Source organism: Salvelinus namaycush, chromosome 32 (assembly GCF_016432855.1).
Source record: "Salvelinus namaycush isolate Seneca chromosome 32, SaNama_1.0, whole genome shotgun sequence".
Lineage (NCBI taxonomy): Eukaryota > Metazoa > Chordata > Actinopteri > Salmoniformes > Salmonidae > Salvelinus > Salvelinus namaycush.
The window spans coordinates 8,969,197-9,040,348 of record NC_052338.1 but is presented as its reverse complement, the minus strand read 5'-3'; the positions used below and the strand labels follow the sequence as shown (position 1 = coordinate 9,040,348).

Sequence of the window (71,152 nt, the reverse complement as noted above, 5' to 3'; positions counted from 1 at the left end):
ACAGATATCATACACAGACATCAGACATCATACGCAGACATCATACACAGATATCATACACAGGGTGGCATACAAACTTCAGACTCACCCCACACATAGATAAACACACCCACCTATGCATACCCTCTCTCTGTGTAGGCCTCTCTCTACCCGTCTCGCTCTTTTTCTCTCTCTCTCTCCCTCTCTCTCTCTCTCTCTCTCTCTCTCACCTCTCTCTCTCTCTCCCCCCCCTCTCTCTCTCTCTCTACCCCTCTTGCTCTCTCTCTCTCTCTCTCACTCCTCTCTCTCTCTCTCTCTCTCTCACTCCTCTCTCTCACTCTCTCTCTCTCTCTCTCTCTCTCTCACTCCTCTCTCTCACTCTCTCTCTCTCTCTCTCTCTCTTTCTCCTCTCTCTCACTCTCTCTCTCTCTTCTCTCTCTCTCTCTCACTCCTCTCTCTCTCTCTCAATTCAATTCAATTCAATTCAAGGGGCTTTATTGGCATGGGAAACATGTGTTAACATTGCCAAAGCAAGTGAGGTAGATATTATACAAAAGTGAAATAAACAATATAAATTAACAGTAAACATTACACATACAGAAGTTTCAAAACAATAAAGACATTACAAATGTTATATTATATATATACAGTGTTGTAACAATGTACAAATGGTTAAAGCACACAAGTTAAAATAAATAAGCATAAATATGGGTTGTATTTACAATGGTGTTTGTTCTTCACTGGTTGCCCTTTTCTTGTGGCAACAGGTTACAAATCTTGCTGCTGTGATGGCACACTGTGGAATTTCTCCCAGTAGATATGGGAGTTTATCAAAATTGGATTTGTTTTCAAATTCTTTGTGGATCTGTGTAATCTGAGGGAAATATGTCTCTCTAATATGGTCATACATTGGGCAGGAGGTTAGGAAGTGCAGCTCAGTTTCCACCTCATTTTGTGGGCAGTGTGCACATAGCCTGTCTTCTCTTGAGAGCCATGTCTGCCTACGGCGGCCTTTCTCAATAGCAAGGCTATGCTCACTGAGTCTGTACATAGTCAAAGCTTTCCTTAAGTTTGGGTCAGTCACAGTGGTCAGGTATTCTGCCACTGTGTACTCTCTGTTTAGGGCCAAATAGCATTCTAGTTTGCTCTGTTTTTTTGTTAATTCTTTCCAATGTGTCAAGTAATTATCTTTTTGTTTTCTCATGATTTGGTTGGGTCTAATTGTGCTGTTGTCCTGGGGCTCTGTGGGGTGTGTTTGTGTTTGTGAACAGAGCCCTAGGACCAGCTTGCTTAGGGGACTCTTCTCCAGGTTCATCTCTCTGTAGGTGATGGCTTTGTTATGGAAGGTTTGGGAATCGCTTCCTTTTAGGTGGTTGTAGAATTTAACGGCTCTTTTCTGGATTTTGATAATTAGTGGGTATCGGCCTAATTCTGCTCTGCATGCATTATTTGGTGTTCTACGTTGTACACGGAGGATATTTTTGCAGAATTCTGCATGCAGAGTCTCAATTTGGTGTTTGTCCCATTTTGTGAAATCTTGGTTGGTGAGCGGACCCCAGACCTCACAACCATAAAGGGCAATGGGCTCTATGACTGATTCAAGTATTTTTAGCCAGATCCTAATTGGTATGTTGAAATTTATGTTCCTTTTGATGGCATAGAAGGCCCTTCTTGTCTTGTCTCTCAGATCGTTCACAGCTTTGTGGAAGTTACCTGTGGTGCTGATGTTTAGGCCGAGGTATGTATAGTTTTTTGTGTGCTCTAGGGCAACGGTGTCTAGATGGAATTTGTGGTCCTGGTGACTGGACCTTTTTTGGAACACCATTATTTTGGTCTTACTGAGATTTACTGTCAGGGCCCAGGTCTGACAGAATCTGTGCAGAAGATCTAGGTGCTGCTGTAGGCCCTCCTTGGTTGGTGACAGAAGCACCAGATCATCAGCAAACAGTAGACATTTGACTTCGGATTCTAGTAGGGTGAGACCGGGTGCTGCAGACTGTTCTAGTGCCCGCGCCAATTCGTTGATATATATGTTGAAGAGGGTGGGGCTTAAGCTGCATCCCTGTCTCACCCCACGACCCTGTGTGAAGAAATGTGTGTGTTTTTTGCCAATTTTAACCGCACACTTGTTGTTTGTGTACATGGATTTTATAATGTCGTATGTTTTACCCCCAACACCACTTTCCATCAATTTGTATAGCAGACCCTCATGCCAAATTGAGTCGAAGGCTTTTTTGAAATCAACAAAGCATGAGAAGACTTTGCCTTTGTTTTGGTTTGTTTGGTTGTCAATTAGGGTGTGTAGGGTGAATACATGGTCTGTTGTACGGTAATTTGGTAAAAAGCCAATTTGACATTTGCTCAGTACATTGTTTTCATTGAGGAAATGTACGAGTCTGCTGTTAATGATAATGCAGAGGATTTTCCCAAGGTTACTGTTGACGCATATTCCACGGTAGTTATTGGGGTCAAATTTGTCTCCACTTTTGTGGATTGGGGTGATCAGTCCTTGGTTCCAAATATTGGGGAAGATGCCAGAGCTAAGGACGATGTTAAAGAGTTTTAGTATAGCCAATTGGAATTTGTTGTCTGTATATTTGATCATTTCATTAAGGATACCATCAACACCACAGGCCTTTTTGGGTTGGAGGGTTTTTATTTTGTCCTGTAACTCATTCAAGGTAATTGGAGAATCCAGTGGGTTCTGGTAGTCTTTAATAGTTGATTCTAGGATTTGTATTTGATCATGTATATGTTTTTGCTCTTTATTCTTTGTTATAGAGCCAAAAAGATTGGAGAAGTGGTTTACCCATACATCTCCATTTTGGATAGATAATTCTTCGTGTTGTTGTTTGTTTAGTGTTTTCCAATTTTCCCAGAATTGGTTAGAGTCTATGGAGTCTTCAATTACATTGAGCTGATTTCTGACGTGCTGTTCCTTCTTTTTCCGTAGTGTATTTCTGTATTGTTTTAGTGATTCACCATAGTGAAGGCGTAGACTCAGGTTTTCCGGGTCTCTATGTTTTTGGTTGGACAGGTTTCTCAATTTATTTCTTAGATTTTTGCATTCTTTATCAAACCATTTGTCATTGTTGTTCATTTTCTTCGGTTTTCTATTTGAGATTTTTAGATTTGATAGGGAAGCTCTCTCTCTCTTTCTCTCTCTCTCTCTCTCTCTCTCTCTCTCTCTCTCTCTCTCTCTCTCTCTCTCTCTCTCTCTCTCACTCCTCTCTCTCTCACTCCTCTCTCTCTCTCTCACTCCTCTCTCTCTCTCTCTCTCTCTCTCACTCCTCTCTCTCTCTCACTCCTCTCTCTCTCTCTCTCTACCCCCTCTCTCTCTCTACCCCTCTTGCTCTCTTTTTCTCCCTCTCTCTCTCTCTCTCTCTCTCTCTCTCTCTCTCTCTCTCTCTCTCTCTCTTTCTCTGAATGCCTACTTCTAGGCATGTGGTTAGTTGGGTGTGTTCACGGTCATCAGTGACCCCTTCTATCGTTCAATTCCTTCTTTACCTGCATCACCTCTATCAGTGTGCCCAGGCCATGCATACACTCCATGCTAACGTCCTACATTTACCCTCGCCCCCCCCCCCCCCCCCGATCTATTTCTGTGTCATGTGGCGAACAGGGTGTGTGTGCTCGGTTTGCAGCCCTGCCCAGTAAAATACAGACTTTTCAAGGAAGTCAGCAATAGAATATGGTCGCTTTATTGTAATTACAAGGTTCCAGTTTTGGAAATAGCCAGGCTACCCACAAGCACTTGCTGTGTCTGTCTCTATGGCACTCGTTGCTTTTCTTTTGCACCCCCCTCAACTCCCCTGGCCAGCTCTCGTTTGGTTTATTATTATTTGGCACACAAACTCAGAATCCCATTGGTAGATAAAGCACAGCCTTTGACATCATCATAGTCAATCAAATGTAATTAGTTTTCATTAGCTGAGTGTTAAATCTGGCACGTGGGACGTCAACCCTGGCCACGATGAACCACAGAGCCTTGTGGTCTTTGTCCTAACCCTAAAATTACTGCAGACAAATTAGTAGGCTTTATTAATTTAGAGAGGCTGACATTCAAGGTAAATTCAGTAATTGGTGGTTCAGACTGAACCCTAAAACCTGCTGCCCAGATTTAGTCTAGGAAGAGCATCTGCTTGTTTTGTCAGCAGATTTTACACTGTAATAATGTTTTTACAGTCAAATCTCATGGTAAAATGTCTTCTTCACATTGTGCCAAAAACTTATTCTGGGTGTGTGAAGTCAGTCATTTCGCCCATTTTGGTACATCCATGTGCTTATGACTACTGTTGCTATGGGTGTTTGAAGGCCCAGTGTATTCTCTCCAATGTTAGGCAACTTCTTTTTGTTGTTCATAATTAAAGATATTCTAAGATATTCTTCCTTAGCTGACCACACAACACATAATTCCCCCTTCACTCTTTCATCCAATTCTCATTCTTATCTGTCCTTTTCTGCCCACCCCTCTCCTTTCCCTGCCACTGTGTATTTGGGAACCACAGGTTCAACAAAAGCTGTGATTATAGCAATTTTAAAGGCCCAATGCAGCCATTTTTGTATCAATATCAAATAATTTCTGGGTAACAATTAAGTACCTTACTGTAATAGATTTCCATTCAAATGGGCAAAAAAAGCTTTTTAGCAACAAAACAAATTCTCAAGCAAGAATTTTGCTAGGATTTTTTCTGGGAGTAGTCTAAGTGGGCAGGAGAAATGGAAAACTAGCTGTTATTGGCAAAGAAGTTTGGAACTCTCTTTGTTATTGGTCTAGTAACCAATGTAATGCATGGTGATGTCACCATGGAAAGCCGAAACTCCCGCCCATACAAACCTGCTGATTAGAAGGTCTTGTGTACATTGTATTTTCAACTATCCGGAAATAACACTGATCAAATTATTTCACACTTTTACAGTCTTAGTTTCATCAGCTATTATGCAATGTGGTATAAAACACAGGAAAATCTGAATGTTGGGCCTTTAATATGGATACAACCTATGGCTACAGTGCACCAGCAGAGCATGGCACAAACACATACCAAGGCTTTCTCTAGGGTGTCTCTTTTAACAGCCTGCGGCATCCACACTCCGACTTTAGGGGGCAAAAACACTTGGACCACAGAGCGTCCAATGTGCTCTACAGTCCAAAATAAAACCATAAAATTGTCACGGAGAGATTTTTGATTGTGTTTACCCCATTGCATGAGGAATTGTGTTCCGTTCAGTTGTCCAAGAACAGAGATGCTCGAGGCTTTTTTTCAATCCACATATGAGTTCTGGTTGTCCCTTTTTTAGGTTTTCCAATAGTAGTCTTGCTGTTAGCTATGAATATTGTCTGAGTGCTGTTGCCATATAATCCCTGATTCATAATTGGTGGATGCAATAGTTGATGGTTGGTGACTCTTGAGCAGTGTATTAACATTGGCTGATGAATTATTCATTTCCATTGTATTTTTTTAATACTTATCCCTATAGTTTCTTATAAAGGGGAGCATGATTTTCATGAGGCCTTTCATGCAAAAGCATGGACAGTGCCAGTGTGCAGAACCCTAAAAAAAGACCTTAGTCCTTTCTACTTCTAAATGATCCCTTACTTAGTCCTCGGAATTGCAGACTAGCATCCAGTCGAGACACGAGTGATTGGGACTGAGAGGTGGGATGGTCAAAATACCACAAAATATAAACGTTTTTTTGCCTTCAGCGACTCAAAGTAAAAAATAGGGGAGAAATGAGAGGGAGGGAGTGAGAAAGAGGCAAAGAACATCAAAGGATGATTATATTTCATTATTGCCTTCTGGCTCTGCGTTCAAAGATATGTCCTAAACACAGGTTTTGCCGTACAGCAATTTACAAAGCATACAGCCAGACCGGTACATCTGTTCGTATGATAACTTTGAAATAGAGAATAATATGGACATTTAAGTTTACGATAGACAGGGAGAACTATTAGCAGCCCTTTGAAACAACCTTGTATGAAAGGTTTATCCTCATTCAAAGAAAACTATTAGAGGCAACGCAATTAACTGAACATCTTATGAGAGAGACGTATTATAACAGTATATTTGATTGGCTTTTTCTTTACTGTTGGGCTGTAGACTTCGCCAGTTTTGATAAACTACGTTTGTTAAAGACGTGCAGATGTGACACTTTTGGGGGAAAAAGAATACCTCTTCAGCAATACTGTTTTTCTTGTTGTCAGATTGAAATCAAATGTAAAACATCTCAATACACTTTACTGTAAAAATGACAATAAAAACAACAACATAAGAAACGAGAAATATACATTACTACAAAATAAAGTATGCAAAACTGGAAATAATACACCTCGATCCAGGACCCCAGTCTATGAATAACTGTCTTCAGGTCACAGGGGAGGTGATTGAGGCAGCCAGTGATCTCTAACTCTGCTACACTATACATATACAAAAGTATGTGGACACCCCCTGTAACACTCACTACCGAGTTCCTATAGTATACCTGTAGTTCCAAACTGCCTCTGGAAGCAAAATCAGCACAATAACTGTTCGTCGGGAGCTTCATGAAATGGGTTTCCATGGCCGAGCAGCTGCACACAAGCCTAAGATCACCATGCGCAATGCTAAGCGTTGGCTGGAGTGGTGTTAAGCTCGCCACCATTGGACTCTGGAGCAGTGGAAACATGTTCTCTGGAGTGATGAATCACGCTTCACCATCTGGCAGTCTGACGGACGAATCTGGGTTCGGCGGATGCCAGGAGAACGCTACCTGCCCCAATGCATAGTGCCAACTGTAAAGTTTGGTGGAGGAGGAATAATGGTCTGGGGCTGTTTTTTATTGTTCGGGCTAGGCCCCTTAGTTCCAGTGAAGGGAAATCTTGACGCTACAGCATAAAATGACATTCTAGACGATTCTGTGCTTAAAACTTTCTGACAACAGTTTGGGGAAGGCCCTTTCCTGTTTCAGCATGACAATACCCATGTGCACAAAGCGAGGTCCATACAGAAATTGTTTGTCGAGATTGGTGTGGAAGAACTTGACTGGCCTGCACAGAGCCCTGACCTCAACCCCATCGAACACATTTGGAATGAATTGGGACGCCGACTGCGAGCCAGGCCTAATTTCCCAACATCAGTGCCCGACCTCACTAATGCTCCTGTGGCTGAATGGAAGCAAGTCCCCGCAGCAATGTTCCAACAACTAGTGGAAAGCCTTCCCAGAAGAGTGGAGGCTGTTATAGCAGCAAAGGTGGGACCAACTCCATATAAATGCCATGATTTTGGAATGAGATGTTCGACAAGCAGGTGTCCACATACTTTTGGGCATGTGTCTATATCATCAGATCTAGACAATGTAGATTTGCAGCTCTAACCATTTGTAATGGACTTACGATGGAATACTTGACCATTTCCATCAATGATTAGCACAAAATACTTCCCATTGTAGCCGTCAATCCATCTGACGATCAACTCTGAAAACGACTATGGATATTGATAGAAAATATTGTTGTTGGCAGCCCTATATTGTGATTGTCTTCGGGGCCCACTGCCCTGCCTAAGAAAAAATATGGGAACACTAACATCAGTGGCAATCAGAAAATGACATTAAAAGGTATATAATAATAATATTGGTTAAACTTTACTTAAAGCATCCAGCTAGCTTTATAACTTGTTATAATCATGTATAAGCATTTATAATGTCTTATAGCAAGTCTTTTAATGTTTTATGTATTTCTATGCATATCATTTTCAACTGTCTCAAACGTCTGTTATTTAGTCCAGATCATTATGAGATTATTATCAGACATTTTTAAGGTGCCATACATGCATCATGACATTATACCTGTAGGCTTCAAGTGGTCAATTCAGAGGATGGATTGATATTCAATGTATGTTTTTCATAAAAAGGAACTGACCCCAACTCTAAACCCAAACCCTGTTATATCTAGCCTACTCATGTAAACCCCCAGTGTCATAAAACAGCTGTGGGAATGAAAATGGACAAGTTCAAGTTATGATCATGAGAAATGTGCCTGCTTTGCAATAAACGTCCTCACTGTCGCACCTGGTTAGCCGCTGACGCCACGTTGGACTGACCAATCAGACTTTACAGGAGCACGAGAAGCTCGAAGGCATCTTAATATGGGCGTGGATTAGATTCGTGTGCGAGTTCGGACAGCGAAATGATTGGCTGCGGCAATTCCTACACAGTTTTTGCGGACCCATCCGGCCTACAAGGTCCGGCTGTCTTATCGGGATATACCGGGACTGAAAAAAATCTGTTTGACCGACCGACAGACAGACAGACGGACGCTCGTAATTTAAAAAATCGAGAATATGCCTGGAAAGAGCGCAACACAGTGCAAAGGATACTAAGAGGATGAAAAGTAGAAAATAGAAGGCGCGACAGCAATTTGTCCCTAATAAGAAGGCACAGGTTTACATTCAGGATTGTGCGTGCATCCCTTGTGCAATAATACTACTCCACATGCAATATAAACTTTCCATTTATCGCATGCTCTATTCCTCTAGCCATCTCTCATTTTTTCCTCACTTGCACACGTAACCCACACGTAACCTACGTGTGCCGCGCGCGCGCAATTACCCACAATCTCTCCCTCCCTCCTTCCCCACTGCCACTCAGTCATTCTCTCTCTCCGCACGCACACACACGCTCCCTCACTTTTCGTGGGAGAAAGTAGGAAGGGGGAGAGAGAAAGAGAAAGGAGAGAGAGTGATTTCAGGTCTCTCTGCTCTCTCCGTGGTGGGTACTCATATCCACTCCGCTGACTCAATGGAGCTTTAGCACTAGGGCTATAAACTCAATATTTATTGCCCGTACCCCTTTTACTATTTAAAATTTGTACATAGCATAGGTAGATATAGGTCAGTTATTAAAGAAGCGTTAAGGAGAGGTAAAATACGTCTCCAGAGGCGAACCTTTTTCTTCTTTTGTCGCCTCACAGAAGGTCCAGTCGAAACTCTCTTCGACTGACTTTCTGTGAGAGAGGATATCTAATTTGAACATATCCTACCTTATAGTCCAGCGTCAAACAACTAAAAAACTATGGATATTCGAGATTGTCCCTTTCGGAAGAAGCGGAGACCATGGCCCTTGGACTTTTCCTCTTTTGCCTTGGTAACCCTGGTGCTCGCGCTGTGCCAACTACCCGTGGCTCGGGCAGGTAAGATGGCTTTTATTTTTTAGCGTTCCAGTAAGACTTTGTAGCTAAATATTTGTCTGAAATGCCATGCATATTGTACCAAATCTCAGAATTGTCAAGCACTGACTGTCTGTACCGTGCTATTTGCGTTCTAAAAGTGATGCTATTTGGCATGATTTCCAACGATTGTAGCCTAGGTTTACAGGTGACCTGTGGTAGTTTAGCCACCGCTAGCCTACATTACCCCAAAACAGTACATTCTGAACAGGGTTTATAACTCATTTAATGTTCTTCTCAAACAATATTTTGAGGCTTTTTTCTTTGTCTTCTTCCTCAATTGGCGGTATTGAAACGCGCTGCGCTGACAGGTGTCAGTCAGTGCGCTATTGCGTTAGTCCAACGGCTCAACCATTTCGGATATTTAGACGCTTTTTGTAGTTGTTGTGAATGTAATGTTTTATTCTAGATTTGACAATAGCTTTAAACGAAAAAGTTTTTTAAGGAGGAATTAAGTTAGGTTATGTGAAAGTTTTTGACAACCTCGTGCGCCATTGCGCATGGATGAGCTTGTCATTCCAGACGGGGCCATAGGATAGGACGGTTCGTTCAGCAGCCGACATTATACTGAGATAGGCTACTTTGGAGTTCACGTGTGATTTATCGTTCTCTTCACTACTGGATGTAGGTATGTGCGTATGTGGATATACAGTGGCAACGTCAAAGTAATGACTGTGGACATTATATGGTGACTTGATTAGATATGTATCAGTTCACCCCGCCCCTCTCCATCACCATCGCCTCTCATCACCCTATTGTTGTGTGAGGATGGTTTTGCATTGTAATGGTTGTATGTATGTACTGTGACAATGGAAGGATTTTTTTAGTGTTCCATCCTGTCTTTAAGCCTGCCTGTGATAGCCCATAACTTACGTTGTTTAACATTGGTCACCTCTATTGTTTTTTCTCGGTTTCTAAAAAATAGTTACCATTGTTTTTATTAAGTTACTGTATCATGATTGAATCATATTATTGATTTATATGATCCTTTTGAACAATAAGCAGTTTAAAGCGAACAACAGCTTATGCTTAACAATACCCTAATTGACAATAGCTGATCAATACTTTTAATTAGGTCTACTTAATAATTAGGCTTTTATAATCAGTTATCGTTATGATTATAATACTTGTAATTGTACATGGATAACTATTTATTTTACGATTCAAACAGCGTCAATGTTTTTTCGAAGAATTTGGTGTCAAAGAATGTCTTCAAGGCAGGACGGTAATTCCGTGATTGACCACTATATTATAACATGCGCATTTGGGTCTTTCCGTCCTGTTTAACACAGAGGTACCATTCATTCCCACAATTCTACTAGTTGTGCTCTTAGTAAAATGTTACTTATGTAGAATTTAACTTTGATCAATTATTTATTTATTCAGTTGGAAATAGGTAACTAATAACAATCTTAGACAATTGGAATAGGCCTACAATTGAACCATTAAAGGTGACACCTTATTATGCTAATATAATAGGCACTCGTATAATTATATTATAGCATAACAATAATATCCTACAGTTTTATATAGCAATTGCATATGTATGAGGCCCACGTAAGAAGAGCACTGCTTGTGGTGCCTGCATGGGAAACCTCTTGCAAGATATTGGCAATGTAATAGATTAATATAGCCAACATTTTCAAAATACATAGCTGTGCTCTTCAGGTGCGACATTGGATGAATGCGACTTTATTCTTCAGTTTTGGTTAATTACGCTTGAATGCCCTAGGCGTTTTAAGTGGGAATAGATGCTGGTGTGTACGGATGGGGGTTTGTAACATAATGTGCGCGCTCTTCTGTTTTCCTTGGCTCGAGTTCCAATTTCAGATTGCCGAGCCGATTGAATTTTTCCGTCGTCCGACTGCTGTGTGTATTTTGGAGGAGGAAGTCTGAACATTTTTGCTTTTCATGAATAGGTTATTATACGGGAGTGTGCGCTTCTGCGAGAACGAGTCGGAGAGAGAGAGGTACGGAGACTGAAAGCGTGTGTGTCTCCGACTGTATGTTCGCTTTGTACAGTTGTGTTTTTTTTATGCGTCTGTGAACCCTATGGATTTTTTTCAATTTCGGGTGATGAAGTGCCCCTTTCAAACGAATGTGCACCGCTGTGTCTCTGACACCTTGGACTGTTTTTCTCACGTTATGAACTATATGGATGGAGTGTGCTTGCAAAAATGCATGAGATCATTTACAAGTTCAGAAGTGCTTTCTCTTTATTATAATTACTCAACGAACAGAATATTCGATGGATTCGTATAATCTTCTTTCCATAGTTAGGCACACCTGTGCGGGAAGTGTCCTTGCGCACGTTTGTAAGACAAGGCAGTATCTAAACATTCATTCAAACTCCTGCTACTACCCATGCTACTGCGTGATAGCTTCTTGGTTTGTGCTGTTCACAAATGGCATGTGGATATAGGTTATACACTAAACATGTCCCCACCCAGGCAATGAAAGCCCGAATTAGAGATTGTCTGTGCTGTGGCTCCCTCAGAAGGTCTGCCCCTACTGTTTATTCTCATCCCTCTGGGGTAAAAAGTGCGCATATATAGCATGACAGACACAGAGGGTACAAGGAATGAAAGCAGGGTTTTGTAAATGAACAAAATATGTGGGCAATATTTTCTTAACATGGATGTTCCTTAATTAACCTAATTTCAAAGCAATCATTCTCAAAGAACGGTCTGTCTCACATATTCTAACCAAAACACCTTCCCTTACTTACACCCTCTTCCCCCTGCGCTCTCTCACTCTTTCTCCCCCTAGCAGTCACAGAGGTAGTGAATAGAGCCACTGTGTGGCCGACTAGTAGGGCCCTGGCTATTTGTCCTCAGCCTATGCCACAGGCATGCTTGTGGGTGTACATACGTCTGAGTATTTATCTATGTGTACTCTGCAACTGGATGCCTGTCTCCTTTAATGTCCTTTGTCATGTCTTTTTTCCCCACGTGGGACATATTATTCACATATTTCTTGTTTTTTCTCTCTCACTCTCTCTCTCTCTTTCTCTCTCTCTCTCTCTCGCTCTCTCTCTCCCTTCCCCTCTCCCTCTTTCTCTCCTTGCCTTGGCATGCTTGTTGCTTTTGTCCAGTTGCATGTTGTCCCTGAAGTTGAGCAGTACCGTAGCTGCTTTAGCTGCCTCCAACAGGAAGCAGCGGTGGTGGAGATCTTGTCAGACCACCACACTACCTACGAGAAACTGTTCAGTCACAAGGGCCGAGTGTTAGTGTACCATGAGAGGTGTCCGTCTCCTCCATTCACTTATGGGAGTTGATGAGGGGTTCAGGGTTGGTCAAGAGCCCACAAAGAAAAACCAAAGGGGCATCAAGGCATCCATGATGTGTCATGAACCCACACCCCCCAGTTGCCCACATCCCACTCTGCACACCCAGACATAGACTTAGGGCTTGGCCCAGACTGCAGCCATACTGTAGATGTGAAACGTGCACAACCGAAGGCCCTAACTGCGTATCAAGCTGTAAATCAGAAATCTTGCAGTGTCAAAAAGGTCCTACCCAGTTCACGTCGCCGCCCACCATAAATGTCATAGTCACGTTTCAGACTAACCACAGTAGCCCATCAGACTAGACCCCATCAGACTAGACCCCGTCAGATTAGACCTCGTCAGACTAGACTCCGTCAGATTAGACCTCGTCAGACTAGACCCCATCAGACTAGACCCCGTCAGACTAGACCCCGTCAGACTGGACCCCGTCAGTGTAGACGTCAGACTAGACACCGTCAGACTAGACCCCAGACTAGATCCCGTCAGACTCGACCCCGTGAGACTAGACCCCGTCAGACTAGACCCCATCAGACTAGACCCCGTCAGACTAGACCCCGTCAGACTAGACCCCGTCAGACTAGACCACATCAGACTAGACCCCAGACTAGACCCCATCAGACTAGACCCCATCAGACTAGACCCCGTCAGACTAGACCCCATCAGACTAGACCCCATCAGACTAGACCCCATTAGACTAGACACCGTCAGACTAGAGGCACTTTCAGCACTCTGCTTTTGAGGAGATGGTTTGGGTTTTGCGAGAGAGATAGTTAGACATCTTTCCTTCAAGGGTTTTCTGAAAATTTACTTGCCAAAGTGTGCCAAAGCGTAATCATACACTGTCAGTCTAGACCTACTGTTCCTGGTAGACTAATCACTGTCATTTTCCTGGTTGTAGGAAGTGTGTTGGAGTGTCCGGGAACTCAGATGGGTAATTTTGCATGTAGATTTGTATCAATTATTTCAGACTGGCAATATTTTATATATGTTTGAAGGCCTCAGCTGTCCATTAGTGGACATGCATGAGATGTAAGAATAGAAATGACAGATAATGCATTCTGCTATTGTACAGTCTAATCCGGGACTGAAGTTAGAATTTATGGACCTAGTTATCTAGAATTCTCTTGCTATTTTAGTGTCGTTTTTGATCACGATAAGTGTTTTAGAGACCTATGATTTGCACAATGTATGGTTGCTTTTGTGGACAATTCACGGGAATCCAGACAGTTTCTGTGTTTAAATGGCTGCTTGTCTATACCACGGTCTATACCACCGCTGACCCCCTTCATATAACATAGTGGGCCATTTAGAGATGAAGAATCATAGCCTGCCATCGTCTACCACTTCACATGGTGTTCGAATTCGAGACAATGTTCACCGATAAAGATTTCAAAATGTGTTGGTGATTTTCAGAAGGGATTTTCCCAATTCGGATGGGCTGTTTCCAAGGGTCTCCATAAACGATGAGGATACCTTATTGTTCTGTAATCTGAATAGTTCCACAGCACTATTTAACAAGGCTGACTTTATCACCATTCCTAGTCTCAGTGGTAAATGGGGTTTAAGCTCTTTGGTATACTTTGCTAAAGTCTGGTTTGAATTCACTGTTTTCTATAAAAAAAATCAAGAGAGTCGCACACTCTGTGTATAAACTCTCAGTAATTTATTGGGTAAAACACTGTTTACCAGTCAGACTCATGGTTATGGCAGCTATGTAACATTACAAAGTGACTACAGTTTATGTTGTATATCTATAAAAGGCATTGAATTTGGACTTACATGTCAAACAGAGTTGTGGAGCTCCTGGTTAGGATGTGGGACTAGTTAAGCCAGGTGTTTAACATGGAAAGGCACTAACTTGTTACTCCCTGAGTTGGGATTCTTGCTTGTGCTTCTGTTGGATACTAGGCCTAACTGCCAAGAAGACATGTGCAGTATCTTAGCCTTCCAACTTTTCTGCAGTTCTTTATTTGGCCGTGGCTGTCTGGGCTTGTATGTTTTAGTAGGCCACCAAGGCCTATCATATTGTGGTCCGCGTATCCTCCCTTAGGGCTAATCCTATCCTAGGCCCAACTGAGTCACTGGCTGAACTGAACCACATTCGTCACAGTCCACGTTGGCACTCTGCGGTAGAACTGCCGGTCGGGGATAGGCCTAGTTTTTGTAGCATAGGGCAATGGCTAGGTTTAAATCTTCCTAGCCTGGTTAAACCAGTAAAACATTAGTGAACGTACCACTCAGTCTGTTTTCACCAGGCTATAGCTAATCCACCTCCTCACTAGCTTTATATTAAACAGAACGAGCTGTGATTCACCACTGTCCACCATGCTGTCCTGCTTGTCTTATCCTACCGTTCACCCAGAGTTGCTTGAGGGTACGATCCCTTACGTAGAAGAATGAGGGCTTTCCTATGTTATATTTTATAGCGTTGACCTGTGATCTTGTTTATAGCACCTATTGTGATCTTCTACTCGACTGAATGTTTTTCCAGAGGCTGCAGGCCTCAGACAAAATAAAGTGCAACCGTTACTAGTTTAGTCCGAAGCTGTAGTCAGGGGCGACAATAGATTGTCTGATAATGTGATCTCCTGTCTAGTAATGTCTCTGTCGAATGAAACGTGTTTGGAGATACCCATGACCATATTAGGACCAGACATGGAGGTGTGTTAGCTAGGCTGTTTGAAACGTTGATCATACCCAACACTGTATGTACATGACAGACGACAAGTGGTTTCTTTAGTTGTATGATATGGCAAAGTTTCATCAGTGGTTTTGTGAAATGGTTTGATGGTTAGAAGTCGTTAGAAGTTTCTCAACTTGAGGTTGAGTTCGTCAATCTTCAGTAGTCTCTTACACTTTAACCCCAGGCAACTCTTCCAAACATTTTACCTCACTTTGAAATCTCTACCGCAGTGACAAGTTGTGCGGTCTTTCATATTAAATCGTAATTGTATATAAATATATGTCTATCATATGTCTCAATAACTCCTTTTTATAGTGCGGGTGGTTATAATGGATTTTCTGTCTGTGTACATGGATGATTATAAATACATTATAACTATAGAGAATGATACAAATTATAGGCCTAACCTCCAGTCTGAGCTGAACACACATGCCTAACTGTTGTGGTTGGCTGGAGAGAACGATAGAGTGAGAGTTCAAAGAGAGGAAATCGAGGACAAACTTGGATTTGGTCTAGGTCCTTTTTCGAAGGCAGAATCATCTTCCATGTCATCTATGTTTTAACTCTTTTGCTCCCTATTTTTGTCTCCTTCTCATTCCGTCCTGTCTGCAACTCTTTTCTGTTGTCTCTCTCTTTGTTTTTCTCACTCTCTCTCTCTCTCTAACAATGTCCGTTTGGTGTGGCAGTAAAGGTCAGAGGTCAAGGTGTCAGGTTGTGGGTCTGTCTGGTATTTGGCGCCGTACGAGGAGGCCCCAGAAGAAAGAGTGAAAGGAGCGGGGGTGGAGGCGGGAAACAAGAGGTTACCCATTTCTTTGCTTTTCACCCCCAATATATTGTTTGTATTTTAACATTAATTATACCTTTGGAAAGAATTGAGGGTGAAGAACGCTCCTCAGTCCTGGTTCTCACCCTCCTTGTTTAACGTTGGACAGTGTTACAAAAGTCTAGAGGGTCATCTGGAGTGTGACTGATCTGGTCTGCAGTGGTTTCAAAGGGCTCTGTTTAGCGTGTGTATGTCATGTCACCTAGTCTCCTTCAACAGTGTCTGTTCACAGTCTCTGTGTTTGGACAGTCTGTGTTTGGGTCAGTTAACAGTTTTATGGTCAAAAATGTATTGGCTTGGATGTATGGACTCATTGTTTAAACTGTGATCAGTTATGAACACTGTTGAATGATTTTATTGGTGTGTGTGTGTGTGTGTGTGTTTGTGTGTGGGGTTTGTGCCTTTGTGTGTGTGCTGTACAGTGTGCATTCTGTCACGAATACAATGAAACAGTAGGCTATACCCATCAGTGTTTTATGCCATCCTATCAAGGCATAGATTGCTTTTCACCCCCAATATATTGTTTGTATTTTAACGTTAATTATACCTTTGGAAAGAATTGAGGGTGAAATAAGACATGCAACTGCAGACACAAATGTAATGAATAGAGCTAACAGTCCTTATTCTACCTGACAGACAATCACGTCTGCTCTACACAGTACTTTTCTATCTGAGCGTTCTGTCACATTTTACCCTCCTTTCTGACAGCTGTCAGGAGAGTTCTGTTTCTGACCTAGCCCCATCTAGTGGTCAATTAAGTTAATTACATTAATAAAGCAGCCGTCCCGCTCCTGTTTCAAATCAATCAAATCAAATCATATTTCTTTACCTACACTTCATTACGTTGCACGACATTTTCCAATTGTCTTACATTTAGAATAGTTTTGATTGGGCTTAGTGCTATATGTGAACCATTTTTCTTCATAATAAGGCCTGCAAATAAAAGACACCATGAACAATTTCTAACATCCTGGTTTATAATGGATGGAGCATACTACTTACTGTACATGTATGTAGGCTATTTCCATGAAAGAAAATTGATAGGCTAGTTCAATGACTGTGTGATTGGGTAATGTGATTCCATAATCACTGTAGCTCACTATCCGGTGTATGTGACAATAACACATCGCTTTTTGTTTTACTATGTTGCTGTGAATAAAGCAACGTGAAGGACAATAGAATGATTCTCATTTACAGCACAGGGTGTTAACTCCCTTGACACACCCGGTACTCCCATTTAATGACGCTGTGTACAGGGTGGTCTCTACTCTGTGACCATACGTGAGTGGTTAAAGGGGAGGGCGAGAGAAGAAAGAAAGCAGGCAAAGTGAAGGCGGGGGCTTGCCTGCGTGCCTGCCTTGTCTAACCCGTCTGGCTCCATATTTTCCGCTCCTTGTCCCGCGTTTATGTTTTTTGGGGGGGTTGTGTATTTCTGACGTTATATTTTGGTTCGTTCTCCTCTCCCAAGGCCTACTGACAGGAAGGGCCCATTGAGCAGAGCAGCGGTGAGCGGGCCGAGACAGAGGTGCTCATTGTGCGCGTGATCCTGCGTTGGAGTCTGACCCAGGCCGTGCTGTCCGTGGTTTCTCTCCTCCCACCTCTCTTGTCCTCTTTCGCTCTCGTCCCTCTCTCACTGTCGCTCTCATCCTCTCTCTTTCTCCTTCGCTCTCTCCCTCTTTCTACCCCCTTCTCTCTCTTTCTCCCCCCCCCCCCCCCCCCCCGTCTCGTTCTCCCAGTTCCTGTTTCGGAGAGTTAATGGGGCATTACAATATCACTCTCCCACTCTCTCTGTCTGTAGAGAATTCCCCCTCTGCAACACCGTTGATCCCTCCTCTTCCCTCTCTCTCAGTTAGTGTGCTGCTAATAGACTGTGGTCCCGATTCTCTGAGTCAATATTAACGCACCATTTGAGAGTTCACCATAAATATGGTCATCTGAGGCCTTCAACCATGTTGCTAGCAGGGTGTCACCTAAACACAATTAGCCTGGATTGGATCATTGTGATGAGAATGATATAATATCATATGGTCCAGTTCATTGGTATTGAGACTCCAATACAGAGTACAGGCTGGCTTATGGGAATAATAGTATTCTATCATTACATATGAATGTGCTTTGGTTGGGGGCATTTTTCAATGATCAAAAGATACATTCCTATTCCAGGCTAGGATTGCTTTTCTCTTTCATTTCAAAGTGCTGTTTGTTAAAGTGGCTGGAAATGGCTATAGTAAATGTGGCTTACTGTTTTTTTAAAATGTAATGGCAACATTAAAGGTCTGTGGTAATTCAGTCATTCCAATACCTCCTGCCTGTGAAATGCTTGACTGGCATCATAAGGATATTAGGACGAGTGTCACTGCAGGGTGCGCTATAAATGAAACTTTGCCGCCCACTAACAGTATAGAAAAATGTACCTAGCGTCTCGAACACAGACAGGGCAGCCAAGACCAACTCTGACTGCAATAATACAACCTTGAGAAAAGCCTGAGACCCTGAAACATAGTGAAGAAAGATGGGAGTACCTAACTTGTTCAGGCTGTACACACTGCTCTCTTGTTGGAGTGTCTAGGAACTTAGTCACATTCCTGAACCAACCAAGGCCCCCATTCCGGCTAAATTTGTAACTGGGTGGAGTCAAAACGATTTATCCTGCTAGGTAATAGAGCATGTTGGAAGTAATAAGTGCTTTGTTGAGTACATGAAATCAAGCATGCCTTCTTGCATCTCAAGAAGTTGTTGGACTTATCTCAGAATCTCTGTTTCCTGGTTTGATTGAATAAGGCTGTAGCATTCCACATCTTATCCAACCAAGTCTTACTTGGGCAGAATAGACAGGTTCAACGTGGCACATTGAGTGAGGGCCAGTTTCCCAGATTAAGCCTAGTCTTAGCTAAAGATCACGCTAAATGGAGAATCTCTATTGAAAGTGCTTAATGTCGTGTAGGCTTAATGTAGACCTGGGAAACTGGCCCTGAGGAGCCAGCCCATTGGTTTAGGCCTGGGAAACTGGCCCTGAGGAGTCAGCCCATTGGTTCAGCCAAGCAAAGTATGGGTGACAGACAGTCATACCTGGTATGGAGGCAGGATGTGAGATTGGCGGTGATGTCTGCGGTCGGTTTATACTGTTTGCACAGACTCTATGACTCTTCTATGACTCAGCACTATCACATTTATGGTGCTTGTTATATTTGCTTGACAGACACTGGTTGAATAGAGGAGCCTGTTCCTCAGGTTAGATAGATGGTGGACTAGACTTGGGGACCTTCTATTGCCGTAAAAACTTTTGGCATGTATTTTTCTTACAGAAATAATTATGTCTATGATACTTTGACCTCTGGATGAGTGTAGGTGTAGGATATAGGCCTAATATTGAATCTACAAATCTAACTGGAATGGTTGTTGTCTGTGGTGGGTCTCAGACGACGACCTATAAAGAAACATATTGTTTCAATGTCAAAGCTATATCATGATAGAGTCCATTCATGAAGATGTAACAAAGGATCACGACCATAACTCCATGGAGTTTTGTCTATTAACCCCCCCTCTCTCTCTCTCTCTCTCTCTCTCTCTCTCTCTCTCTCTCTCTCTCTCTCTCTCTCTCTCTCTCTCTCTCTGTCTGTCTGTCTGTCTGTCTGTCTGTCTGTCTGTCTGTCTGTCTGTCTGTCTGTCTGTCTGTCTGTCTGTCTGTCTGTCTGTCTGTCTGTCTGTCTGTCTGTCTGTCTGTCTGTCTGTCTGTCTGTCTGTCTGTCTGTCTGTCTGTCTGTCTGTCTGTCTCTCTCTCTCTCTCTCTCTCTCTCTCTCTCTCTCTCTCTCTCTCTCTCTCTCTCTCTCTCTCTCTCTCTCTCTCTCTCTGTCTCTCTCTCTGTCTCTTTCTCTCTCTCTCTCTGTCTCTCTCTCTCTCCGTCTCTCCTCAGATCCAGTGGATGTGTTGCGGATGCTGCAGCTGCCCTCTCTCCCCGAAGGGGTGCGGAAGGTTCCAGGCTTCTGCACCTCCCGCCGTGCCGGCTCCGCTGACCATGCCTACCGCATCACCAAGAAGGCCCAGATCTCTGCCCCCACCAGTCAACTCTTCTCAGGTACAGTACCTCTATATCCATGTCTAACTAGGGTCCTGTTCGTTAGGCACCAAACGGAAGAAAACGGATTCAAACATGGACTTTCCTAATAAGAAACGTTCATTTTTGTTTTCCGTTGCAAAGGGCTTTAAAATGTCTTCCGTTGGGTGCCCTAATGAACACGACCCAGGCCTCAACTGGACTGAAGCCTCAACATACCTCATCTCTCAGGTTGACTTGGAAAGACGTGGTCGACATTACCTGTAAATGGGATGGATTGCTGAAATAATGGACACAGACTGGGGCATACAATTTATGCCACGTGCATTCTGTGAATTTATTTTTGTAATGTGTCATGATTGCTATTTTTGTCTCTTTTAGTGGTTCTTATCATTGTTGTTTGGTTTTAGGGTTTATTTTCATCCTACAATTACCATAAGGAGGGTAGTTGGGCCATAACTTTGCAGCTTTAGTGCTAGATTGCTTTTGCGTTAGGCATATCATTATTTCGTGCAAGAGCATGTGAAATGTAAATGCCTTTGGAAGAGCCTAAACAAATGAAGGGCCAACTAACTATCGTCTGAGACCCTGAAGCGCGCGAGGATTGTAAGTAGCACTTATGTGGTTGAAAGATATCCTGAAAAGTCAGAAGCTCATTTTCTTAGTCTGGGTTTTCGATTTTTCGACACCCACCTCTTATGTCTGTTCACACTTCAATCCTTCAAACCCTCCCCTTTAAGATCCAATAAAATGTGCAGCTGTCTACACTTAGACACCCCTAACTCTAATTTGTCATCAGTCGTCTACCCTGCTCCTGTGTCTAATATCCTTCTTCCCTCAATGCCTCCCTCTCTCCCCTCTTCCTTCTTCCACCAATGCCTCCCACTCTCCCCTCTTCTTTCTTTCCTCCATGCCTCTTTCTCCTCTTTTCCTCCCTCCCCCCCTTCAGGTCGTTTCCCAGAGAACTTCTCCATCATGGCTCTGGTCAAGGCCCATGCGGGCCTCCAGGCCTTCCTGTTGTCCATCTACAGTGAGCAGGGTGTCCAGCAGCTGGGTGTGGAGCTGGGACGCTCCCCCGTCTTCCTGTACGAGGACCAGACCGGCAAGCCCGCCCCCGAGGACTACCCCCTCTTCAGTGGCGTCAACCTGGCCGACGGCAAGTCAGTAACAACGCATCCCGCGGCTGTGTGTGTGTGTGTGTGTGTGTGTGTGTGTGTGTGTGTGTGTGTGTGTGTGTGTGTGTGTGTGTGTGTGTGTGTGTGTGTGTGTGTGTGTGTGTGTCAGTATTTGCATGTGTACTGGGTTTGTTTGATGGACTACAGTTTTCAGTGTTTGCATGCATTCTTGTTTTTGTTTTATGCAACTGCATTACATCATATGAATATCTTCTTGATTAGTCAGATTTTGCAGGGTTGTTATGAGATTTGACACATTTTGCCTCAGTGTCCCATAACAGTGGTTTTCAAACCTCTCCTCTAGAACCTCGAGACGTTTCACAATTTTGTTGTAGCCCTGAACTAAGTCACCGATTCAACTTATCAAGGGCTTGATAATTAGTTGACAAGTTGAATCTGGTGTGCTAACGCTGGAATAGTTCAAATACATGGAACGGCTGGGGGTCCCATAAGTTTTTCACACACACACACACACACACACACACACACACACACACACACACACACACACACACACACACACACACACACACACACACACACACACACACACACACACACACACACACGTACAACTTACACTGTATACATTGGGGTTTCCTTTAATTAAGCAACCCCCTCCAGCACATTACACAGTTGTGCTTTACCTCCTCCCTGCCTGTAGGTGGCACCGCATCGCTATCTCCGTGTCGAAGAAGAACGTCACCCTGCTCCTGGACTGTAAGAAGCGTATGACCAGGGCCCTGCCCCGCAGCAACAGCCCCGTGGTGGATACCAAGGGCATCACCGTGTTCGGAGCACGCCTGCTGGACGATGAGGTCTTCCAGGTCAGAGGTCACACAGTTAGTTACTAGTGCCATAGAGATATGAATGACACTAGTGCCATAGAGACATACATGACACTAGTACCATAGAAATATAAATGACACTAGTGCCATAGAGATATACATTACACTAGAACCATAGAGATATACATTACACTAGTGCCATATAGATATACATTACACTAGTGCCATAGAGATATACATTACACTAGAACCATAGAGATATACATGACACTAGTACCATAGAGATATACATTACACTAGAACCATAGAGATATACATTACACTAGTGCCATAGAGATATACATTACACTAGTGCCATAGAGATATGAATGACAGTAGTGCCATAGAGACATACATGACACTAGAACCATAGAGACATACATGACACTAGAACCATAGAGATATACATTACACTAGTGCCATAGAGATATACATGACACTAGAACCATAGACACATACATGACACTAGAACCATAGAGATATACCTGTCCCAGTATTATTAGGCTGCTATATTTTCTCGTCTCCTCTCCTTCCTGAACATTGATAGGTAGAAAGACTGAAAATGGGGCTAACTTCTTTCTTTGACCTATCAAGTTTTTACAGGTTTGTGGTCTGAAAGGAAAAGGGGCCAGGAATGTGGAGGCTCCTGGGACCCGGTTACCATTACTGTCTGTTGTAATGGCAGCACTTTCATTAAGATCTGTTTCAGGAAATAGGGTACCATGTCCCAAGCTGAACCACTCACAATGACTGTAATGTTCTTCATTATCCTTCATGTTCATCGTTCTTGTTTGTCCAGCAAAAACCCGATCAACCCTTCTCCCTTCAAAGGCAGCGGGTCTGCTTTCAGCTCAGGAACTGATTCAAATGATATTACTTCTCATTTCAATGAGGCTTTCTGTTGGTCTTCTATTTCCCACAGGGCGATATCCAACAGCTGCTGATCGCATCCAACCCTCAGGCTGCTTATGACTTCTGTGAACACTACAGCCCCGACTGTGACTCCCCCTTACCCAAGACCCAGTCCCAGGACCCCAACACATACGTGAGTAACACAGCACCACATACACTGGACAGTAACCTGGAAGTGAATTAGGATTCACCAATGCGCCACCACAAGTCACAACAGTTTTCTATAGTACGTTTACCACTTGGAGCTCACGTCACTAGAGTCTCTCTATGCAGTCCAGCTACTTCAAACATCACGACCACAGCATAAAGCAACTCAGGACCACACAACCCAGTGCAACACAACACAGGATAGCATAATGCAGTACAATACTGCTATCCTAAGCCCCAATATACACTGATATGAAGGGATGTCCACACAAACCCCTCTGCTTACTGAAGGCAGTGAGGCCTCATTATCCCCAGCCATCTACAGCTCCAGGAAGTTATCAAAGTGCTGCTCTGTCTTCTCGCATAATGAGTTTGTACCTATCCACTTTCCCCCTCACCTACGTGTGTTCTGAGGGAATTCAATAACAGCAGGGCCTTTTCTTTACCACCACAAACAATACACAATAGGAACAATGCCGTAGTACTTCAGTAATACAGGCAAACTGATGAGAAACTGATCAGAAGTCAATTCATGTCATTTGTTTCCTCTTGGGGAAAAAATGTCGTTTTTAATTTGTTTGGGTTTGTTGAAATCCTGATGCAAGACTTATTTCAATATAGAAGCATTGAATCACAGTTGATATGCACTCAACTTGAATAAAAGGCTGTTTTAGAACAAAATGGAGGACAGAAAGGTCGGGGAAAGAGGATGATACAAGTAGTCTGCTTCTCTACATTTCATTTCATGACTATAAGGAGAAGTATCACGTTGGAAGCACCGATCACAGAAAACATGTATTAGAGATGCTGCTGAAATGAGTGCTGTGGAATGAATATAAATCGTTGTGGTTTTATTCACTGCTTTTGTTTTCTCATTCATCAAGATCCTCCGTGTGTCTCCATTAATAGCTCTCCAGACATTAATCAACACACGGAGTCCTAATGAATCGGAAAACATTGCTTTTCTTTTCCAATGCACTCATCCCCACCATATTTCCCCCTTCACTTCTCCTTTCATGCCTCCCTTTCCACCCCCTCTGCCTTTCTCTGCCTTTGAAACTCACTCCTCGCCCCTCCTGTCCTTCATTCCACTGCCTCCATTCCTCTGCCTGTACGACCCTCTTGCCCAAACCCCCATCTCGCTCAGTACTTTGATGAGGAGCAAGATGACCATGAGTACCTCTATTATTATGGGGAAACAACAAACCCCTTCCCCTCTCCTCTGTCCACCTCACCTCCCCCCGACCAGGGGGCCCCACTCAACAGGTAAAAAGGGAGCAAGAGAATCAAAATAGAGGGAGAGGAGGGAGAGAGAGAGGCACAGGGAAAGAGGTATGAAGGTAAATAAGGTTCAGGCTCAGTACATGAAAAAAGAATGACATCATTTTTTCTTACTGTAAGACATCCCTTTTGTAAGTTACATTTGTATGTTACATTTTTTTCAATATCATATTAAAAAAGTTTAGGTCGCCATGCCTCTCTCCCTGTCAATCTGTTTCTCCATACTCTCCTCTGTAATACTACCCTTCACATGGTGTCATTCACATGACCACTCATCCTCTGACATCACCTCTTTACACCTCACCTATCACATTGTATTAACATTGTGTTATTAATGTTGTATAAATGTCATTTACATGTTGTCATTGTCGTATATATGAGTATGTGTAGGTATGTTTACAATGTGGGGGCACTGGGGCACTAGGTACAGCACACACACCTCTCTCCCTTATTCTCTGGCCACACTGCCCCTCTCTCCCTTATCAATGTCCCACTGCCCCTCTCTCCCTTATCACTGTCCCACTGCCCCTCTCTCCCTTATTTTCTGGCCACACTGCCCCTCTCTCCCTTATTCTCTGGCCACACTGCCCCTCTCTCCCTTATTCTCTGGCCACACTGCCCCTCTCTCCCTTATTCTCTGGCCCACTGCCCCTCTCTCCCTTATTCTCTGGCCACACTGCCCCTCTCTCCCTTATCACTGTCCCACTGCCCCTCTCTCCCTTATTTTCTGGCCACACTGCCCCTCTCTCCCTTATCACTGTCCCACTGCCCCTCTCTCCCTTATTCTCTGGCCACACTGCCCCTCTCTCCCTTATTCTCTGGCCACACTGCCCCTCTCTCCCTTATTCTCTGGCCACACTGCCCCTCTCTCCCGTATTCTCTGTCCCACTGCCCTCTCTCCCTTATTCTCTGTCCCACTGCCCCTCTCGCCCTTATTCTCTGGCCACACTGCCCCTCTCTCCCTTATTCTCTGGCCACACTGGGCCGGACCAACTGTCAAGAGAAGGAAGGAAAATGAAAGAATACAAAACAATGGACATTATATATTTTGCTATCATTTTTTGCAATTGCTCATATGATTATTACCCTCAACTTGGAAATAACAACCTAATGCAGTACATGTTTTGTATGAAAGTACACATTAAAGGTAGACTCATACGTCATATCACTGGGTCTGAGTCTCAGTTTGAGTCTCAGTTATGACAAAACAATGGAGCATTTGTATAAAATGACTAGCTGAGGATGATGAAGGATTATTCAACTCAGACAGCAGTGGGTAAGAAAGGGCTGTCATGTATCAGATGTGTCTGTATTAACATAATTTGCATGTCTGATTCATTATGGGATTAACCACTGCATTGCTGCTTTTCATATGTGTAAATGTTACTGCATGCTTCCACATATTTGACCATGTAATCGTTCTACTTGTCTTTTGGTCAATATAAGGTATCAATGTGTCTGTCCCCCTGTACATCCATGGTTATACATTTCCCCTGGATCTGGCATAATTATGCCCCTGTCTGCCCATTTGTCTGTCAATCTCTCTGTGCCTCAGTTTAACTGTCTGTCTAAATACCTGTGTTTTTCAATGTCCCTTTTCTGTTGTCTATATCTCATTATGTGTAATATACATGTTTCCCATAGCATGTCCAATGAGCTATTCTCTACATATATGCACACACACTGTACATATTTTTGTATTTGCCTGAATTTGAATATATCGGTTCCCATCTGTGTATTTTCTTCACTAGTTAAAATATCAGATCACGCACCAGTAAAACAAACTTTTGTTCGCCTGACACCCAATGCTGCTGCTTCTCTGTGGCTATGAGCTCACAGCTCTCTCGCAGTTGGACGGCTCAGTGCATCAGAGGCTACAGCTTTACCTGACCGTTACATCCCCAGTGCCTCCGCAAGCCACAGGCTCCATTTGTCATTAGCACAGAGATGCTGCTTTTTTAATATGGAGAATGGCATTACTGGAGAGATCAGCATCCATTGCACTGTACGAGCTGAGTATTAGGCTACACATTGTATTACATTGACTTCCAAAATATAATTCTACACTGAATTCTGTTGTAATTTAAGTCTTGTCATTGGCACATAGCACCATTCCTACCTTGCTCCGATTAGTCAAGGTTTCAATTGGCTTTAAAATGCTCAGTTCCCGTCTTTCCTGTGCTACATTGAAACAACTTTTCTTTATAGGAACTGTAAAGCACCTTTGCCCACTTTAGGCTGTATCCAGTAATGCCAGAACAGTCTCAGTAAATCACCCAAGCCTAAGCCATCTTTAAATCACTGTCTCAAAACATCCACCTTTGTCTTTCTCTCTCCATCTATCCATCCCTTGTGCTTTCATCCCTTCCCACCCCCCAATGTATCTCTCTACCTCTCCTCTCTCTCAACACCCACCCACCCTCACAAACTACAACACAACACAACCAACACGCATGCACAACAGAAGGGTGCCAAGGGCAATGCTGACAAACGCAAACCTGTGGTAGTTAAGACAGACAAACCTATAGTCGTGAAGGCAGACAAACCTATAGTCGTGAAGGCGGCCAAACCTATAGTCGTTAAGGCGGCCAAACCTATCGTCGTTAAGTTAGAAAAACCTGTAGTCGTTAAGGCGGACAAACCTATAGTCGTTAAGGCTCCCAAACCTGTAGTAGTTAAGTCGGCAAAACCTGCCTCATCCAAACCTGCGAAAGCAGAGCATGCCAAACTTGAGGCCACAGCCAAACCAGCTAAAGCCGTACCTGCTGCCACCAAGCCCACCAAAGCCAAGCTTTACCCGGCCAAACCAGCCAAAGCCAAACCTACTGCAATTGAAGTTCTCCTGAACAAGATCAAACCCACTACAGTCACACCAGTGGCCAAGCCCACACCTGCTGCGAAAAAGGCAGAAAAAAAAGTAAATGGCAAACCTATAGTTGAGAAGAAAGTAAATGGTGAGGCCAAAATCAATGGCAATGCCAAACCTATAGTTGGGAAGAAAGTAAATGGTAATTCCAAGGTCAATGGCAAACCTGTAGTTGAGAAGAAAGTAAATGGTGAGGCCAAAGTTAATGGCAATGGTAAATCCGCTGAGGATAAGAAAGTGAGTGGTAATGGCAAAAGCGGCAGTGACAAAAAAGCTAATGGCAATACAGAAGCAGCGAAACCTGAAACCACTAAAGCCCAGACCAAAAAAGAAGTCGCTAAAGTTCAAGTAGAAAAAACTGTGGTCAGCAAAGTGAAACCAGCAAAAGCAGAAACCAAAGTAGTGGTAGCAAAAACCAAAGTCAAAGTTAAAGTAGTAAAAACCCAGGTCACAAAGGTTAAGGAAGCGAAAACCGAGATCACTAAAGTCAAAGCAAGAGAGTCAGTTGTCATCAAAGTTCCTCCCTTCCTCAAACCTGCACCGAAGAAAGAGCTGCCAAGCCCACAGCCTGCTTCCCCTAAGCCAGAGAGAACCAAGGTGGTGCTTGATGTAAATAACGTCAAATCGATGAGCCAAAAAATGCCTCCCTTCGGCAAGACTGCATACAGTGGCACCGTCGTCCCTGTGCCGGAAAAACCAAAGAAGAAAACGGGCAACGGTTATCAACAGGTACAAACAAAGAGCCCATGGTGGCAGTCCAGAGCTGTATCTTCCACCTATCCCTTCTGGGAACCAGGTCGTTCTCCATCCAGATTTTACTGCAAATGTCTGTTCAACAAGCAGGCTTGTAGTTCTGCTTTAAATGGATGATAGTTTTAGTGCCTCGTTTTAGGCGTAAGAGTTTATTCTTTTTTAGGCACACTTTTCAAATGAATTTGGTCTGCAGAGAAGATAAACCATTTTTATACAACGATACATACTTTCACTATGGGTATGTTACGTACATAGATTACAGTAATACTAAAAAGCTGTGAGTCTTATTTGTTTCATATTCATATCTATCTATATAAAAAGTAACTGTTTTATAATTGTCTAAATTATACATGTAATTTACAAATCTTGGATTTAACATCTATAAAGCTAAAACTGCACAGTCAAACGTTATTGATGAATTTGCATTCATTGTGACTGCAATGCCTGTTCGACTGAACCACTAACAGCTATAGAATTGAGTGTAAAAACCTAGCTAGGTGGTGGACTACCTGGTCCTCAGAAAGGAAGTTGGCTCATACCAACCTGGACCCTCTCCTCCGTTTATATATCATATGATCAATATGATGGTGAGAACCTATATGATATAGCGGTGTAACAGACTGTCATATTGAAGCATGGCTATCTGTACAGTCTCCTCTCCGTTTCCTTACAAACTCCCCTTCAAAGCTCCTGAAACTCAGAACCTGTTCTCAGCGTTCACACAAGGCCTGTTGTGTCTTTTTCATCATTCAATTATAATGAGTGGTGCGCTAGTGAAGTGATTGACCTGTGTGCATGCGTTTCTTACACAGAAAAAAGGAGACATAAACCATATGTACCCACACAATCTGTAGACAATACATTACAACTTTTCCCATTTCTCTCTCTTCTCTCCAACGTGGGTTCTCTCGACGACGTGTCCCTGTCTTGATCATATTTGGATGACATATGAAGGAAGCAGTCTCACAGAAGCTAAGCACGCTAAACATGCTTAGGTATCAGTTCAACTCCACTCAGTGCACATCGTAGACCTCTGGCTCAATTACTATTAACATGCAAGTCGAATTGAGATGGGCGAGTATGTCAATGTAATGAAGCTCTAAGATGGTAAACATTTTTATGTCAAAGCCATATGTATTACAGTTATCAGATAAGTGTGTACTGATTTGAAAAACGAGTAAGTATTTAGTTAGGGTGAATATCTCTGCTCTGAGGTTATTTGGAACTAGTTGAACTTGTTCTGTGAGGCTGCTTTTTGTGGTTGAAGCTTTTTCCCATGTCTCTGGTTAAAGTCTTTCCCACTTCATAGAGGAGACCAAACAAAATATGCATCCACTATTAATAACAGTGATAATCCATCTCACCAGGAGAGGTCAAGTTGAGGCCTTCTCCAACCTTCTCCAACCCTCTTCAGCAGAAGAGCAGACTTGACCTAATGAACCTATCGTGGCTTTGTGGCTCTTTTTTTTTTTACAGACAACGTTTTTCAGGAATTCAACAAATACATTTTAGCATGGACAGTTCCTAAATCTTGCGGATGGCAACATTTCTAGTCATCAAGATTTTTTGAACTGCTAAAATGTATTTCTAGCTCAAAGTGACATTTCTAAACTTTGAAAACATGTTTTGCCAGAGAGCTCTTTGGCAAAACTATTTAATGTTTGCCCTTTTTACCTGACAAACATCCCCTGTAATGTGTCTCATCTTTTCTTTAAACACATCAGTCATAATACTGACCATCTTAAAACTAACCACCCTTTCTCATTCAAACCCGCCTACCTCCACCCTGGTCCCCCCCCCCACCTCTTTTTGACCTGACCAATCAGGATGTAGAAACTGCAAATTCTGAGGCTGGCCACACCCCTACAGAGACGGATTATTATTACGAGGAGGCAGTCCTACAGCCAGAGAGTGAGGTGATTGGACAAGAAGGGACCACTGGCCAGGTAAACCGCACATAGCAAAACAGTGGGAGAAGACGCCGTCGATATCACACTAGTTCAAAAGACTCCCCGGCTAAAGTCAATACAACATGAATTATTAGATACTATTATATACTTCCTAGTAGTCTCTATGTGGAGGTGAGCCCAGCCATCCTGTAGTACAACAAAGTAGTCTAACAGGTTGTCACGCACCATAACACTCCTACCCATTTTGTTGCCATCCGAGCCATGAGACATGCCACACTTTTTCAAAGAGGAATGCACCACATTCATTTTGGCATATCAAACATTTTCGTGTGGCTCTCATTTTCCCTAAACCCAAGATCATTTTTTTGTTCTCATATCAAGGTTCTATTTGATAACACATTTAGTCTTGAAATAAGAACAACAATCTTGAGAAAATGGGAGTCGCGTAAGAATGTTTGATACACACAGCGGAGGAATGGATGTCATTGCATTCTTGTTTGACATTTTGTTGAGAGAATTATAGTGGCTATCCTCAGCCCTATCAGCCAGAATGTGACTCTTTCCTCACAGTTCTGTTGTATGTGTTCTCTTTATTTTACATGAATCGTTTTTTTAATTGTTATCTTCAACGAAGAAATGGTAAATCATTGGAAAAATGTTTCTGAGATTTGTTTTCTATTGAGAAACAAATCAGTTCCTTTATTTCAATAGCCAGCATTCTGTTCAGTCATTTGTATCTATGTAATCATTGTTGGACCTGTTACATAATATTTTACATAACCAGCAGTGGTAAGTTGAATAGGGAAAAGTAACATAGTAATAGCTTTGCATAATAGCAGCTGCTTTTGTTTTCACAAAGTGGGGGGGCTTCACCTCATTCTTGTGTGTGTGTGTCAGTGAGTCTTGTACACTAAAATATTATACTGTATGGCATGTTAGTATATTGCTAGCCCACAATTATTCTACTTCCTTTTCAGTTAACTCAATCATTAGACACAAACACACAAGCTGGTGATAAACCCTAGAAGCTTTGGTGGAAACATGCCATTATTATAAGCTTAAGAATAAACACAATTATGCCTACATTTGTAAGAGATGATGGCTTCAAAGACCAGAAGGCCCTTCATGAAAATTGTGGAGATATTAATGGAGCATGAATGAGCCTTAAGCTTTCCATGCTTTGGTGAGGAAATTACCGGAAGAACTGGCTGTTCCTTTGATGTCCACCAGGTGTCACTATGCTCTATGTCCCTCTGTCAGTGTCTGTGTTTTGTAAAAGGTAAGACTTACCACACTCTCTGCCGTCTCCTTTTCTCCCGGTATCTCTCTACTTCTTCACCTATCATTTACTGTCACTTTACTTTTCGTCAATGTCTTGGATTTCTTTTCTATGAGCTTTTTCTTCTTCCTGTCTTCCTCTCCCTTCTCTCTTTCTCTATCTCTCTCTTTGCTCTTTTTCTCTCTGTTGGCACCTCCATTCCGTCATCGCTCTGCCCCAGGTGGAGGAGACATTGGTGGCAGAGGAGGTAGATTTGGCCAAGGCAGGTGGTGAGGTCGAGGCCTTTACTGAGGAGTATGTGACTGGAGACCTGGGCATGAAGGAATACGACTATTCCTACAAGGACTACAACGAGCCTCTGCCCGAAGGAGAGACTGACAGCTACATGGGCCCCGCCCTGTCCGCTGTGACAGACGAGGGAGGCGTAAGTCACTGCGCTTCCACCAAATCTTTCTTTCAATCCTAGCAGGAGCTGAAATAGGATTTGTGTATACTGGGTGTATACTCGAGTTAGTATGCATACACAAAGAGGTACTAAAGGTGCAGCAAATGATCTGGCTCGGATCTCATTTGTTTTTAATGCCTGTCTTTGTGTATGTCTCCATTTGGACTCGCTATTAAGCTAGAGGTTTTAGGTCGCCCCGAGGGAAGGATGCCCTGAAGACTTTTTAGTGAGGAGAGTTGATAAAAGTTGGCACCCAACGAGGGTCTGGACTTATTTACATTATTTGTTTATACACTTAGACACTGTGGTCTCTTTAGAGTACTCTTAAGATTACAGTACTTTGGACATAAAACAGGTGAACTTTATTGCTTCTACGACCTTGTAAATAGCAATATTTTTGGCGACCATTTTATGATTCAAACCCACTCTGCTCATTTGCCTTTGGGTAGTAAAGACCACAGTATTTACAGTATTCTGTCTGTACTGAATGTATCTCTCATTAATACTATGTTGTGTATGTGGTATTATCAACCCAGCACACATCCTTTGCAGGTATGTTTTCTGTAACTTGATTATGATCCATTGATTTGTCCAGTTTGATAAGGAGCTACAAAATGTCCTATGAAACGATGCCATTGAGAAATGGTTAACCTCTAAAATAGTTCCCTTGCTTTTACAAACAAACGCTACAACACCTCATTTCTCCAAGGCCGTGCCATAGAACAATTTTGAGCTACCTTTGGGTGACGTGGGAATCAACTCTTATTCATGTATTTGCTTTTATGACTATTTCCTACCTCTATGATTATTTCTACCTCACTCTGTTGGCTACACGCCATGTCGACAGGTTTGACAAAAGCTCTTGGTTGAGTGTGTGTCGGGTCTGTAAGCATATGCATTGACTGTGCTGTATTGTGGGTTACATGTGTGTTTTCCTCAGGCCTCAGTGAGTGCCGTAAAAGGAGAGAAGGGAGAGCCTGCTGTCCTTGAGCCTGTGAGTTACCATTTATGTTGTCGTTTAGTTGTTATATCTACTCCTGTGCACTGTGACCTCCTCATCTACAGGGGGCACCACAACATTCAGTAGTCAACATAGGTTTCACAAGAAACAGTTTAGCTGTCCCGAACACCGAGTTACCACAAGACCAGGAGGATTCCCCGAATTTCCTGTGGATGGAATTGATATGGAAATAAGTAGCAACGTCTGATGTTGAAATACTACCATCTATCTCTCAGTCGCCCATGTTTTACATTCTTCACAGGGTATGTTGATTGAGGGACCTCCAGGACCAGAGGGACCGGCAGTAAGTGCATTTCATCCACCCCTTTCTACTGAAATGTGACTCATAGAATAGAATACCTTTATTTACTGTACTTATTCCGAACTTTTCTTCTTGTCCCTTAGGGTCTCATCGGACCTAATGGCCCATCTGGCCCTCCTGGCTCTGTTGGTGATCCTGGCGAGAGGGTGAGTTTTTATATAACCTTTATTTAACTAGGTAAGTCAGTTAAGAACAAATTCTTATTTACAATGACGGCCTACACCGGCCAAACCCGGACGACGATGGGCCAATTGTGCGCCGCCCTATGGGACTCCCAATCACGGTATTCTATTGTGATACAGCCTGGATTCGAACCCTGAAATGCAGTGCCTTAGACCGCTGCTCCACTCGGGAGTCATACTTTACCTACTATCTACTGTATATCTGTGTTTCTGATCAAGTTAAACTTTATGTATTGTTTGTCTATGGTTGATGTAGTTGTCTTGTTGTGGTGGCTGACTGTGCTGTGCTGGTATCTCCTCCTGTAGGGAATCGCTGGAAAGTCTGGTATCCCTGGTGCCGATGGCGTCCCTGGCCCCCCCGGAACGTCTGTCATGCTGCCCGTGAGTGAACGACTGATGCCCGTCTGACAATCATCCCTACGACCCTCTTACGTTCTCTACACTTTAGTTTTTTGACCCTGTTACATTCTTTCTTTCCCCTTTCGTTTCCATACCTTTTCTCTCTCTGTTTTCTTTGAACAGTCTTAATCGTTACCCTGTTCCCCATCAGTTTGTTTCTTTCTCCGACTCAGACTCCAAGACTGAGTCGGAGAAATGCCGTAATTGGGAATAATTGTATTTTTCTCTCTGTGTAGTTCCGTTTTGGAAGCAGTGGAGGAGACAAGGGTCCCATGGTCTCACAACAGGAAGCCCAGGCTCAGGCCATTCTGTCTCAGGCCAGGGTGAGGGAGGAGAGTTCAACACTGTCCGTCACACTGGTTTATCACACAGCTTTAGCACGCACCACAAAAACATCCCGAATGATTTAACGAACACAACATAAGACAACATGCAGGTTGAATGCAATCTCTTTCGGTCAGTGTTCTTAAGCGCAGTTCTCATGTGTTCAAAATGGTCTGAGTAATGGCTAAGGGCTGACGTGGCCTCTTGTTGTTTCTCCTTCCTCTTAGCTGGCTCTGAAGGGACCACCTGGACCGATGGGCTACACTGGACGCACAGGACCTCTGGTGTGTACCGTCACTTTTCCTCCATTCACAGTCTGACGATGTATCATAAGAATATTGACCGTGTGTAGATGGTCCCCAGATCATCACGGGGATAAAGTAAACAGAGTGACTGGGCTATTTGATTGACGTCAGTGTGTTCCTCCGCAATAATGATTGTTTCTGTTCTATGTCAGGGTACCCCTGGAAGTTCTGGTCTGAAGGGTGAGAGTGGGGATCCTGGACCTCAGGTAAAGAGATATTCATCCCAGAACCACGTCTGTGGACCATTTTCCCCCCTATATCTGACTCAGACCACAGATTGGCTTTATACATGTTCCCTTACACCACTGTAGTGCTGGTCAGTTGCAAAGAGACAGTTGTTTTCCCTCAACTGTAATGTAGTAGTAGAGACTATTTCTCTATATGTGTTTATTATTGATACTCAATTCCGACAGGCATTCATCACAGATATCTATTCTTTCTTTCAGGGCCCCAGAGGACCACAGGGTTTGAGCGGCCCTCTCGGCAAATCAGGAAGAAGAGTAAGTGAGCGCAATCTGATCTCCATTACTGTATTTATGAATCCGCCCAAAATGGCACACTATTCCCTATAGGCCCTTGTCAAAAGTAGTGCACTAAATAGGGAATAAGGTGCCATTACGGACGCGCTCTGCCCACATTCCAGTGTTGATACTAGCATGCTAGTTGTATGCATGCCCAATACATTGCTTCACACTAAATGGTATGCTATGTCTACAGCCATGCAGATTGGAATAAACGCGAATGCTGTGACAATAGATGTGATTCCTCTATCTCCCCTCAGGGTCGTGCTGGAGCTGATGGCGCCAGAGGCATGCCAGGAGAGGGCGGGCCTAAGGTAAGCTCTCAGCTGCTTGTTTTGTTGTAAACGTCATCTGTTCTTCCCGATTCTGTTCTATGACCTCTGAAACGGTCTGTATGGTCTAGACTTTGCATGCGTATTGCTTTTGAATCGTTGTTCAGGTCACATGAATCATTTTCCATTCTCAGTGCGGATTTCATTTGATGCTCTGACTTACTGCTGCATCTTGAACATGCCGCGGTACTGTGTTGTCGATTGATTAATCCAGCAACTGCACACATTCTTTTCGTTTTCTCCACCCCCTGACGCGACGTGTCTGTCTCTCGCAGGGTGACCGTGGTTTCGACGGCCTGCCTGGATTGCCCGGAGACAAAGGACACAGGGTGAGTTCAAGGTCAAAGGTCAACCCAGCACACCACCGTAGACACATAGTAGAGGCATCGTCAAAGAGAGTTTGAGTATTATATTACATGAAATCATGTTGCAGCAAGGGACCGGGAAAACCAAGCCACTCCATCTGGAACTATTGTGACTGAACATGACTCGTGGTTATTACCCAGGAAGGAAGACTCTGTCCTATCGACGGAAACAGAGGAAAACAGAGTGGAATCGAAGTGTGGTATGCTGTCGTTTTAATTGTTCTTCCTCCCTCTCTATTCCACCATTTTAGGGTGATACTGGAGGATTGGGACCCCTAGGAGGTCCTGGAGAGGACGGAGAGAGGGTAAGTAGTTTGACAAAACATCAGACATTGACCTATCAGTCCCATGTCTCCATAGAGATCTATACAACTATGAGTCTATCAGCCAGAACTACAGTAGAGTGGTCACTAAACCTAGAACCACACACACTGCATTTACATTTCTTACCGTAGTGTTTTAACGTGACCCCATTGATCCCTCAAACTCCTTCCTCCTTTCTCACATCCTGTCTCTATCATTCACCTTTGTCTGTCTGTGTGTGTTGTTTCCAGGGAGACGATGGAGACATCGGACCCAGAGGACTTCCAGGTGAACCCGTGAGTGTATTTCTGACGCTACTGTTGACATCGGTTCCTCTTTATTACCATCACCGTTCACATTTTTGGGATAATAGTGTGTGTATTATGTTGTTTATAGCGACTACCTGTTTGAGCTTGCTTGTTATTGACCAGTTCCTGGCTTTTTCTCTCTGTGTTCGTTTGTTGTTTCGCTCTTGTTTTAGGGACCTCGTGGTTTGCTCGGGCCTAAAGGTCCGAACGGAATCCCCGGCCCTCCTGTAAGTACACACATTAGTGCACCACACTGGAATGTCAGTTTTACTCAAAATATACTTGGCTGTGAAGCTACACTGCAAAAAGTGAAATATAAGCCAGCCTAAATATCTTATATTGAGGGATAATTAACTTAAAATGTGTGTTTTTTTCCTTGCTTTTTTGTACCAAGCTAAATTATCTAACGTCATTGGCAGATCATTTCACTTATTTTAACCTAAAAAGGCTTAATGCAAGTAATTTATCTTATTTCAAGATAGTTTACCTTAATCGTCATATTAGGATAAAATATCTTGGAAAAATATATTGAAATAAGTTAAATGACTTTTTAGGTTAAAATATGCTAAATTATCTGCCAATGACGGTGCACCCTAAAACAATACCGTGACCAAGCAAACACTGCACTGGGATAGTTTCACTACATCCCAGAATGACAACTTTACCCTCATACTACCCCTGAAAGTACTAAGCAACCCTAAAGTAGGCAACTATATGACCAGGAACCACAGTGGAACAGTGTCAGCAGACCACATCAACCTCATGCCACCAGCTAAAAAGGCCCTACAGTATAGGATCATGTCCTTATCACTAGTACACATCTAGACAGTCATTTTGTAGCAGGCCACTTAAGGTCATGTGTGTTGTTTACCCTCCATATAGCTTTGATAACTAGCAGTCTTTTCTATTTTATGTTATTTTCTTTTTCCTCTTTCAGGGTGTGCGTGGAAACGACGGTCCCCACGGTCCTAAAGGAAACCTGGTCAGTGAATGTTTTTCTGTCCTTTTTATCCTCTGTGGAGTTGATGTATGCCCATTGGGAACAAACCATTCTTAAAGTCTCAAACCATCTCTTCTCCCTTCCTCCTCTTCTCTCTTCTCTTTTTTTTCTCTCTCAGGGTCCCCAAGGAGAGCCAGGGCCCCCAGGGCAGCAGGGTACCTCAGGAACACAGGTGAGAGACGTCACAGAGCAGGAGACATATTATTGGGGACAGCGTTTAGCCCATTTTAAACACTTGCAAATGACTGGATATCATAATTCTCATTTTCTCCTCCTTACAATGTGGGATGATCCAATGAAAAATAAGCAACCTCTAATAACACAACTGTAATCTATGGTATTGCCCCAAGCGATGTATCTCTGACCAGATCTGATCGTATGACACGTTTGTTTCAGGGAACGCCAGGGCCACAGGGAGCCCACGGCCCCCCAGGAGATAAGGTAAGAGAACAAAGTGATCCATGACTGCTGTGTGTGTAATTACTATGTTATGAACCTTCATAAAGATATTCACTGTCCCGACAGGCTCCAGTAAAGTCTCCATAACTTGTCACAACTAGTGAAGCATCATATTCAGAATATTCAGCCAGGAATGATTGACAAGGAGACAAAGTATTGTGTACTTTGTAACTTAGGTCCTAGTGTATTTAGCCTGAGTGATGATAACATTGTTACCAGTAGTGCCATCAGTAGTCCAGTAAGCTCATGACTTTCTTCTCATCTCCTCCCCAAGGGCCCCACAGGAAAACCTGGTCTGCCAGGAATGTCCGGAGCCGACGGCCCCCCTGTAAGTCACGTACTCACTGACCTATATTGGACTCATCTTTACTGTATGTTATAATAGAACAATGAAAACATTACTGGTAATCTGCAGAGTTTTTTTTAACATGAGATGACCTTAATGCATTGCGCAGAATTCCACTGGTCAAAAAGGTTAAGTACTTTATTGAATTTTTATGGAACAAAGTGGTAAGAACAAGTAATCAGCACATCTCGAATTGAAGTTGCCCTCATGCCTCTCTTGACCTCTGATACTCTCTTTGCCTCACAGGGTCACCCAGGAAAGGAGGGACCTGTTGGCACCAAAGGAAACCAGGTGAGATCCTCTAATCATCTCTCTCCTGCACAGTATTCATGGAATATAGTCAACCTCTGCGCCAAAATCCCCACCAAGATGGCTGCCTATATGTTGTGTCTTATACGTTGTGTCTTGTGTGAGGTAGTGCATCATTAACCCTCTCTCCTATCTTCATACAGGGTCCCAACGGTCCTCAGGGAACTATTGGCTATCCTGGCCCTCGTGGCATTAAGGTGAGATGATTTTTTTGGGGCTAAAGTCATCATTAATTGTCACTAATCGGTGATGATAATGCCTGATTAATGACTGATTTCCTAATCCTGTTGTAATTGCAGGGAACTCAAGGTATCCGTGGGCTGAATGGTCACAAAGGAGAGAAGGTAGGTGACCTCATCCAGTGTATCAGGGATTGAAGAATAGTATATGTGACAATAAAACATCTTATCCTCTTAGATAAAAACTAAGTAGCCTCACTTTGAGAACTGATTCTGCCATCTTGAAAGTGATGTACAACGCTGGTCCTGTGTCATGATGACAGCAATGCCGTGGGCTAACACCTCTTAAACATATACGTTAGTGTTTGGGTTAGATTGATGGACATACGTTTACAAATGTTGTAAAGTTATGTCTCTCAGCCCACTAACATGTATTTTGTGAATGACACAGCAATTGTTATCCAGTTTCAGAGATCAGCCACTGGTATCTGTACTTTTAGGTTAGGATCACTAGAGGGCGCACTGTGAAACACTTTTCAGACACGAAAGCCACACAGGTGTCACGTTCATTGTCTCTCTCTCTGACCTAAACGTGAGAAGATGTACATACTGCTTTTTACACTTTAAATATTATTCCACCAACATTTTCATAATTCTTTATGTTGTAAGAGTTCTTAGGAAGACAATATTTGGATTTGTGCATTTTAGGGACAACATCCCAAACACTTGATTGACCATACGTATAAGGCCTTTAGCTTTCAATATTAACCACAATTGACTTTTTTTAGGGAGAAGATGGCTTCCCTGGAATTAAAGGAGACTTTGGTGTCAAGGGGGAGAGAGTAAGATTCATTTTGTTTATTAAATAATTCCTCTAAATAATTCTATTCAAGTATTATGTATTGTTTTACAATGTCATGTAAAAAAAAATGTAAGTTATTTGCCTTGTTTCTTGCCTTGTTATTTGCATACAATTTATTTTATATTTAAGGTTTATGTATTGATTTACATTTGATTTCATGTATGGTTATGTGGTTTATGTATCAGTGTTGATTGTTTCCCTGTGTGTTCCTGCTAACAGGGAGAGGGTGGAGTGCCCGGCCCCAGAGGAGAGGACGGTCCTGAGGGGCCAAAGGGTCGTGTTGGGCCCCCTGGCGAGCTCGGGCCCATCGGTCTGGTTGGAGAGAAGGTGAGAGTAGGGTTCATATTCTGTATATCAGAAGTTTGTTTATCTTGATTAAAATAAAACTATATTTGAAGGTATCTCATAACACACCTACCTGGTTGGCTAGTATACACACTCATGACCGTTTGACCAACTTTTACATGATGGTGGTTCTGTCTGTTCTTGGTTTTGGTCATTTTGATAGGTTTGTCATAGGGTCATTAATGACAGTATCTGATTGCAGGGTAAACTTGGTGTTCCTGGACTTCCTGGCTATCCTGGAAGACTTGGACCTAAGGTAACGACAACCCCTATTTCCTTCGAATTGTTTGCAGGTAACAATTGAAATGTTATCTTATTAAAGGGACTGACAATACGGATGCTAGATTAACAAATGCTTGATGTGTTTTCAGGGCTCCCTCGGTTTCCCAGGATTCCCTGGAACCAACGGCGAGAAGGGAACAAGGGTAAGGGAATTAAAACTCAAATGAAAACTCAAATTGTCACAGTATGTACTATGCGTGATGAAACCCATGTATAAAGTCAACAGCACTGAAGTTGATTCTGATGGCGGATGTTGCCTGTGCGTCTGTCTGACTGAGTCTGTGTTTCTTCAGGGTCTGATTGGAAAGTCTGGACCTAGAGGACAAAGAGGACCAACGGTACAGTTAAACTCCACTAAACTCCACTAAACTCCACTTATTTATATTACTGTTGATTGTCAAAGTCTCTCTTTATAGTTTATGCACCACTGTTTTAAACCATGGCTCATATTGTATTGGGAACAAACAACAGTTTGGTTAGTTTACTGAGATGAACCAACATGAAGTGGCTCAGAAACACTCAACCAAATGCCCATACCATTCCTAATCGATTTTCCACATCTCTCCAACAGGGCCCCAGAGGTCAGAGAGGGCCAAGAGGGTCTACTGGGAAATCAGGAGCCAAGGTAAGACAATGTCTAGAATCTCAACAATACATTTATTGAGGTTAATGCTCAACAGCACTGCAGTTCACCTACTGGCCACCACAGGGAAGACACGTCATAATACAGCTGGAATATTGGTTCGCTGCATGTGATGGTGTTAATTCTGGGCTTCTATTTTTTTCTTTTTACTAGGGTACATCAGGAAGTGACGGCCCATCTGGTCCACCAGGAGAGAGGGTAGGTTGTTTGAGTTATCATTTATTTGTTTACTATATACACTTTGTCGTGCCACTATAACATACATGTTGTTGAGAGACTTATACCTGTCCTTCTCCTATTGTATCTTTCAGGGACTGCCCGGACCTCAAGGAGCAAACGGTTTCCCGGGGCCAAAGGGACCTCCCGTAAGGCTACAATATGTACTATATATAGCAATCATTTAAGAATGATTTGTGTAGTTTGAAACTGTAAGTGCCTTCTTTCCCTCAACTCTTTCTGTTTCCTACCCAGGGACCACCAGGAAAGGATGGACTGCCCGGACACCCGGGACAGAGAGGAGAAGTTGTAAGTCTGTTTTCTTGTCCGGAACATGTGGCCATGTGGCGTACAAGCTATCAGAAATAAATGAATCTTACAAACAGTGCCATGTCTTCCTTTGGCTCAATTCTGTAATTTTTTTGTAGTTGATCTCAAATTATACTGTTCATGCTCTACTGTTACTTCCTCACACGATACACACATGATTGCCTGAGCTGATTGCATTAGGGGTTACACAAGGCTCTATTCAAGGCCCAATTCATTTCATTTTCTATTCCACAGGGATTCCAAGGAAAGACTGGGCCACCCGGGCCTCCAGGTGTTGTTGGACCTCAGGTAAGATTAATGCAACTTTCTTTTATTTACATTGTCCAGTGTCCAATACATTTTGTATGGATCATTATCCACCATTCACCATCTTCATTACTCATTTCCCTCCTCTTCCTCCTCTTCATTATCCCAGGGTCCCTCAGGAGAGACTGGCCCCCTGGGCGAGCGCGGTCACCCCGGGCCTCCAGGACCACCAGGCGAGCAGGGACTCTCCGGACCATCTGGCAAGGAGGGAACGAAGGGAGACCCTGGTCCCCTAGGCGGCCCCGGGAAAGACGGCCCCTCAGGACTGAGAGGCTTCCCCGGAGAGAGAGGAATGCCTGGCACCCCGGTGATCAGGCTAACCAACACTCTGTCTACATCTAAAATGGCACACTATTCTCTATATCAGAGGGTGAGATGTCATACTGAATATAGATTGCACATGCAATGTTTTAACTTGTTCCTGTCTGGTCTTTAGGGAGGTGGCGGACTGAAAGGAAGTGAAGGCCCAGCAGGACCTCCCGGAACAGCTGTACGTCTGGCAATAATTACATCTGAAATGAATCATTGTGAAAAGATAATGTGATGTACAGTATTTGTGATGTCCACGTCACCTTGGCTGTAATCATGTCTGTAACCATACCTGTGCAGGGATCCCCAGGTGAGAGAGGACAGGCAGGCAGCGGAGGTCCCATCGGACCCCCAGGAAGACCCGGCCCCCAGGGGCCTCCGGGACCATCAGGAGAGAAGGGAGTGCCTGTGAGTACTTTTACAAAACATATCCAATATACAGAGCTGTCATTTCAGATTGAGTCATTGGTCTTCTCTATTCTCTATGTCTCATATATGTTCTCTCTCCCACCCCGTTCCCTCTCAGGGTGAGAAAGGTCCAATCGGCCCAGCTGGGCGTGACGGTGTCCAGGGCCCAGTGGGTCTGCCAGGTGCAGCCGGATCCATCGGAGTTCCAGGAGAGGACGGAGACAAGGCTAGTAACAATCCTCTGTCTCTATCACATATCCAAACTACTGTATTACCACTTGAAACTATATCATGATGCTAATTTCAAACCACTTGAAACTATATCAAAATGCTAATTTCAAATCACTTGAAACTATATCAAAATGCTAATTTCAAATTACTTGAAACTATATTAAAATGCTAATTTCAAACCACTTGAAACTATATCAAAATGCTAATTTCAAACCACTTGAAACTATATCAAAATGCTAATTTCAAATCACTTCAAACTATATCAAAATGCTAATTTCAAACCACTTGAAACTATATCAAAATGCTAATTTCAAACCTCTCGTAACAAAAGCCTTGGTGGTGAATTTTGTACTACAGGGTGAGGTTGGAGAGCACGGCCAGAAGGGAGCGAAGGGCGGCAAAGGAGAGCATGTGAGTGACATTACCGCCATTATTTTGCCGTCCATGTCAAATCCACAGATCACATTATGTTCCTTACATCTATTGTGTCTGAACAATATACTATAAATAGGATTTTCTCTGCTGAAGTACAGTGATACATTTGCCTACAATGAAACATTGTGTGTCAACAGGGTCCTCCCGGTCCACCAGGGCCAATGGGTCCACTTGGTCAACCCGGCGCTGCTGTAAGTAGAAACACTAAACTCCATCAACGTACAGTGTATTATCAATATTGCATCAGACACATAGGAATTCATAGCATGGTGCCCCTCAGAAGTGTCCCCTTCACTAATGTCTATATTGTTCAGGGAGCTGATGGAGAACTAGGAGCCAGAGGTCAGCAGGGGCCATTTGGAGCCAAGGGAGATGAAGGATCAAGAGGATTCCCAGGGGCCCCAGGTCCTATTGGACTGCAGGTATGATGACTGATTTCTGTTATGACTATATGATGTTAGCCTCAGTACAATAAACGTGTGATTGTGACGCAATAGGTCAATGGCATCTCTAACTGTTAATGTACCTTGTAGGGATTGCCAGGCCCATCAGGAGAGAAGGGAGAGACTGGAGATGTCGGACCAATGGTGAGAGTCAACGACAAATTGGAGCAACCCAACAGATGATTGGATCTCATGAAGCCAATCATAATATTTCAGGAAAGAGGTATTGTTTGCGTGAAACACACTAGGATATTGCTAACCTCATCCTATCTGTCTCTTTAGGGTCCACCTGGCCCCCCAGGACCCCGTGGCCCTGCTGGTCCCAGCGGTGCTGACGTGAGTACTAATCTTCTCTCAAAACGTTCCTAATCATATCAAATGATTTCATTGTAATGGAGTTTTTATGCTACTGGTGATATTATAAAGCCGTCCCACATAAATATCTACTGTAGTGTTCCTGTTGATTAGAAATCATATATGTTATTATGGGTATGACTCTTGGTGTTTTTATATTGTTGACGCTATGATGTGTATTTGTTTGTTTATTCAGGGTCCTCAAGGTCCTCCTGGTGGTCTGGGTAACCCTGGAAACCTGGGAGATAAGGTATACATAACTTCACAATAACTTGATTTCCATGTTCTGTTGTAATACTTATGATATGTGTTTGTGTGTACATGTATGTTCTGAGAACTGAACACGTTGTGTTGACAGGGAGAGCCTGGTGAAGCTGGACCACCTGGAATCGGAGGAGAGCCAGGAAAGAAGGTGAGAGATTGATCCTTACTCTGTCTCTTTGGTTCTTCTTATGGGCCTTGTTTCTATACATAGATGTTTTGTACTGTGAGTGATAGTGTTGTTGTCCAATGGCAGGGCCCACGTGGAGAGCACGGTGACAAGGGAGAGGCGGGACAACCTGGTGCTTCTGGACCTGCGGGTGGAAGAGGAGGCCCTGGAGACGACGGACCCAAAGGAAACCCTGTATGTCAAACACTGCACTCTATAGGAAAACACTGTCACAAAAATCACACTTGGTATATAATGTTTTTAAGTCAAACTTTATGCCATTGTGTCTCTCTCCTAGGGCCCTGTTGGTTTCCCTGGCGACCCCGGTCCCCCTGGTGAACTCGGTCCCAGAGTGAGTATCTAAACACTCTTCACACACGTTTCATTAGATCTGTTTTGTTGTGGTTAAACAGATATTCCAATTTCAGGTGTTCATACCATTTCAGACCTATTGAGTGCAAGATGTGTCTCTGCTGGTGTATCTGTGAATCTTTTTCCATTATTAAAACCCCCCAAAAAGTATCTACTTTTGACACCATCTTAGCAATTACCATAATTGATAATAACTCTGTTTCTCTTCTTTAGGGTCAAGATGGAGCAAAGGGAGAGAGAGGAGAGGACGGTGAACAAGGACAAGCTGTAAGTTGCCTAGTACCCTAACTTACTATAGGTACTACATGGGCTCTTCAGGACTGTCCTTGTAGCCTTCATTACGCACTTTGAATTGGATGTTATTAGGTCATATATTGTCCAATTACCATCGCCCCGATTCAAAATGGCTCCCGGCAAGAGTAGTGTTTGTAATGTGAAGCACATCCTTAAGATGTATCCAAAAACATTTAGAATTAAGCAATGTAATGGGGTCAGAGGACTAAGGGGCCACTGTGGACATTGGTATGCAAGTCCCAGCCATAAACCATCTCAATTAAAGCCCTAGGAAAGTGTATTTTCCATGTTGAAGCACCCGTTGAAACATAAAATGGCACTGCAAGATTACGGTTATATGTCCTTCCTAGCAGATCGCCCTTCAGGCCTGTCTAGAATGTAGATTATTATGGAACTCTAAAACAACAGCTACCGGTATGTTTATTTGGTTCAGTTCTATATAGTTATTATTGACCCATTATAGGCCACTGAGGTTTTATAATGGGGATCATGCTCTCTACTCTAGGGATCTCCAGGACCCACTGGTGAGAATGGACCTCCTGGTGGACCTGGAAAGAGGGTAAGATTGTTCAGCTCAACAGGCCAAACCACAACTATCATCCACAGACATATCTGTTTGTTTTCAATGTATTATGTTTGATAGGTGCATATATCTACTCAATGGAGACTACTAGGTGGCCGATAAGCAGTCGTGAAAGCATCATAACGTTTAGAATATTACACATCGCTTACTTCCTAGGGTCTTGCTGGAACGAGAGGACCAGAGGGACGACAAGGAGAGAAGGGAACTAAGGTAAGAGTTCAAAGGTCATCGTTCAATGCATTGGCACTGGCAGTTTAGCCTGTGCATCGTTTCTATCTATCTAGTGATGGTTTGCAAGCCATGCCAGACAGACCTGACACCAAATGTATATATCTCTGTCAATTGTTTTCCAAATATATGCATTTGCTCAACTCGCAACACACGTTGGGGATTTGGAATATTGAAGTTTATCAATGTCAGATTTTTTTTCCTCCTTTCTCTTTTTCCCCCCCAGGGAGACTCAGGTGCTAACGGACCACCAGGAAAGACAGGCCCCGTCGGACCTCAGGGTCAACCAGGGAAACCAGGAACGGAGGGTCTGAGAGGACTCCCTGGATCAGTGGTGAGCGAGATGATCCCACGCTTCAATGGGCAGACTGGGCTGTTCAGTCTGTGGTTCAGTCTACTGTTCTAGTCTGTCTGTCTGTACAGGCGTCCATCTGTCTTACCCTCTGCTCTATAGGGTCCATTATCGTCTGTTCACTACTAGCTATGAGCTTAACAACAGTGTAGCTGAGCTGTTTGGTGCATTAGGCTGAGTGTCACTAACTTCCTTCTGATGATCTCTTCCAGGGCGAACAAGGTTCTCCAGGCCTTGCCGGCCAGAAGGGACCTCCCGGACCACTGGTGAGATAAGACACTGATGTGTACATGAATAGATCTATAATAGATTGTATCTTCCACAGTGTTGATCTATAGGCTATATTGATGCTTCAAGTGAATATACCCACTTCCTTAATCTGTATTGCTACAGTACCATCTTACTCTCGCTCTCTCTCTTCAAGGGACCACCAGGCTTGCCAGGACTGCGCGGCGAGGGCGGTGACAAGGGAGAGAAGGGCCACTCAGGTCTGATCGGTCTGATTGGGCCCCCCGGAGAGCAGGGAGAGAAGGGAGACAGGGGACTGTCAGGGCCACAGGGGACACACGGGTACAAGGGAGAGACTGTGAGTGGCACCTGTCTCTCCTTAGCGGACATTATAGAGCTTTGAAAGATAGCGTATATTTCCTCTGAGCACACGCACACTCGAAATAATATGTTGTTGTGCCTATACGACACGTCCCTACTGAACATGTATTCTGTCGCCCTTCGACAAACACTTGAGTTCAGTGCTGATGCATTTCCTGTGTGTTTCAGGGTGTCTCTGGAGGTACTGGACCTATCGGTCCTGGTGGTCCTGCTGGCATGCCTGTGAGTAACCACTTCTACATCACCTCTCCTGGTTCTTTTATCAGTATATCACGCAACATCCTCTATCTGCATTGTGTATATTCTCAAAACAGAAGCCTGTAACATAGAAAGATTTAAGCATGAATGCCTCCATGCCTTTTGTGTCTTGCATAATTCTGTCGCTCTCCAATCATTTCAAACGTCCTCTTTTCTATGGCCGTATAACAGTGGTAATAGTTAGCGTCTATTGAATGATAATCCTGACCTCCCTGCGCCTCTTTCCCAGGGTCCCCAAGGTGTCAAGGGAGCTAAGGGTGCTACAGTGAGTAGAACGTCCTCCTCCGCACTCTCTCTAGTGGAATATCTGCTTCCATATTATAGTCACTGTTGAGTCCCATGTGCACTGTATTGTTTCATCTCTATCTCCTGTCTCTGTGTGGTCCAGGGAGGAGGTGGTCCCAAGGGAGAGAAGGGTGTCTCAGGACCCCCCGGGCCTCCAGTGAGTACCCATCCTTTGCATAATCAGTTTACTCCATGAAACTAATTAAATACTCGTATTTTACCGCCATTTTTCAGTTTAGTCCTGCGTAGATCTATGTTTGGTTGCTTACATCATTCTAGAGCATAGCATATGTGTACATCTACAGTTTTCAGTTCAAACATAACTAAGTTCAATAATATCAACCAGTAATAATCTTTCTCTGTGACCCGCCTCCAATCAGGGTCCTCCAGGCGACGTCATCCAGCCGCTGCCCATCCAAATCGCCAAGAAGTCCAAACGCTCCATCGATGCCAGCCGGATGCTGTCCGAGACAGACGCAGAAGCGGTCGCAGCCGACGCCACCGGCACAGAGTTCCTGACAGGCAGTGAAGGCATGGAGGAGATCTTCGGCTCACTGAACTCGCTGCGACAGGAGATCGAGACCATGCGCTTCCCTCTGGGCACCAAGGACAGCCCTGCACGCACCTGCCAGGACCTGAAACTCGGGCAGCCAGAGCTCAAAGACGGTATGGGGCTTTCAGGCATAAAACTATTCACAAAAATGTGGCAATTCTAACTTTACACAGGGAATTTTGTTTTAAGACATGAGGTCACTTTTAACTAACGTCTAAGTAATTTTTTTGTTGTTTTGGCTCTGTACTCCAGCACTTTGGATTTGAAATGATACAATGACTGTCAGCTTTAATTTGAGGGTATTTTCATCCATATCAGGTGACCCGTTTAGGAATTACAGCACTTTTTGTATGTAGTCCCCCCTCATTTAATACACAAGTGAATTTGTCCCAATACTTTTGCGCCCCTAAAATTGGGAGCAAAAGTATTGGGACAAATTCACTTGTGTATTAAATGAGTCAAACATGTTGTATTTGGTTCCTGATTTAGTAATTAGTAAATGTAGTATTTGTTCCAAACTTGTTGGATGCATTTGCTGTTTGTTTTGGTTGTTTCTCAGATTATTTTGTGCCTAATAGAAATTAATGGTAAATATAACAATGTTCCATAGTTAGTCATTGTGTAATTTCGCATCCAAAATGCTGACAGAGCCAAAACAACAAAACATTTGACACTGTCCCAATACTTTTGGAGCTCACTGTATTAGTTTGTTGCCCAAACCGTTCGGACACTACAGACATTCATTCATGAGAAGACCGGTTTTCGGGATGTCTCCTGGTCTGACAAACATCGCTGTAGCTCAGCCACCTTCCACCCCAGACACGGAAGGCCGGCGTCGGCGGATGTGGTGGATTGAGACGCAGCCCATGCAAAACAAACATATCTCTAGCTTAAACAGAGGGATTTTGATGGGGATTTGTGTATTATGCTAATTATTTGGTTAATACACCATTAATACAAAGAAAGATAAATGGCGACTTCACATTGTCATTTTAGTCACATTATGTCATTTGAGTTCCTTGGTACTTAGTCGTGCCTCATCTCTCTGCTGCCCCCTGTAGGAGAGTACTGGATCGACCCCAACCAGGGTTGCTCTCGCGACTCTCTCAAGGTGTTCTGCAACTTCACCGCCGGTGGGGAGACCTGCCTGTACCCCAGCAAGAGCGTGGACACGGTGAGAAGAGAGACTGGGCTTGTCAGTCAATAATGCACACACACAAACTCTACCCTGAAGTAGCTGTATGTTGAAACATACATCTAATTGTCTCTCTTAGGTAAAGCTCAGCTCTTGGACCACGGAGAAACCAGGCTCCTGGTACAGTGAGTTTGCAACTGGCAGCAAGGTTAGTTTGGGTTTATTGCACCACCGTGGAGAATCCCAGGGGGACATTCATTATAGTCCAGTGTGCTATGTTTGACCTGGATATCAACCAATGGGTAAAGATGAAGGTCGATCAGGAAAATGATCAAAGCATTATCATAACACTCTGTCACTAAGCAACATGTTTATTTAATGTCAGGTTTGAGATATCACACTCTGCTTTCATGCTTATTATAGAGTTCACATCTATTAGCTTAATCTGAGTTTTTATTTCATGGGGCATCTCCCCCCCCCCCAGCTGTCGTACGTGGACTCTAATGGCGAGCCGATCGGCGTGGTCCAGTTGGGCTTCCTGCGGCTGCTGAGTGTCCAGGCCCGCCAAAACCTCACCTACCACTGCCATCGCTCTGTGGCCTGGGCCGACCGCACGGCCAATAACGGCCACAAGAGGGCGCTACACTTCCAAGGCGCCAACGATGAGGACCTCAGCTACGAGACCAGCCCATACATCAAGGCCCTGGTTGACGGCTGTTCTGTGAGTCTCATTTAATTGGTTTATTTAAACAGTGTGGTCATATTCAGTAACAATTGCCAGTGTTTTCCAGGGAGTCATGGTAACCAAAGGTCATCTCTAGCTCACTCACCTCTGTGTGCAGACATTCAAGTTATGGATGCGTATCTCAAGTATCTCAAAAAGAAAACTAAGAAGCCTGAGATTTTATAGGGGGTCCGGGGGTACATCCCCCCCATTAGCTTTTTAAAAAGGAAAATGGATCAGAATTCCCTGAATGTTGCTCTATTTTTAATCTGATGTAGGCTAATTTAATAATTTCCCTCTCAGCAGTCAATAAGAACACATGCCCATACAAAAAGTATTACTACGGAACTGTATTTTTCCATTACACACAATCAAAGTATAATAATGAATCCTAGGCAGATACCCTTGCTGCACGTGTAGTGATCTCACCTGTCTCTCTGTTTCTGTCTGTCTGCAGTATCGTAAGGGCTTCGACAGGACAGTGGTGGAGGTGAACACGCCCCAGGTGGAACAGCTTCCTCTGCGGGACCTCAAGATCACAGACTTTGGGGAGAGCAACCAGAAATTTGGCTTTGAAGTGGGACCTGTCTGTTTCCTGGGCTAAAACACCATGCAGAGAAATGACAAACACCTACACATATAGAATATACACTTACACTGATGAACACACACACATACACAACACAAACATTAACATACCAATATACAGTACATGTCCAATAATTTGCAAATGTATTTCATGATATCAAGCTCATTCCCGACCATATATATATACACACACACACACACACACACACACACACACACACACACACACACACACACACACACACACACACACACACACACACACACACACACACACACACACACTGTTGTAAAACAGACATGCACTCAGTCAAGTACATGCCCAGGGGAAAACATCTCCCAAGTAGAAATGGACGACAAGAGAAAAGTAGAACACAAACATTCTCACGAAGAGGAGAACAAAGATCGATTGCGAGAACGAGAGATGGAGTTCTGACCGTTAGCAGAATAAAACCGTGTTCTTTTCCAACGAACAGCTGGCCCAAAGAGCCATCTCCTCCTTCCGTACATGCCAGAGCCCACCGTCGCGGACCCCCCTCTCACTCCTCTCTCCTTCCCGCTGTCTCTCTTTCCAGTTGTCTCACCCACTCTACCTCTCTGCATTGCCTTCCCCACACACTTGTACATCTTCTGCATCTAAGCCCCGCCCCATCCTACGCCTCACCACATTAAGGGGAAACCAATGAATGAATAGGAGTTCCACGAAGAGCATGGAGGACCGGAAAACAGACGAGCCTGTAGCCAACCAGGCCTGACGAAACAGAGACGTCCATGTTGTCTAGCTAAGTTCATGTTCTATTCATCTCCACAGTGAAATTCTGTACCAAACAACTATATCAGTCTAGTTATCCTAAAGCTGGTCAAATATACTAGAGGCGGGTGAATAGAAACGGTGCTTTGTAGAGATGGAGTGGAGGCAAAGCTGTGAGATCTCTAGTTTTATCGCGGCTTTAACCTAAGATGTGACTATGAACATCTCTTTGCTCAGTACTGTAATAATAAAGTCCTAACAGAAACGTACTGTCTCTGAACTGTATGGCTGTTTATTATTGGGCCAATAATGTTGCATGCAATGGGACGGAAGGGTGTCTTTGCCTTCTCCAAGGACCAATGAATCAAAAGCCATTAACCTTGTAAATTGTACTGAACTTGATGTGTGGTACATGTATTATTAATCATTGTTACAACTGTCATACACAGGCCAGAACTGTAGTTCCTAGACCAGCGAATAGGCCAGAATGCCATCAAACCAGTCCAGTATTTACAGGTGCGATGCCTGGAATTTGATTCTTGTTTTATGTAGAACACAGGGTTACATCCCAGGATTTTGTGACATTCCGTCTCTTTTCAAGCAGGAAAGGTATCAGGGTTAAATATGTGTATGAGCTTAATAGATGACGGCCAAAAGTTCTCTCTTACAACGGTGAATAAATGCATGCTTTCAAAAACTGTGGCAAGGTGCTAATTATACCAAAGCGTTAATATATTCAGCGTGAATAATTCAAGTTTGTCTCCATCACAGCCACATGATGCTGTCACCAGTTCTCCTACTGGATATGTGCATTAGAATCCATTTGTACAGACATAGTGAAATTCTATTGTATTTATTGAAATCAAACAAGGTGCTTCAAACAACGACAAGCCAAATATGCCAGTCGAATGTGGTATTTCATTTTGTATTTATTTCCTGTAGTTCTCACTTGATGGTTAAAACAATTAAATACATATTAAACAAACACTAACCCGAGTTATCTGTGCACACCCCATTGATCTATGCATGTCAACTGGTGAAAAAGAAAACATGTCATTTGTGGCCATATCTCATTGTAACCCTTTAGCAATCATCAACTGTGCTGTTACGATTAAATGGGGACTCTCCAATGCTGTCACATTTCATTGCGGTTTGCCAATGCTGCGCTGCGCTGTAGGAGTATGGCGTGGGCGACAAACAGACACCGGGATTCTACGGTTGTGAGAACACAGTGGGCAGGGGACAGCTAGCGGGAGGGAGGGAAAATTCTAGCAACCACCTGGGGAAGAATTATTACGATTTTGTTTATAAGTAAGTAATGTAATGTGGCTATGGGGTTGAATATCCTTATGGGTATTTTGGTTTGTTTTTCTTTTGATATTGCAAAGGGGGGGTTGACCTAAACTCAACCAGAGGTGAAAAAATAATTACCTTGCGATTTTCTCTCGAGAATCACATCTATTGGTTAGTTTTATTGTTAAAGACAAATGTTTCAACAAAATATGGTGCTGAAAAGAGAAAAAGTATTATTTTATGTAAGTATTTTTATTTTTTATGTTTGTTTCTGTAATATATAATCTTTTTAAAAAGAGCTGCTCGACTCCCTTGTTATTTTTTCTTAGTCCCTCTCCTGTTTCATTCTCTCTCAACTGGCTGGTGTTGCAACACAATAGCTAGAATTTTTTCAATTTGATTCCTCTCGTCTTGCTGCGTACAGCGGCCCAGACGGCTGAATACAACCACATCATTCACAAATCTCCAGTTAACTTACCACCTGTGTGTTAACACAGAATCAGTCACATCCCAACCTTATTTCCACTATTTATCACCTCAACACCCCAATAGATCACTTCTAGTGTTTTCCCTCCAGTTTGATTCTGATCTGTGCCTGCCTCCCTCTACAGTCCACTGCTCTCTTTCATTTGTGTTTCATTTTTTTGCCAAGTTTTCTGTTGGTTTTTATTTTGCTTTAGTTTCACTGTCTTGGTTTGTTCTTGGCTTGTTGTTTTCTGTTCGAAGTCTCCAATTAAACCACATGCCAACGCATTTTCTCTGTGTGCATACTGTATTCGAGTACCTTTGCATGTGTGAAGCCAGCCATTTCTGTTCATAAACATCTAAATCCAAGCCTGTTATTAACCTTATGATAGTAACTGTACATAAATGTAGAGCGTTTAGAGGTGTAACTTGGTTACATTGGGAAACCACTAAACACTGACCCGCTCTCTGTATTGTGAACTCTCTCCACAACACGAGATCTCAAAAGTTACAAACATTGGTTTTAATTTATTGCACATTGACCTTGTACATATTGACTAGATCTACAAAACAAGATCGATCCCCAACCAGTTGTATTATTACAAGTGAAGGCACAATGTGAACGTTGAAGCAATACTCAATTCCTGGACCTAGATGGGAACTTGCCTCATTGGTCTTAATGAGGATGATGGAAAGTTGTCTCAGCCAATGAAAAGGCCTCCTGGAGGTGAGTAAGAAATGCTTTTTGTCAACAGGACAGCAGTAAAAAAGGCATTTCCTGTTAAACATTACTCAATCATTTGAATGTATTTCAGGTGGGTCCATTACCTGTTACTTCAATACTGGTTCCGGTGATGTAACGAGAGTCATCTGAAGCCAGAAAGGCACATACATCAGCTACCTCTATACACACACAGAGACAGAGAGAGAGAGAGAGAGAGAGAGAGAGGTTAAGTCTTGTAACTTGATTATAAAGGGAACGGAGTTCTGCATTTGTGATGTGCTCTACTGCACAGAGGTGTACAGTATGTATACAGTATTCTTACCTGCAGGCTCTCCCATCCTCCCCAGTGGCACCATGGACGTAAGCTGCACACACAAACACAGCAAGTTAAAAACACACTTTTATCCAAAAACAACATTGAGGTGGTGACTTTCTATCTAATATAAAAGGAGAACGCAGTCGTACCTGACTGATTACTTTCTCTGGTACTTTATCAGTCATGGGTGTGGTTATAAACCCCGGAAGCACACAGTTACACCGGATCCCATATCTGGAGAAAGAGAGCAGTTGTATGTTAGGTTTTAGACAATATTCATACTTCACACCACACCTGGGCCCTGTTTCCCAAACGCATCTCAAGGCTAATAAGTTCATTAGAACCTTCATAGGAGCATCGCTAAAACCCAGAGCTGTTTCCCAAAACCAGCGTCACTGAAGTTGCACTTGAAAACACTCTTTATTCAGTGGTCTGACTGCCTCTGACCACTCGTAGAACAGCAAAGTGGTCATTTAATGTTTTTTTCTGCTCCCTTCTGAGTCACTTTTAAAACACAGAAGATCGCCGCTAAACATAGAATCAAGCTGTTTATCTGTCGCTCTGTGACCGCCCAATGCAAAGTTGCCAATGTCTTTGCAATTGGTACAAACAAGTGAAAGATAAAAAGCTGCTTCAAATGAAAACCGAGCTGACTGCATAAAAACATTCAGCAGGCTTAAAGGCTATATGGGCCTATATTTTTCAGTCAATTGAGTTCTAAGGCACTGCATCTCAGTGCAAGAGGCGACACTACAGTCCCTGGTTCGAATCCAGGCGGAATCACATCTGGAGTTGATTGGAGTCCCATAGGGCGGCGCACAATTGGCCCCGCGTCGTCCGGGTTTGGCCGGAGTAGGCCGTCATTGTAAATAAGAATTTGTTCTTAACCGACTTGCCTAGATAAATAAAGGTTCAATTTAAAAAAGAATTGTAGGCTACACAGCCTGTAATTTCATGATGTATTACAACATGATGTGTCAAATCTGTGTATTATAGGGTAAGCATTACAATAAACCTCAATATTTGCAGCCAAGTGATAATATATCTCTAGGAGCTGATCCATCGTCAGTATTGTGGACTAATTCTAATGTTAAGGTAAGATTTGAATGGAGAAAGCTGATCCGAGAGATCCTATCAGATGGACACGGGCTCCAACGACGCACTTAAGAGAATGTTTTCTCTGCCTGGTGTTTCGGGAAACGCATGTTACATCTTTCGCCGTAGGAACGATGGATTGTTAAAACTCGTAAGCTTAAATTCCATTGCTATCAGGAAGCCGGCCCTCCTCACTAAATAATGTTTATAGCCTATTAATCTTCTCTCTATTGGTGAATGGGTCAAATTTGGGGTGTTGAAATCAAATGCAGGGTCGTGTTCAGTAGACACTGCACAGAAGATAACAGCCCAAAAAGGGTCGGTACCATCTCAACTTGTACAAAATTAAAATATATTTTTTTGTTTCTGTTGCAAAACATTTTGCTACGGTTTGCCCTAATGAACATAACCCAGGTGTGCCTCACCTGCTCAGCTCCTTGGCTGCAGTTCTGGTCAGGCCCTCCACACCTGCTTTGGAAGCAGAGTAGTTTGCCTGTCCAATATTGCCCACCTGGTAACAGCCAGAAGCACAAAGAGAAGGTTAAAGAATGGTAGGAATGAATGTAAGTCTGTTGAAAGATAATGCCTGGGGTGCCACTAAGATGTCGGACTCGCCTTGCCCACAATGCTGCCCACAGTAATAATGGAGCCTTTAGGAGCTCCACAAGCAACCAGAGCCTTGCCAACAGCCTGAGTCAGGAGGAATGTACCCTGATAGAGAGAGGGGAAAGAGAGGGGTTTGTGGGATACAAGGGTAGGAAGCACTATTTATTGTAACAACGTTTTAACTCTGATTTCGGTGTATCAACGTAAAAGAGTCATTGAACCTAAAGAGAGAGAAAACCTTGCTGCTTTTCTTCCACTAATATAAATATATTGTGGTCAGGACAATAAGAACAAACTAACTAATACCTTTAGGTTGACTTGGATAACCTGGTCAAAGTCCTTGTCCTCCATTTTCAGGAGGAACTCATCCCGAGTGATCCCTGCAGCATTCACACATACTGAGGGAGGCTGGAAGTACCGACACTGCAGGAGGGTATCACAGCACATTGTTTATGAGTTAATCACGAACGGAATTCAGTGACTCACTCACACAAAATGTCTCTTCAGATTCAGGCAATTTCTAACTTCTCGACTTTGTTGCTAAAGTGAGGTGCTTTAGGTCAAGGTCCAAAAACGTTACATGATTGACTCATTTTCCTAGTAGGAGACGCCAGCATGTGGTTTAGGATAATAACTAAATTACACCAGACACACACACTGAATTAGTGAGTGTGTGTGTATGTCTGCACATAAGTCAATCACCTGTATGCTTGTGAGTAGTTTCTCTACACTCTCCCTTGATGAAACATCCACAGCAGACGCCATGTGGTCCTGCCCTTTGTGGTCATGGTTCAGGATGCCCAGGGTCTGATTGGCTGACTCCTCGCTGATGTCAGCGACCACCACTATGGCACCCTCGGAGGCAAATCGCTGGCATACGGCTCGGCCAATCCCGCTGCCCCCTCCTGGAGACAATGGGTAGTGCAAAAATGTAGGAGGCAATCGGCTGCAGCTCACAGCAGGTAAAGAGAGGGCTCTATACCACTAACTTGGATGTTCTGTACATAAGGGCTATAATAAAGGACTGATAGTTGGTCGCCTATAGGCAAGGGGGTGCATTCATTCTATCTTGCCTTTAATTCATCTGAGTGAAGATTCTTGTAAGGCAACATCCTTGTTGCCGTCCCCTTTGACCCAATGAGAGTGACAGAGCTGTCTCATCGGGCAAAGGTGAAGACAAACACATTTTTGCCCAATAAAAATGGCCTAGGCTACTCTTAAGAACATGTATGTGTATGTTAAGTTTACTTAATTGGGATATTGTCATTAAGGTTTCATTAACAAACTGATTTGGATGGCTGTTGCTGTTGAGATACCACAGGACAGATTATTATTATACCTTTTAAAGCAAATATGCTCAAGAATGTCTGAAGATGATATACTGTAACAGTTATGTAGCTTAGTCGAAACAATGTTACAATGTTACAAAGGCTGTTAGCTACAATCTTGTCCCGCAGTGAAATAAAATGATTGAAGTCCAACAACTAGCCCAAGGGTCAGCTACAACAACACAATCTATTGCGCCTTGCTAAGCACACATATCTGCCCCACTCATTTTCTACAGAGAAGTGCAGAATTATTTACCTACCTTACATATGTATTAAGTTGCATATAAAGGCCGACGAAACGTGAAAGAAGACACTAACCCGTGACAACTGTCAACCTTGATATGAGCCGTGTGGTGGCCGCCATGATGGTTGTCGTTGAAGATCGAGTCGTTCTCTCTTGATCCAGGAGATGGCGCCACAGGACAGGTTTTGTTTGAGCTCATATCTGTAACTAGCCAGTTTGTAGTCCTAAAAAAATGAATGAGTTTCATCTGATTCATTCTAATAACATGGGTTCGTTCAGCCATTCTTAAGGGGGAAATGAATGTTGAATGAATGGGGTTCGTTAGGAGAAACACAGGCTAGGATATTTTATACGTTTTGTTCTATGAGATAATATCAGGCAGTGTTAACATTACCTTTTATGTACTTGTTTTGGTTGCATTAACGCTTGAAAAACACAGAAGAAAAAAAAAATATCACAGCACGAATTGTACAAGATCTCCTAAGCCTATGTTTACCACAGACCGTATTCGGTTCATTTCACCATAGGCTTTGGCCAACGTGCCTACAAAAAGACAGCATTAATATTGCTCTGTGTATATTAATTGCAGCAGGTAATACAGAAATAATCATATTTTTACCTAATATGGAAAGCTATAGGCACAAACATTCAGACAAAACAATTGCACTTCAATAGGCCTATACAGTATCAGTGTTTCTCAACCTCGGGCTCGTGGTCCGCTGGGCTACTGTAGATGGTCCAGGAATATTTTTAGATTTTTAAAGGGTTCTCAGCGATGCAAAGCCATAAACACCTATTGTTATTGTATGAATCCTTCTTATTTATTTTTTATTGACATGGTTAAATAACTCAAGTTCTTTCTAATATGGCACATAGAAACTAAAGGCCATGAGTACATTGGTCAAAAAGAATGGCACCGATTGACCTATAGGGAGCACTGTTATAAGCAGTCTCACTTAAACCCTCATATTCATCGGCCCATTTGACGTAGCGATGTAGGTGTCTTTCTTTATGCTGAACAAATTTGCCCCAAGAACCCATAAGGTCTGTCAGAACAGATTTCCCTCCATCTTGGACATGTTGGAAAACCTTTCAAAGCGTAATCTCATGCATCATAAATCCAAATAACACTATGTATTTAACACCATGATAAAATACTATTTTGTTGAGGTTGTGTAATTTTTTCCATTATTAAAGTGGCTAGAGTCAGTATGTTGGCAGCAGCCACTCAAAGTTAGTGATGGCTGTTTAACAGTCTGATGGCCTTGAGATAGAAGCTGTTTTTCAGTCTCTCGGTCCCTGCTTTGATGCACCTGTACTGACCTCGCCTTCTGGATGATATCGGGGTGAACAGGCAGTGGCTCGGGTTGTTGCTGTCCTTGATGATCTTTTTGGCCTTCCTGTGACATCGGGTGGTGTAGGTGTCCTGGAGGGCAGGTAGTTTGCACCCGGTGATGCGTTGTGCAGACCTCACTACCCTCTGGAGAGCCTTACGGTTATGGGCGGAGCAGCTGCCGTACCAGGCGGTGATACAGCCCGACAGGATGCTCTCGATTGTGCATCTGTAAAAGTTTGTGAGTGTTTTTGGTGACAAGCCGAATTTCTTCAGCCTCCTGAGGTTGAAGAGGCGCTGCTGCGCCTTCTTCACCACGCTGTCTGTGTGGGTGGACCATTTCAGTTTGTCCGTGATGTATACGCCGAGGAACTTAAAACTTTCCACCCTCTCCACTACTGTCCCGTCAATGTAGATAGGGGGCTGCTCCCTCTGCTGTTTCCTGAAGTCCACAATCATCTCCTTTGTTTTGTTGACATTGAGTGTGAGGTTATTTTCCTGACACCACACTCCGAGGGCCCACTCCTCCTCCCTGTAGGCCGTCTCGTCGTTGTTGGTAATCAAGCCTACCACTGTAGTGTCGTCTGCAAACTTGATGATTGAGTTGGAGGCGTGCATGGCCTCGCAGTCGTGGGTGAACAGGGAGTACAGGAGAGGGCTGAGAACGCACCCTTGTGGGGACCCAGTGTTGAGGATCAGCGGGGTGGAGATGTTGTTACCTACCCTCACCACCTGGGGGCGGCCCGTCAGGAAGTCCAGGACCCAGTTGCACAGGGCGGGGTCGAGACCCAGGGTCTCGAGCTTAATGACGAGTTTGGAGGGTACTATGGTGTTAAATGCTGAGCTGTAATCGATGAACAGCATTCTTACATAGGTATTCCTCTTGTCCAGATGGGTTAGGGCAGTGTGATGGCGATTGCGTCGTCTGTGGACCTATTGGGGCGGTAAGCAAATTGAAGGGTGTCAGGTAGGGTGGAGGTGATATGGTCCTTGACTAGTCTGTCAAAGCACTTCATGATGACGGAAGTGAGTGCTACGGGGCGGTAGTCATTTAGCTCAGTTACCTTAGCTTTCTTGGGAACAGGAACAATGGTGGCCCTCTTGAAGCATGTGGGAACAGTAGACTGGGATAAGGATTGATTGAATATGTCCGTAAACACACCAGCCAGCTGGTCTGCACATGCTCTGAGGACGCGGCTGGGGATGCCGTCTGGGCCTGCAGCCTTGCGAGGGTTGACACGTTTAAATGTTTTACTCAAGTTGGCTACAGTGAAGGAGAGCCCACAGGTTTTGGTAGCGGGCCGTGTCAGTGGCACTGTATTGTCCTCAAAGCGAGCAAAGAAGTTGTTTCGTCTGTCTGAGAGCAAGGCATCATGGTCCGCGACGGGGCTGGTTTTTCTTTTGTAGTCCGTGATTGACTGTAGACCCTGCCACATACCTCTCGTGTCTGAGCCGTTGAATTGCAACTCTACTTGTCTCTATACTGATGCTTAGCTTGTTTGATTGCCTTGCGGAGGGAATAGCTACACTGTTTGTATTCGGTCATGTTTCCGGTCACCTTGCCCTGATTAAAAGCAGTGGTTCGCGCTTTCAGTTTTGCGTGAATGCTGCCATCAATCCACGGTTTCTGGTTGGGGAATGTTTTAATAGATGTGTGCATCATGGTAAAGGAGTTGGAGGATTGGTTAGAGAGAATTTAACATAAAACGCTCTGTCATGCCTAAGTATGCATGACATTAGAGAGTTTTGCTGAGGTTGAGGTGTTGTTTGCTCTGTCTTTTAGATGGATACATTATGCTACAGAAGCTGGAGGATTGTGACTACAGTGAGGACCTCTCGGTGTGCACTGTTCAACCGTGGCAAATACACTATATATTCAAAAGTATGTGGACACCCCTTCAAATTATTGGATTCGGCCATTTCAGCCACACCCGTTGCTGACAGGTGTATAAAATCGAGCATGCAGCAATGCAATCTCGATAGACAAACATTGGCAGTAGAATAGGCCTTACTGAAGAGCTTAGTGACTTTCAACATGGCACTGTCATAGGATGCCACCTTTCCAACAAGACAGTTAGTCAAATTTCTGCCCTGCTAGAGCTTCCCCGGTCAGCTATAAGTGAAGTGGAAATGTCTAGGAGCAACAACGGCTCAGCAACAAAGTGGTAAGCAACACAAGCTCACAGAATGGGACCGCCGAGTGCTGAATCGCGTAGCAAGTAAAAAATGTCTGTCCTCAGTTGCAACACTCACTACCAAGTTCCAAACTGCCTCTGGAGCAATGTCAGCACAATAACTGTTCGTCGGGAGTGTCATCAAATGGGTTTCCATGGCCGAGCAGCCACACACCAGTGGAAGCTGGTGGGAGGAGCTCTTCCATTCATTCCATTCCAGCTCATTACAATGAACCCATCCTCCTATAGCTCCTCCCACTGCCGTACACAAGCCTAAGACCACCATGCGCAATGCCAAGCGTCAGCCGGAGTGGTGTAAAGCCTTCCCAGAAGAGTGGAGGCTGTTATAGCCGCAAGGGGGGACCAACTCCATATTAATGGCTATGTTTTTGGAATGAGATGGTCGACGATCAGGTGTCCACATACTTTTGGTCATATAGTGTATGGGTGTCTGTTGCTCTCTGACAGATATGAGAACAGGCCGGCACACATGTTCTTCACTGACTGCTGTCCTCTAGTGATCCATGTCATGGTAAGAAGTTCAACTGTTGAAAACAATTGTCACTAATAAGTGAAAGCTTCTCATCCCTGTATCGAATCATTCCATGGACCCATTGTCTTGATCAAAACAGACACAAAGTCAGTGTTAAAGAGCTCTCTCTCTCTTTATTTGTAGGTGGACAGTTCAAAGTATTTTTTCTTAGAAAAGAAACAGAACACAAGAAACAACCACTCAATTGTAGGGGGGGAAGAACATGACTAAGAGAACGAAAACAAAACAAGAACCTCAGTGTTAGAAACATGCTCCACACTTTCTAAATTAAGTCTTTTTTAAAGTCTTTAAATCTTGCCTTTTTTCCTTAGAGCTGTACACATTTTTGCTTGAGTAGTTGTCGTCATTATTACCAATATAACTTTCTCCATTGCCTTCAAGTAAATGCAATAAGGATTCCAGGATTCCATTCAAATCCCCGGGAAATAAATAACTGATCACACACGTACAAAATCTAAATTCTCAAACGATTATATATATATATATATAAAAAAAATGCTGGATTCTTAACTAAATCACAAAAATCTGTTTACTACCTCCGAATCTCATGAAGCACATATACCGCTTCTGTTAAACGCACTATGAGCAAGGAAATGGTCACTAGTCCTCTTCCCAAACCAGATTTAGCTAAATTGAATAAAACATACAGCTGCCAAAAAGTTAAAAAGCCAAGTAGTTAAAAGAAATAGTGAGGTTCTGTGCCGTAAAGCACTGGTATGGCAACGGTATGGGAATCACATCTAGGGTACAAGGAAGGCATGTCAGCACCCCACTGAACCTTACTAAGACAAAATCTATAAAAAAAAACATTTTTCCCCCCCAGACAAAGTAAAATGAAAAGGTCAAGTCTCATAATCTAGTCATTGTGCACTACCCATGCAAGTTAAAATGTCTTGCAAGAGAGATGTGACCATTTCAGTAGTCTGTAGACTTCACTAGACAAATCCTACACGTATCCAATTGACGGAACAAAACAAGGGAAGAATCTGTTTGCGTGTGGGTAAATGGTGAGTGGAGACATGTCCTCACAATTTATTTGCAGGTTGGTCACAAGAAGATAGAAACACGTCATTTACAGAGTGAAAAAAAAAAATAGGAAAAAGTTAGTTAAACCAAAACGTCTCATTAAACGTGTACCACGGACACCCCTCTCAAGCAGTAGAAGTACATGCGTATGTTGCGGTCTTGATGCTCTTCAGTTTCTTCATGTGTGCAGTTTATACATTTATACTGAGCCAAGGTGCTTTACAATGCACAATGATTTAAACAACCTGCATCAACAAGATGAACTAAGCAGGACTGTGTTTACTGTGCGAGGCCGTGCCCCACACATTCACTCTCTCTCTCACACACACACACACACACACACACAACTTGCCCTCTATACAGAAAGACTAAAGCCAGCCTGTCCACAACTTTACTTTCTCCCCACATTTGAGGATTCCTTAAAATTCTTCTTTATAAAAGAAAAATAGATATTTATATATTTGTACACAGTATATACACAGTGTGGCGAGAAAGACATAGCACAAGATGATCCCAGAGTTCTGGACCCATCCAGCCTTCTCGCTTTCTAGAGCCTGTAGAGATCCTGCCGTCTTTCTAGAGCCTGTAGAGATCCTGCCGTCTTTCTAGAGCCTGTAGAGATCCTGCCGTCTTTCTAGAGCCTGTAGAGATCCTGCCGTCTTTCTAGAGCCTGTAGAGATCCTGCCGTCTTTCTAGAGCCTGTAGAGATCCTGCCGTCTTTCTAGAGCCTGTAGAGATCCTGCCGTCTTTCTAGAGCCTGTAGAGATCCTGCCGTGGGCTCTTTTTCCAATGAGACGATGCATCATCTCTCTGTCAACCCTCTAGGTTTCTAAAGCAATGAAACAACTCAATATTTCTCCATCCACTATTTCTGTTGGGTTTGGCTTCTCTGAACACAGGGAAAGCTCTCTCTTAATTCCAGGTCAGTTCTGACTATAGTCTGATCCGCCTGCGGCTCTGTTAGCAGTTCTGCACTGTCCTATCCGGGGTTCGCGGGCTACAGGCCCGCCCCTCCGGAGCTTTCAGTCTGAGTCACTGGTGTCAGAGGAGGACGATGAGGAAGAGGAAGAAGAGTCTGAGCTGGAGCTGCTGGCGCTAAGGCGAGACGCCATGGCATGGGGCTCCACAGCACTGGGTTTCTCTGCTGAGCGATACACACAAGACAAAATACTTGTAATATAATCTTAAAGACAAACCACACATTTTCCAAAGACCTGAGCTGATCTTGTTCAGAACTTTTACATGACATGCTATGTAGGTCGACAAGGCCATATGTCAGTGAAAATGTATTGAGCCAGTAATATTTAAATACATTTTGGCTTGTAGTTTCACATCTCTATGCATGCTCTGAAATTAGTTGTCATGTCTGCCGTGTCTACTCTGTGGGCAGTGATCCAGATTTATTCTGACTCACCTTTGGTTTTCTGAGGCTTCTTGCCAGAGTTGAGCTGCCCGCTGACATCCAGCAACCTCTGCTCCAATTCCAACTGCTTCTCCAGAGCCAGCTCCTCCCGGGACTTCCCTGCTCCACCTTTCTTCCCTGCTAACAGAAAGGAGACCAGGAGGTTAGATGATGCAATGTCTGCATTCACCAACCAATCCAAATAAACCGGAGACTAAGTCACTATAATGCTACCCAGTGGAATCTTGGGAACAGGGGAAATCTTTCTGACATTTGACCAAAATTGTGACAGAAAAAAGCTATGGTTGCGCCCATCCAGGGACACATAACAGCGACCAGAGAAGATTTGAAAACAGATCTGGCGCTACATAGGAAAGCTCTCTCACCATAGGGTTTGCGAGGCTTCTTGCGGAGGCAGGTCATAACGTAGCGTTCCAGCTCGCGCAGCGTGGACGGCTTGAGCGTCTCAAAGTCTATCTCGATCTCCTCTGGGTCAGTGTCGCGCAGCGATGGCTCGCGCGCCTGGATGATATGAACCACGCGGCCCAGCTTCTCCCCGGGCAGCTTGTTGATGTCCAGGCTGAGCTGGCGCTTCTCGTCGTAGCTCATGGGCGACACCTCGTCCTCCTCCTCTGAGTCGTAGTGGGGGAGCATGGCGGCGGCGCTCATCTGGTGCATGCTGAGCGTCACTGCCTGCGACTTCTTGGAAGACCTGCGGGTGAGAGTGTGATTTAATGATTCAATCCTGAAGGTGCACATTTTGTTTTTGTCAGGAATACTTTGGGGGAACTTTTATAGCATGGAGACAATAAATCATATCATGACAGAGAGATGTTGAAACGCTGCTAGCAGAGAGCACTCACTTGCTCTTGTTGCTCTTCTTCCCAGTGCCCCTCTTGCCCTGTGTGGAGCCCCCTTTGCTGCTCTTGGTCTTGGGTGTCTTTGGCGTCTTCGACGTCTTGGTGACCTTGGGCGTTTTGGGCGGCCGGATGGGTATATCCTCTTCGACTGGCACCCGACTTCCCCGATGCTTCTCGGGCTTCTTCTTCTTCTTCTTGTCCTTCTTCTCTTTCTTCCTCTTAGGCTTAACGATGGGGCCCTGGGAGAGTGCTGCCAATTGCTCATGAACTGCTTTCAGCTGATGGGACCGTGGAGAGGACATGGTCAGTGACTGTTGTGGCAACCACTTCCAGCTCAGGTATACAGAAATACTTTTGCAAAATTTGTATTTATTTGTATATATATTACTGTATATAAAAATACAAATCCTACACTTGCCTTTTCCTACTAGCACTGACTTTGCTGATAGCTACTGTATTGAAGAAAAATGTACTCACTATGACTGAGATATGGTTGTCTCTACCTTAAGATGAATACGCTAACTTTAAGTCGCTCTGGATAAGAGCGTCCGCTAAATGACTAAAATGCCATGTATTGTAGTGAGGATGCAGTGTGAATGTTGATGTGTGTCTGGTGTTGCGGTGGACGCAAGGCCGGGTCAGTCTACCTGTGTACACACCTGTTCCTGCAGCTCGGCCAGGCGGTGTGCTCGCTCCTCCTCGCTGTCCGAGCTGGGGCTGCTGTCGCTGTCGCTGCTGGGGTCGCTCTCAGACGAGGACGAGGAGGAAGATGAAGAAGATGAGGAGCGTCCACCCATGGAAGCAGGAGGGGCCGCAGGCTCGTCGGGCATCTTGGCAAAGCAGAACTCAAAGACGTCCTGGAGAGAGGGAGGACTATATCAGACCAGCGCACTCATGTCCATTCAGCTGTATGAAACTACATTTACATTTAAGTCATTTAGCAGACGCTCTTATCCAGAGCGACTTACAAATTGGAAAGTTCATACATATTAATCCATATTAAACTACTGTTCAAGGGCATAAAAACTCAGCCAGGAAAAGACATATCTCCATGCGTAAAATGTGTTGACCCGTACCTGTAGTTTGCGTGCCATGGTTACCACGTCATGGTCTGGAGGGTTGTACTTATAGCAGTTAGAATACATTATCCTGACGTCACCGGCAAACTGCTGGGCGTCCCGGTATTCTCGACTGTCCATTTTCCTCTGCAGAGGGAGAGTGGAGGAAGTTAACGTCACATAATTACTGACACTCTACCTTTATGGTGCTTGATGAAGCTGTGATCTACAGCCCTACCTAGAGTCCATAAGGATTACAAAACAGGCTGTGTGGTAGGGCATGTACCTTGATGGTGCTGAGGTCCATGGGCTGCTTGATGATGTCGTGGTAGTCGTGTAGGCCCAGCATGGAGGCGTCCACTGGTTTGTAGAAGGGCCAGGCGTACGCCGCGTGTTTCTTGGACAGCAGCTCTTTGAGAATCCCGTTGCAGTACCGGAGCTGCTGGCCCAGTTTGCCGCGTCGCACCGGCTGGAGCTGCACCGAGTCCGGCAGGTCTTTCTTCGGGGGCTTGATAGGGCGCCCGCTGACTCCCCGCCTCCCTGCAGCTGCTTTGGTGCCCGCCATGCCTCTGCCGCGGCCCATACCAATACCCATCCCCATGCCGAGGCCCAGGCCCAGGCCTTGGCCTACCCCCAGCGAGGTGAGTGTCAACGGGGAGTCGGGTCCACCGACCATGCCCATGCCAATCCCGCCAACGCCCATGGTGATGGGCATGGCCATGGTGGTGGGGGTGGTGGTGTCTGCTTTCCGCTTCACTCCCTTTTTCTGTTGGAGACAGAGACACAGGGGCTCTTGTCATTGACCGAACAGCCTGCCATTTCAGATAATGGGCCAAGAAACAAAATTGTAAATGACAATGTCAGATGATGTCACCAACTGCTGCCCTAACATTGTTGCAAACACTTTGATCAGTAGGTACTTTCATTTACAGTAGCACTATCAGCGGCAAGGCCATAAGGTAAAGTTGTACAACATTAGTGTAGTTTAGGGGTAAGTGAACACTGCACAGACAGTATTTGTGTATCGACTGCTGCCCTTACCTTGGCTGTGGGCTGTGTGGGGGGTAAGCCTAGCATAGCAGGAGTACTGTGGAGGGTGGGAGGTAAGCTCTTGGCCTGGAGCGTCTGTGGGGGGGTGGAGAGCAGCGACTCCGGGGTGTCCGGCGTGGGGGGAGAGTACGCGGACTGGGACACTGCCGGGACCTGGTGAGCAGTGGTCACTCCTCCTGGTACTGAGGCAAATTAAGAAAAAGTATTACGCGTGGGAGATTATACGTATTCATGTGGTCCTGTGTGGCTCCATTGGTAGAGCATGGCGTTTGCAACGCCAAGGGTTATGGGTTCGATTCCCACTGGGGCCCACCCATAAGAAATATGTATGCATCACTAAGTCAATTTGGAAAAAAGGGTCTGCTAAATGGCATATATATATATATTCACATCATCTGAGTCAATATCAAAACAGAACGCATTTCCCCAAAATAATCATACAAAAGTACCCCCCCCCCCCCCCAAAAATGATCACACTCAAAAACATTCATTAACCGTACACAAACAGAATCACACAACCCCCCTCATGCTCACCTGCGGCTCTGCGTCCTTTGCCTGGCTTGCCCGGTTTACCCCGTGGGGGAGGAGGGGGCAGTTCTACCTCCTCCTGGGGCATCTGGGCAACCTTCTGAAGGAAAGCTTTCTCCAGGGACTGGGCCATCAGAACAATATCATCTGTTGGCTGGGAGAGTCACCATGGAAAAGCTTTACTCGGCTGGAGAATACATGTAACTTCTCTAAATAAGATCAGCCTCATTTCTATCAGACAGTTTAGAAGATTGTGTTTATTAGTGACATATCTCTGACAGCTTCCAGGGCTGTAAAATATAAATAGATCATAGGACAGTGAGCTTTGGAACTCAAATGGAGTTTCAACTCCCTCTAGTGTCCAGCCAGTAACCTCAGTTGGTCAAAGCCCTATTTCTGACTGAAAATGTTGTGGTTACAGCATGTCTCTCACACACACACCTTGTTGTAGATGTAGCAGTTGGTGAACATGGTGTTGAAGTCCTGCATGCACTCGCTGGCGCTGCGGTAGTAGTTGTTCTCCAGGCGCCTCTTGATGGTCCCCATGTCCATGGGCTGTTTGATAATCTTGTGATAGTCCTGAGGCAGAGAGGAGCAGGTTGACTTAATGCTGCTCTACTAATAACAAGTACACTGAGCTCTACAATTCAGTACTGTATTGCCTGCCAGCTTGAAACAAAAAAAAGCTTTTATAAAACTTTCCAACCTAAAAGAATATTCTACAGTTAGTTCTGAAAACGGACATCCTAATATGCAAACAAGATAACACTATTTGAATATCTATAAATAGCCACTGTTGTAGGTCTTCTTTTACAATGTGACTGGGCTCTCTGGTAGTGGCTTGCAGGGACACTCACAGGCAGGCTGAGCTTGGAGGCGTCCACAGGCTCATGGAAGGGCCATGCGAAGTGGTGCCTCCACAGGGACTTCATCATGGCTCTCTGGAGGAACTGCAGCTGGTTGGTGGCACGGCCCTGCCGGTTCATGTCGTGCACTAGGGGCCGTGGTGACCCAGAGGGGGGAGCTTGCCCGTGGGGGAGCAACGGCGGGCCCTCGAATCCCTCAAACAGCAGTGACGGTTTCCGGATGCGCTTGCCGGGGCCCGGAGGGCCCTGCTCCATCGCCATGACGCCCTGCAGGCCTACGTCGACCCCGCCCAGGGAGCTGTTGACGGACAGGGAGGAGGGAATAAGCATAGAGCAGTGGGGCATAGAGAAGAATGGCGAGGCTGAGAAAGGAGAGGGTATTGGATGTGACACAGCAGTCTTCGTAGAGCTAGCCTTCTACTTAGCTAGCCCTCTCTAAACGTCTTAAAATGAGGACAGGTTAACAAAAGTGAGTCATGCGCCCTGCCCTCACCATTATTCGGTTTCAATTGAGCTTTGAGTTACGAGTCACAACTGCCTCATCAGCATTGTCAGAAACTAGAGGATTAGCCTCACTACCAGTATCGTAACAGGCTGTAGAAAATGTGATCTATACAGCAAGCTGACACTGGAATCTGGGTGTGGTTTCAGGAGTTCTTGGGCAGTTGGCCTCAGGCAGGCATTTGTGAGGTTCACTTTATGAGTTGCCAAAAAGCTTATGCAATAAACCAAGACAAGGAACCCAATGACTGATGAATCATTTGTGCTGGCCGTGGTTTAGTGCCCCTGGCTGATAATATCTGTGGGCTGAAGTGGTCTCAACGGAAACACAGATCTGTTAAAGCTGTGATACACAGCAACAGTGATACTCATACCGAACATAAAGTAACATACAAGCAGCTTGTTAATTGAAACGGTGGACTCAAATTAATGCATTGACCATTGTGTACTGGTGATATGATCCCATAGTCCTGCCATTATACACCCAGAGGCTTTGAGGGGAGCAATGCTATAGAAAAAAGGGAAAGACATTTGCATCAGTTTAACTGCCCATTGCGCCATGGCAACGAAGCTAACAAGTCTGTTCCATTGGATGGTAGGCTGGTATAACCATGGTAACTAGGCACTACCCCCCCACCAACACCTACAATAGAGTCAAAGTAGAAGTCCAAGTCTGCAGTCAATTGTGGTGTGTGCATTTAGCATTGTGAGCAAAATACAATATGCATGTGTTGAAAGAAATCTTAAATCAAGGGGCTCAAGAGTGCAGTGATTTCTTCAATCAGCTCACAAGTGGCCTTAACACTGTTCCAAGTGCCCTATGAGCAGAATGATTTACATACGCCATACCTCTGAATGAAGGGCAAAGTTTATCTACACTAGTAAAACTGTGCCAAAATGTTTTGATTTGTATTCCATGCCTTGTGAGCATTAACTGTGTGTACATAGTTGACCAACTATTTAAAAGTGCAGTTTGTTGGCAATTAGAAGCCACTTATTGACAAATACTCTTTGGTGCTTTCTTCATAATGTTACCAATAATGAACAACTTCCTCTATGCGGACACAAGCTAAGAAACATGGAAAAGTTCAGTGCCTCAACTGGGTGCCATGTCTTCTTGTGCTTACACCAGATGATAGGGAACAGGGTCTTCGTAGGACAGAAGAGCAGGGGTTCAATATTTATTGCCAATCCCCAATACTCAAATAAGATTAACCAACCAATTTTGGTTTGTTTGGCTAATCCAATTCTCTAATCTCTATATGGACGCTTAGTCACTTTACCCTGCCTTCATGTGCATCATTACCTCAAGTACCTCTGCACATTGAGCTAGTACTGATACTCCCTGTATAGTGACCTTCTTGTGTAGTTTATAATACCTTACTTGTTTTTTTCATAAACTCAATCGTTGGGAAAGGTCTGCAAGTAAGCTGTACACCAGTAGCATTCGGCACATGTGATAAATCTATTTTATGCTTAAGTGAATATCAAAAGAGCAAACAATTCCATACTGTAGGCTGTCTGTGTCCCTTCATTCAGGACTAGATCAGTTGGGCTGCGTCTTCCTCATAAGTGAACGCCAGAGACTATTTGAGCAGAATTTAATATTCACCTGTGCTTACCTCAACAGGAACCCAAACAAATCAGTAACACTACTGCTGCACAGTGTCCATTACTTAACCAATGTAGAAGTTTTTGCAAGTCATCCTGTCGTGATTGTTCCATTACCAATTCTACAAAATGAAGACTTTCAGAGTTTCTTGATGACAGGTAAACTTGGGGTGTAGCCTATACTGACCAAGAGGACAATCCAAGTCAGAGATAACCCCTCCCTTATATACAGTTTAATATCAGCTGTTATTCAATGATACAAGTTGGAAAACACATTTGACATTTGATGTACTTTATTATAAAAGTTTTTTTTTTTTACTCAAAACACTTAAGTCACTGACACTTGTCAGCAACAAAAAACTTATCAAGTTATAATTGTACATGTGAAGCACTATCTTTAAAAAATAAATGTGGGGAAAGGGAAGACAACCATTGCGAACGTTGCACTGGGCTAGTTCACTATTATGTGAGCAGTAATATATCACTGGCAGATTACAAACGATGTCCAGTACTGTAGAAACATGTTTGTCAACATATAACTCACATTATATTTGAATGGTGACATAAAAAGTACAACAAATGATTTAAATTGCAGGTTAGGTGAGTGGAAAGGTAAGTGGACTGTGAGGCCATTGCAAGCAACTGATGGGTAACTATTTCCGTCCAATTAGACACGTGACTTGCACACGCTGTTAAAAATACCATTGCATGGGCCTGGCATTAGGCCGAAATTATAGAATTACTAAATGATCAGGACTATCCGTAACCGAAATGCAGCCATGAAATGTAACGTTTACTAAACATTTCACATGTCCACAAAACAAAATTGGACTAGCCGGCTAGCTAGTTAACTAGCTATAGTTCCCCATCCAAATACAAGAGAGCGAGGCTCTCCAAATAGCTCCAACAGTTAAGGTGAGCTAGCTACCTAACGAGTTTACCTTGTCTAACCAGCTTAACTAGTTAAATAAAGGTTAAATAAAAAAATTAAATAGTCTACCAAGCCACCACAATCACTAACTAACGTTCGATCTACTCAAAACACAGGATGATTCAATAGCTAGCTAACGTTAGCCAGTACTGTGTTATGCGATTAGCAAAACGTCGGCTTTACTCGACGGCTAGTAACGTAGCTAAGGAAAACATTCGCGATTATGCTACAGTAAATCCATGCGAATTTGTAAACTTGAGTTAGCGGAAACTAGCTACTTGTTAGGTAGCTACCAAGCAGACTTCTTCGCAAGTAATGGCCGTCTGCCGTATCCGTAGCTAACTAACTGACACAGCAAGCTTATCCCCATGGTAGCTAACGTCAGCTAGCGAGGTACCCAAAGCAGACTCCCTGGCAAGCAATAGCCGTCTGCAACTAGCGTAACTAGTAGTAGTATCTAGCTGACACGGCAAGCTTATCCCCATAGTCGCCAGCAATAATATACAGTCACAACGTGAAACTAGTTCACTTCTTACTGGGCTAGGCAAAACTACAGCAAGGACTAGCTAGCCGAGACGCTGGGAA

At 43.8% G+C, this 71,152-nt stretch overlaps 3 protein-coding genes across 8 annotated transcripts in view; 1 reads left to right on the top strand and 2 right to left on the bottom strand.

Annotated features, from left to right (window-relative positions):
- The first annotated feature begins 12,251 nt into the window (after positions 1-12,251).
- On the top strand, positions 12,252-49,963 carry col11a2 (collagen, type XI, alpha 2). Its single transcript, XM_038971517.1, has 67 exons — positions 12,252-12,403; positions 12,840-13,170; positions 17,230-17,254; positions 19,888-20,049; positions 20,978-21,188; positions 21,868-22,030; positions 22,953-23,075; positions 24,237-24,294; positions 29,763-29,935; positions 31,399-31,602; positions 32,564-32,617; positions 32,886-32,927; positions 33,029-33,091; positions 33,434-33,508; positions 33,763-33,849; positions 34,078-34,134; positions 34,308-34,361; positions 34,602-34,655; positions 34,937-34,990; positions 35,284-35,337; positions 35,625-35,678; positions 35,928-35,972; positions 36,158-36,211; positions 36,922-36,966; positions 37,103-37,156; positions 37,381-37,425; positions 37,718-37,771; positions 38,036-38,080; positions 38,242-38,295; positions 38,398-38,442; positions 39,066-39,119; positions 39,359-39,466; positions 39,687-39,740; positions 39,856-39,909; positions 40,060-40,104; positions 40,338-40,391; positions 40,563-40,607; positions 40,721-40,774; positions 40,881-40,934; positions 41,190-41,243; positions 41,371-41,568; positions 41,698-41,751; positions 41,871-41,978; positions 42,097-42,204; positions 42,567-42,620; positions 42,782-42,835; positions 42,959-43,066; positions 43,178-43,231; positions 43,370-43,423; positions 43,638-43,691; positions 43,800-43,853; positions 43,959-44,066; positions 44,170-44,223; positions 44,457-44,510; positions 45,043-45,096; positions 45,277-45,330; positions 45,575-45,682; positions 45,913-45,966; positions 46,125-46,286; positions 46,478-46,531; positions 46,797-46,832; positions 46,956-47,009; positions 47,233-47,518; positions 48,467-48,579; positions 48,680-48,748; positions 49,025-49,261; positions 49,722-49,963. The coding sequence occupies exons 1-67, from the start codon at positions 12,252-12,254 to the stop codon at positions 49,866-49,868; spliced, it is 5,811 nt and encodes a 1,936-aa protein (XP_038827445.1). The 3' UTR covers positions 49,869-49,963.
- A 1,538-nt stretch (positions 49,964-51,501) lies between these two features.
- Positions 51,502-56,846, bottom strand: hsd17b8 (hydroxysteroid (17-beta) dehydrogenase 8). Its single transcript, XM_038972266.1, has 9 exons — positions 56,749-56,846; positions 55,805-56,007; positions 55,409-55,525; positions 55,112-55,207; positions 54,922-55,007; positions 53,551-53,635; positions 53,408-53,450; positions 53,190-53,264; positions 51,502-53,082 (listed from the first exon to the last, which is right to left on the bottom strand). The coding sequence occupies exons 1-9, from the start codon at positions 56,792-56,794 to the stop codon at positions 53,063-53,065; spliced, it is 771 nt and encodes a 256-aa protein (XP_038828194.1). The 5' UTR covers positions 56,795-56,846; the 3' UTR covers positions 51,502-53,062.
- Positions 56,847-60,821: 3,975 nt separating this feature from the next.
- Positions 60,822-71,152, bottom strand: part of LOC120026734 (bromodomain-containing protein 2-like) — a 12,494-nt gene continuing 2,163 nt past the window's right edge. The window contains exons 2-12 of one of the 6 annotated variants that reach the window (XM_038971451.1): positions 67,516-67,822; positions 67,100-67,237; positions 66,665-66,812; positions 66,122-66,312; positions 65,367-65,846; positions 65,099-65,227; positions 64,670-64,879; positions 64,026-64,300; positions 63,549-63,874; positions 63,175-63,303; positions 60,822-62,901 (exon numbers count right to left, since the gene is read on the bottom strand). In XM_038971451.1, the coding sequence (XP_038827379.1) occupies positions 62,783-62,901; positions 63,175-63,303; positions 63,549-63,874; positions 64,026-64,300; positions 64,670-64,879; positions 65,099-65,227; positions 65,367-65,846; positions 66,122-66,312; positions 66,665-66,812; positions 67,100-67,237; positions 67,516-67,822 (2,452 nt within the window). In that variant the 3' untranslated portion in view covers positions 60,822-62,782. Of the gene's footprint in view, positions 62,905-63,174; positions 63,304-63,548; positions 63,875-64,025; positions 64,301-64,669; positions 64,880-65,098; positions 65,228-65,366; positions 65,847-66,121; positions 66,313-66,664; positions 66,813-67,099; positions 67,238-67,515; positions 67,823-71,152 lie in introns of all 6 variants that reach the window. The other 5 variants (XM_038971448.1, XM_038971452.1, XM_038971449.1 and 2 more) reach the window with 5 other exon arrangements.

Bases quoted from the DNA above. Each gene is read 5' to 3' on its own strand.
- col11a2 (XM_038971517.1), top strand. From the start codon at position 12,252: ATGCTTGTTGCTTTTGTCCAGTTGCATGTTGTCCCTGAAGTTGAGCAG. The intron at 22,031-22,952 runs GTCAGAGGTCAC...TATTTCCCACAG, and splicing joins TGGACGATGAGGTCTTCCAG to GGCGATATCCAACAGCTGCT. The intron at 42,205-42,566 runs GCTAGTAACAAT...TTTGTACTACAG, and splicing joins CAGGAGAGGACGGAGACAAG to GGTGAGGTTGGAGAGCACGG.
- hsd17b8 (XM_038972266.1), bottom strand. From the start codon at position 56,794: ATGGCGGCCACCACACGGCTCATATCAAGGTTGACAGTTGTCACGG. The intron at 56,008-56,748 runs GTTAGTGTCTTC...CATTGTCTCCAG, and splicing joins AAGGTTGACAGTTGTCACGG to GAGGGGGCAGCGGGATTGGC. The intron at 53,636-54,921 runs GTGAGGCACACC...CTCTTTCTCCAG, and splicing joins GCAGCCAAGGAGCTGAGCAG to ATATGGGATCCGGTGTAACT.